This window comes from Dermacentor silvarum, unplaced genomic scaffold, assembly GCF_013339745.2.
Source record: "Dermacentor silvarum isolate Dsil-2018 unplaced genomic scaffold, BIME_Dsil_1.4 Seq971, whole genome shotgun sequence".
Lineage (NCBI taxonomy): Eukaryota > Metazoa > Arthropoda > Arachnida > Ixodida > Ixodidae > Dermacentor > Dermacentor silvarum.
The window spans coordinates 16,267-88,355 of NW_023607038.1; the positions used below are offsets into that span (position 1 = coordinate 16,267).

The window sequence follows — 72,089 nt, forward strand, 5'->3', positions numbered from 1 at the left end:
TTCTCTGCCTCGCAGCCTAACGTGTGCGCAACCTCATCAAGAAACACACGGGCGTAACCAATAATTGAGAAATACTTTATTGAATCGTCGGGATTAACCCAATCATAAACACCGGGGCATAGATGTAATGAATGGCATAGTGTTAGTAGAGGCATGGAGGTAAAGAAAAACGTATATGTAATGAATGAAACCACAACTAGGCTGATCTCAGAAGCAGCCATTGAAGTGGGAGGTAAGGCATCAAAGCAAGTAGGTAAGCTCTCCCAACTAACAAAGGACCTAATAAAGAAACGACAAAGCGTGAAAGTGTCAAACTGAAGAGATCAGATAGAATTCAAGCTTATAGATCAGATAGAATTAGCTGTCAAAACTGATCAACAAGAAGAAGGTAAGGGATATTAGAAATTATAACGTGGGAAAGGTTGAGGAAGCAGTAAAATATGGACGTTGCATGAAGTCAGTGAGAGGAAAACTTGGCATAGGAAAATGTAAGATGTATGCTCTGAAAGATAAGCAGGGTAATATCATCTGCAATTTCGATGATATAGTAAACGCAGCCGAAGAATTATATACCGACCTTTACAGTACCCAGAGCAGCCACGCTACCTCCATTCAAAGTAACCAAGAACAGGATACCGAGGCTCCTTGTATAACTAACGATGAAGTTAGAAGGGCCTTGAGAGAAATGACCCGGGATAAAGCAGCTGAAGAAGAGGGAATTAACTGTCGATTTAGTAAAAGATGGAGGAGATATCATACTTAAAAAGCTTGCGGCCCTTTTTCTTGATGATGAAAATGAAAATTGCTGGCTCTCTAATGTGTCCAAAATTTAGCTTCCTTGAACGTGTAGTTGCCGGGCTGTTTACAACAGAAATTTGCGATATTTGGCAATCTTCAAAAGCAAATTACCGAAAAAGTAAAAATTCAACATTATTTTGCTGCTTTTAGGACATCGATAAATATCTCCTCGAGGTACAGAGCAAGCCGCAATGCAGTAAGTGCAGTAGTTTCTTCTAATTATGGTCACAACTGAGACAGAGTTCGCAAAAATAATGTATGCGATGCTTGTTCTTGAACATTTATTATTGCGATAGCAATTATATGGACACTTCAACCGGATTCCTGCCGTCGGCGTCGCCGTCGCCGTGAGGTTCCGTATAGATAAAATCTTCGCCGCGCGCCGTATGCCCCAGCGGAAGCGTGCGGGGACGCGCGCTATCACGGAGAGCGAACGCACTCAATCTCCCACGCGCAAGCAAGGAAGCGGAAAGCCAGCGCCGGAGGGAGCATGGGGGGGGGGGGGGCACTTCTCTGCCAACAACCACGCTCGTCGCTCGTCCGCACAGTCTCTTATCTCTCCCACGCGCACGCAAGGAAGCGGGAAGCCAGCGCCGGAGGGAGCGGGAGGGGGGGGCGCACTTCTACGCTGCCAACAACCGCGCTCGTCGTTCGTTCTACCGCACCGTCTCTTATCTCCACACGGCTCTGACCTTTATTTCGCCGCTCAGTTTCCGTTGAAGCGATAGTACCTTCGCCCGCTGCCAGCGTTTTGACAGTCGTTGGCTGCAGTCATTCAGTGTGATCTATTCATGTTTGTTTGTGCGCGCTCACACCACGCTTGTTCATTCAGTTAGTAATATCGGGCCACATTTTCCAACGCACGCTACACATGCAATGCTGCCCAGATCGGCAGTGCAGCACTACAGGTGTGTCCCTTCGCACGCGCTGCCCACGGTAAGCGCTTCTCATCAACACCACCGTTTCACACGCGCCTTCTCGTGGTCATAGTCTCTCTTCATGTCGGTCTACTTACGCCGCAGCACACCTGCTTACTTAATCAGCTCATGTTTACTACAATTCATATTGCTACCAAGGCCGCTCACCTTACTTCGTATGACATTGCTGTGTTGCTATCGCATTCATTGATTCGCCCTTAGGGCGAAACTGTGACATTTTTTTCTAAATCACTTCAATAAATTTCTTTATAATATGTATAGTTGGAATCTACATGAATAAAGCTTTTTTACGATATATACGACAACTTTATATCCTAAGTAGAAGAGCCACCACGGTTGCGCCAAAAGTACTGAAAACGGGGGGCTCGTGCCGCCGGAGTGCGACCGCCACCTTAGGAGAAAAAAATCCCCAGCTCTTCCCCTGTCGAGAAAATGGGGAAAAGCGAAGCTTGCCGTGTGTGTATCTTACCTTCGTCGTGATTTTTTTTTCTCTTTCTTTCTCTCTCTCTATCGATCTTTGTTTCTCTCTTCCTTCCTTTCTCTCTCTCTTTCCCGTTTTCTTTATCTTTCTTTCTCTCTTTTTGTCCCTGGTATGCGCTATTGAGCTTGGACCTTTTCTGCACAATCTCCAGGATCGTCCCACTTTTAAGCGTGACACCGCCGCCGCCACTACCACCGCCGACACTTGTGAGCCTCTAAAGCTTTGCTTTAAAAAATGGACCTAGGCAGGCCATGTAATGCGTGGGATGGATAGCCGGTGGACTATTATAGTTGCAGAATGGATACCAACAGAAGGGAAGCGCAGTCCAGGACGGCAGAAAACTAGGTGGGGTGATGAAGTTAGGTATTTGCAGGTGCAAGTTGGAATCAGCTAGCGCAAGACACAGGTAAGAGGAGATCACAGGAAGAGGCCTTCGTCCTTCAAAGGACATAAGTATAGGCTGATGATGATGATAAAGATTAAACACTGGGGCCGCCACGTATCAGCTTCGCTGGTTAACCGTCTGTATGGAATGCTTGGGCAGTGATTTTACCAGCGAAGCTGTTTAAGACAGCCGTAATTTGTGGTCCGTTGGGCGTATCTAAAACTACCAAGAAATAAAATAAAATAAACTTTCCTTGCCGAGGCGGGATTCGAACCAGCGTCCCACAGCAAGTGTCGTAACCACTACGCTATACGCTTTTTTTTCTTTATTGCCTCGCATGTCAACGAGCTTACGCGCTCAAAAGAACAAAATAACAAGATCACATATCGGGGAACCATCGGCCGTTTGCTGACTACATGACATCAGTATTTCGGCATACGAAACATAAGTTCCAATCTTGGAACCTACTACGGTACATACGGCTGCACTTTCTGCACTTCGACAAAATGGGACACAGATTCGCAAAAATGCCCGCGAATGGCGCTAACATCAATATCTGCATTGTGTGCAGCCGTCTGAGTTTGCCATATGCTGTGCAGGCCCCGGACCGAGATGACTCATCGGTTCGTGCCACCCAAACAGACGCACATCGTCTTTGACGCCACGAACCCCTGGTTCAAGCCGCCGAAGCAGAAACGACGTGCCGGAGTCGGCAAACAAATGCACCAGTCATGACAGAGGCTGCAACAAAGGCATTCATCAAACAGTTCCTGGACAACCATTGTGGTTACAACTTCTCGGTGTGCGATCGATCCGCTGTGCCTTAAGAACGATTACCAAAATAAAGTTGATTCCTCCTCCTCTTCAGTGTCTCTGTTTCATCAGGCAATACTCGTGTTAAAGCTTCCCGACAATGAGCTCTCGATTTTAGTTAGTGCCTGCAATTGGTTCGCAAACACCAATCACGTAATCTGTCCCCAACCTATTGCTACAAGTACCCGCCCAAGCTTCCTCACCACCCTTCACTCAGTGACATAGGTGAATGAATTAATAAACTTTTATTTGAAACAGGGACTTGTCAGTCGAGGTGGGCGGTGAGAGACTAATTTATGCCTGGATGCCGCTCATGCAGTCGAGACGACTAAAGCCCGGCCCACATGGAGCGAACTTTCACAGCTAACTTCGTGCGGCCTGCACCAGCGCGGCGGGACGCCAGCGTGCCGCCGCCGTGCCGCACCCACATGCGCCGGAAAACGAACAGACGCCGCCTCCACGATTTCAGTGTTGCTAGAAACAGCGTTATTGCACTCCCAGTAAAATGCAGTGAAAAAATACTATTGTATCTGCAACAGAAACATATTGGTAACGCCTGAACAACTGTGATCAGTCGAACCCGCCGTGGTTGCTTAGTTGCTATGGTGTTGGGCTGCTAAGCACGAGGCCGCGAGATCGAATCCCGGCCGTTGCGGCCGCATTTCGATGTGGGCGAAATGCGAAAACACTCTCGTAATTAGGTTTAGGTCCCCAGGTGGTGAGAACGAATGTATACAATGTACCTGCTTAATTTAAACTTTCATTGTTGGGCGGTCTAGCTACGTTTACCTCCCCTGTCACGGGGCCACCCGAGTGCGATTATGTACAGTCCGAATCTGCTCGCTTGCGATCGTAGACTCGTCTACACACTCAAGCTCAGTAAGATTAACAAACTCGATCCTGACTGCAGAGCGTGTTGAAAAAGTTCATTTGTATGGGACTCAATTGCGATCGAAACTGCCTGTATTCTCGAGAGTGTGGCCAGATTCAAGGGGCGGGGACAAACGCGCTATAGTTATTTCAGAGACCGCTTTTTGCGTCTGCGGGAAAAAAGCAGTACTCATTGTATTTTCTGATCCATAAGCAGAGAATACCAACTAAATAAACTAAACGCTTATGGGCAAAAATCTGAACAATGTTTCCAGCGCGCGCCAAGCACAAACGAGCGCCGCGGTGGATGTGAGCGTTTTGTCTGCTTCTCTACAAGAGTGGTCGATCGCAGCGCCGCCGAAACTGGCGACGCCCCCGGAGCCAAGCGGATAGTGCCACCCTCTGCACTGCCTCTGTTAGTACACTGCAGCCTTGGGGTGGATGGTTCCAGCGAAAACGCGTATGCTGTTTGTTTGTTTGCTTGTTTTCCTCCAAGAGTACGTCGCTCAAACCCACCATGGGGGATTGGCTTAGAATGGGGCGAGTTAAGGTGATTTTACGACACTAAAAATGCGCTACTGAGACATTTTGAATAACTAAAAACAATGAAGTGAACTTGAAATTTAAGACTGTAGCGAGGAAATCGTCCTGATTCGATTTCATACCTCGCAACAGCTGCACATTAATTAATCCCTGTGATAGTATCCCAGAGAGAGGCTCCCAAAGCTAGAATATCAATAATAGTTATATTCAATCCAGCACCACGAAATTGTACTTCAAAGGTATGTTTTCCGAAGTATAAAAAGCGGCGAAAAGACAGAAAAACGTTGTCTATTGCCTCATCCTCACCACAATATGAACACAAGGAGGAGGGTGCCAGACCAGGCCGATGCAGATAATAGTTTATTGCAAAGATTCGACATCGAAATTTCGTAAACAGGACTTGAACATTTCTATTACGGCAGAAGTTCCCGCTTCGAGGAAATAGGAGGTGTCGGGTTATTTGGATATACACATTGAACAGATAAAAGCCACATTTCCACAATTGACATGGTATCTAGCTGTTAGTAAGAACTGGTCCTGGAAAAAATGATGAGAACAAATCAAAGCGATAATATTGCGTGAGTTCAGATAATTACGAAAATCATTCCAAGAGAGGCTGTAAATTTGGAAATTTGTATTGTAGACATTGATAGAGCGGTACAGTAGTAGTTGAAATTGCAGTGGCCTCATCTCATGGTCGAGGTTTTTAGTGCGAAACTTGATTTCTTCTTCTTTTCCTCGGACTAGGAGGAAATTGAACAGGTAGCGGTAGCATTGCCATCGATAGCGGCTACACGCGAATCTCCATTGTTTACAACGCGATTCATTGCAGGGCTCACCCTGTTTACTTCGGCGAGGCTCTGGGCGTCCCAAAGCTGGTGAGTTGTTTTGTTCCTCCTAATCTGGCCTGTGCTAAACGGCCTTTATTCGGGTAAGCGGGATATATTAGAGAGCTCTCCGGCAGGAGCTGCCTCTCCATTTCATTATTCTCGTTATTTCTGAGAGAAGCAGATCCCCGTGGAATCAGCCATTGTCACTTTTGTTAGCAAAACGTGTCCGTCATAGACCAAAGCGTCGCCGCTTATTAGGAAGGTGAAGTCAGTAGCTGCGTGCCCTATACGCGGCGTATTAGGTGTTAGCGCTAGGCGCATATCTCCAGGTTTGCGATAGGTTTCCCCGACACCGCAGCCACATGCCATCGAGCTCACTCGTGAGTCTCGGACTATAGCTCAGGCTCCGAGCCATCCGCGCGTCTGCGTGAGCCTCGGCGGCTGTGTGAATGGGGTCGAAACCTAAGCGAGCCTGAGAAAGTCCCAGTCGGAGTGAGTCTTGTAGAGGTCGCTACTATTGTGTTGAACAGTGGCGCCCCCTCCTAGCTGTGAAGCGTTTGTACTAAGCAGAATGAAGACAGTTGTTGTTTGGGTTCATTGTCGACCGGCTGTCTCATCACGGGCTCCTCAAGCGCTCAGGCTATGGGTTGGGTACTGTCCCTAGGGAACCGATAACACTACAAGTCTGAGAGAGTCGACGCTAGTCCGCGTCAACATGAGTCGTAGTATGTCGAAGTGAGTTGAATATAAGAGCTCAATATTTTATTTGCTGGCGATTTCACTTCTCATCGTCTATCATGGGTTTTAAGGACTGATTGAAGCGTGGAAACGTTTTAAGTAAGTTTTTCTCAGATTGCAGCAAAAACGAACACAGACAACAACAAAAATGCAAGAGAGACGGCAGTCACTGTGGTTAGGGTATGAGAAAACAAAAGAAGCTGGGCATCGATATGCGAGAAGGCAGTAGATGACTTTCACTTGCGGGCTCTGGTCGAAGCAACATTAGAGCGGGTCTAGTCTGGGGAAAGTAGCTTGCCTTGTTGCACTATAAGCAATTTGGACAGAACTAAATAAAACAAATATTTTTTATGCACCGAGTTTTTGTACACCGAGAAAGAAAGGCCTACCACAAAGTGCTTCAGAGTTCTCAAAGAACAGGCCCACACCGCAAGACTGCCTGATGGTTCTGCACTTTACCAAAAGGGTAATCCACTCACGGACGCGTCGGCCGACATGATGGTCAGCGCCGTGTCGCGTAGAGCAGCTGCGAACCCTTATGAAAATGGTTATGTCCTTTATGATTACTGTATGTTTCCTAGGGGTCACATGAGGAAACATCCTTTATGTTTCCTGCGTGTTGAAATTTGGCCACTGCTTTTATGTTTCCTTCATGTGTCCGTCCTTTATGTATCCTTCATGTTACCGTACTTTATGTATCCTAGATGTTGAAATTTGGCCACTGCTTTTATGTTTCCTTCGTGTGTCCGTCCTTTATGTATCCTTCATGTTACCGTACTTTATGTATTCTAGATGCTGAAATTTGGCCACTGCTTTTATGTTTCCTTCATGACTCCCACCTTTATGCACCCTTCATGTGGCCCTACTGAAAAGATCCTGTATCCTGCATTTTCTGTAGACATGCATAGATGAGTTCTCTGTGCCCATTTTATATTTATGCACATTGTGTGAGTTTTAACGATAAGCATATATGGTTTATTATAAGCATACTGATTGGAACTCTGCTAGGGCACAGAAATTCACACAATATTGTTCTAATAATAATTTTAGTATAACACTTGCAGTACAACTTGTACTTTCCTCACAGCATGCAGTGTCGCTGTTCTAGATGTTTTTGTCACAAATGTAAAGTGTAATGTTCGGATGCAGAGATGTCACGTTGGATAAGTGCTTGCACTTTTAAAAGAAAGTGTCGACAATACTTTGCAAAGGTTTCTCTGAAACTACAAGTAGTTTATTGAACTATCTGCATGTTACATCGGCTCACAGCAGACCTTTGGAATGGGGTGCTTGGATGAGAGCTCACAAGACACCTGAAAAATAAAAGGCCAAGCGTTTTCACTTATGCAGTAAATTTCACATAGCGAAGAACAGTTTGGCCTGTATGCACACAGCTAAGAAACGTGCAGAAGTGAAAACGATTGAATTGAATTCTATTCCGCAGCAAGAAAAAGTTACGAGGAGGACAGGTAAAAGCTGTGAGAACAGCTTGAGGAGCCCTGACCTCCTAGCCCACGGGGAAGCATAAAAGCGTGCGGCTAAGGGAGTACAACTTACTAAGAGGAAACACTCACAGGAGTTATAAAACGTCACTTGAAAAGGGGATTATAAAGCTGTCATAAAGAAAAGGAAATCATCGTATTACACAAACATTAAATGCAGTTGTTTTGGTGATGTGCTAGGTATGGCAATGTCAACACTGAAGCTTTAAACTAATTATTTTAAACAGACTGCGCTGTTGCTATCTGCCCGAGCGTGTTTTTTGCTATCTGCTCGAAAGTTTGTTTTTTTTTCTCCTTTTCGCCGAGCGTAAAAGAAGCCCGCGAATACATGCAAAATTGCCGTGCGACTGGCCGCTCGACGCGCTTTGCGGGTATTCGCGGGCATCTTTCACGCTCGGAAAAAACTTTATGTAAGACTTACGGAGTAAAAGAAATCTGTATCGAGTTTCTCATGTCGCTCTACAACTTTTTCATTGACACTTTTAGTCTAATAATAATAATTGAGAAGTTCATTAATTAGGACTAATTATCTAATGAGGCGGAATGCAAAAAATAATCGAAGTATCTCCAAGCGACGGCAAGCAACATTACCTTGGCTCTGTCAAGCTACGTAACATTAGCATAGTAGTAATGTTTGTCCCAAGTTAACTGAAACACCCTGTATAAGCGACAAGAATGCGCGCAAGCGCGAGACTTGCTTACCTTTCAAGATGTGAAGTCATCAAACGCTTCTTGTCTCGAAAGCACTTCGGTGCCGACGCTCTTTCTGGAGCAAACACTGTCTAATTGCCGATGAACTCCAGCACACGAAAGCACAACTTTCAACAATTTCTTCCACAGACCATGATTCGAAGCCACAGCACCACGTTTTTCACAAGAGAACCCGTACTGGCGAGAACAAAGGAAGCTCGGATGGGCGCTGTAGTAGACTCTAGACACTGGCGTTTCACACGAAACATACGACGAAATGATATCATTACACAAGTCCAGAGGTTTCATGACGATTAATACACACGACAAGGACCACAGTTTGTCGAGACACTTCCAAAACATGATTAAATTACCGCCTTGCTGCAACGAGCACTCTTGCACACACGTGGCCCAGCGGGCCCAGCTCAATATAACACCCAGTAATTTTACCGGCATGGACGTCACACTGCAGCAGCGCCACACTGCGGTAAACAAGTAAACGTAGCCTCCGAGATCTACATTCGCTTCTAGAAAATGTAGTTTGCAAAAGCACGGCCTTCGAGATTTAATTTTGTTGCGCGGAGGAAGTTGTAGCTGGAAAGAAGGCCGGTATTTAAACAGAATTTATTAAGTTCAAAGTGCCTGGGTGTGCAGTCTTTTTTATAACGCATATACAGGAATTTTAGGCGAACCATGCGCTAACTATTGCTGGCGGACATGAGCCAATCAGCGCTCAGCCCGTGCACCTCTCCGTCCGTTGCTTGCAATGGCGGACGGCCTTCGGCTGCTACGACAACCACCGATGACAAATTCGTGATCACCGCCCATATACACGCTTCTTATGGCGCCAAGTGTCGTGTTTAGAGAATATGTGACCTCATCTTGAATCGGTGGAACCATATTTCCTCGTAGCGTAAGGAATAAAGACGACAAAACGTGCCGATGGCTTGCTTGCTGCGGCAGCTGGAGCTTCGGTCGAAGTGAAACAGGCGTACTGCTTGCATGCACGCGTAAACAAACAAATATGGCCATGCTCCGTACACATCTTTAACGACTCAGCCAACTGGCAATTAAAAATTATTCAGTTGCGCGCCCACGCAAGCATTTACAGGATCCGCGCTGCCCTACTTATACCCCTGCGAATGTCAACACAGCAATCACACGCAGTTTTGAAAAGACAGGCATCTTTTAGCAGTGACCGCACGTTTTGAATTTGTGAGTGAGCGAATTTCAGCGTGTAATTTGCGTAGAGCAGAAAAGGAAAGGTAGCTTCACGAAGTCGAGGGCCGAAAAAACAGAGCCCCCCCCCCTCCATTATTTTTCCTGGATACACCAGGAAAAATAATGGTTCTAATAATAATAAAATAATAGTTCTAGCCATAGCATGTGTTAAGTTCAGATAATTACTGTGTGCACTCTATGTTACCTCGATGTGCACTAGAGGGAGTGCACAGCCAGGTATCATAGAGTGCACACACAGGTAACATCCTGCCGTAAACACAAAGGACACATCCTACAGGAAAGATTCAGTTTGCTTCCTCGAGTCGTACGAAAGACTGAGTAAACATGCGGTACACACGAAGTATGTTCCTCAAGGTCACATAAAGGGCAAGGAAACATAAAGGTCACATAGGGCACAAGAAGGAAACAGACAGGAAACATAAAGGTCGTGGCCATTTTCATAAGGGAATTTAGTGTCGGCGGGCGCATGCGCACATAGAATGCTCTTGTCTTGTTCGAGCATCGTGTGCGCTAGGCTATTTCGCTTGGCTCAACACAGCCCCTGCTGCTTATTCGCTTCTAACGCACGCTAAAATAAGCACAGGTTTCAGAAAATCGATTGCTAAGGATAAATTTGCTGATGAACAGCAGGCGTTACATGTAGGGTTCACTGAAACAGCCTAGACGACGATGCTTAGACACTAGGACACCCTGCGCGCTCGCGCCTAATAGCGCGTCATTTTAAGGTGAGCCCCGTGACACGGAACTAACCTACGTGCTGGCTGGCGCGCTTGTGAGGTCATCATTATATAGGAAAGTTGTATACATGCTATTGGGAAACTAAGCACGAACTCTCTATTGGGACCGATCTCTGAAACAATTAATGGGGCTCAGTGAGCTCTTCAAAGCCGCTTCTTGTACGCATGGTTGCCCTTTATGCAAAATAATGGCAATTCGCCGCTTCAGTAATGGCACATTATAAAACACAATTTACAAGTTTGTGCAGTACACTTGCCGCGTCATGTCTAGGTCGTTATACTCTGGAGTACGAGGTGACATGTTCGATACCCCGGCGGCCGCATTTCAATGCGGACGGAACGTAAAAGCGCTCGTGTACCATGCTTTAGGTATCGGCTAAGTAACTTCATGTTGTCGAAATTAACGCGTTGTCCACCATTAGGGCGCCCTTCCTAGCCTGCGAATTGAGTTGTTTTGGGGTGCCACGCACCCATAGTTTTTTTTAGTACGTGATTGTGTGCGCTTTCCCTACATCGCCAAGCAAGCCTACCCGGTTACTGATAAACACAATTGCGTGCATCATTGTGGGGGCCAACCAACCGCTTGTGACGTGTGGCCTTATTTATCTAGGTGGTACCCGCAGTCTTCTAGCTGGTGTTGGTTACGATGGATTAAAGTGGATTATGAGAGATTAAGGGTTGTACAAATTAGATAAAGGTGTATGAAGATGGATAGGGTGCATTAGAGCGGATGAAGGCGGATTAAGGTAGAGTTGTGAAGGACACGTTACAATGTATTACATCACGTATTATCTACTCAACCAACCATTTAGAGAAGTCAACATGCTTTGGCATTCCAAATCACGTAAGGATACCCTATGACTGAGAATTTTTTACAGATGAGGCAGTCTACAACCCAGTCTGGTCTGCGAACCGCATGGAATGCACACCAAAATGAAGGGAGCAGTTCCCAGAGATGTGATTACGAAATAAGCATGGTTATTTTGTGATATTACTTTTTCCGGATTGCATTCACACATTCGGCTTCGAAAAATAACATGTATACGTAATTTTAAAAGTAAGGATCCTTGCCCCATCCACCGTCTATGCACGCGCCATGTGGGCCCAAGGAGAAACTGAAATCAATCTGGAAGAGCCATAGTTGACATATGTTGCTACTACGATCATTTCCATTGTGAGTCAGAGGCCAGCATGCTTAATATTCAATTGTTCACAATTTTCTTACGTCCATCATCAACTAGTATATTTTGATTAAAAAAAAGGTATTCGGCGAGCTCCTTCTTTTTTTTACTTTCAAAGTTTCTCGTTTGTGTGTTCCTCTTTGCCGCAACCGGTTTGTTTCTATCCACTCTGGAGGCGGTTCAATGGAGATGGAGCAGAGGCGCCGATGTTCCTTCCGTCGCGAATTCAGCCGCGTTGCTGGTGCCTGTGCTGTCATTGTGGCAGCACTGCCGTTTGTGGCAGCGAGCAGATGGCGGCCAGCCGACGCAGGGATCACGGTAAGCTACGCAACCGAGATCGCAAGCTGCCACGTGGTAAGGGAGACCCGCATCGATTTGGGATTTCAATGCAAGTGAGGAGTAAGGCAAGTGCTGGATGATGTAAAAAAAGTAGAGCCAATTCAAAAGAATCGGCAAAAAGAACACCGAAACCCTATATCAATCTACAGTAGAGTCAAGATGATGGTAGCTCAACTTTTGTTAGACCCATGACGATCATCACGCGCATAGTTGGACTTGTGATGAAGTTCATTTTATGTCTAATGAACCCTTTAAAGTCTCTCCATTAGCCTGTGTACTACTTCTGTACGTTTGGCGCGCTGGCACTCAAGGCCTTAAGGACTCTGCTGAAGTTCTTGAGGGCTTGTGAATTGTGCGACCGGCTTTGAACGTGTTAGCGCGTATGGTCGCGTTATTGCGCGAATTTTCTTTCATTTTTTTTCTTCTATCACCTTTTATTCCCTTTACCCCTTTCCCCAGTACAGGGTAGCAAGCCGGTATTTACACTGGCACACCTCCTTGTCTTTCTTCCCCTTCTCTCTCTCTCTCTCTCTTGGTGCGCTGGCGGTTAGGGTGGTTGTTTTCAGAGCATTTGGCGACATTGACGGTGACCATCGACTATAACATAATTTCCATGAGCGCGTAAAGGCGCAATATTTACCTGTGGTACCATACCGTTATCGCGGGAAACAAAGAACAAACAAAAAACAGAACTCCGCAATAAAGCAAATTTAGAATACGCCGACAATTATACTTGTATACAACCATTGCGCTTTTAAACAAAGCGATATAAATGATGCCTTATGCTTTCCGTATTTCGTAAGCAAAAAAAAAAAAAGGATAAGAATCGGTTAGCCGTATCTTTGAGCTCGACATGCTGACCTCGTAGACAAAGAGAGCCACGTACAACAAATATTCTATCCAAGCCGGAGGTTATCTGACGCTCCGAATCGAGATTTCGGGCACGTTGTAGAACTCCGTGAGGGAGCTCCTTTCTTCTAATTTTGAATGCAGACGTGACCCGCCGTGCGGGCGTAGTTCATGGCTATGGTCCATCGCTACTACGCCCGAGTGCGCGGGATCGAATACCGGCCGCATCTCGATGAGGGTGATATGCAAAAACACCCGTGTACCGTGCCTTGGCTGCAAGTTAAAGAACCCCACGTGGCACAGATTAATCCGGAGTCCCTCGCTGCTGTGTGCCTCATAGTGAAATCGTGGTTTTGGCACGTAAGACTACGGAACTTTATTTATTTTAATGTACCCGTGCAAACATTTGTCGCCATTTGGAGGTACTCATAAAGAAAAGTACAGTTCACCACTCAACATCAAGCCGCGCGGCGAGTTATCGTGTCGGAACTACGTTTTTGTAGGCAAGAACTGGGACGGGAAACCACGAAAAATATTCTGGTTGACGTAGTGCCATTGGTTAAATCTCGAGCATTTCACTCATATGCGTATAGCGCATATGTACCTTGTACATACTGGGTGTTTAATTTTATTCTTAACATAATTTGTAAAAAAATCACCCGTGACAGATAGCACAGTTCTGAATAATGAATGTTTGACAAATAAGAAATGTTTGCTCATTAACTTTCAAACATACGAAATGTAGCCACTGCTATTTGAAGTCATACCCACTTGGAACATATTCTGAGGATGACACCAGTTTTTAGATGTACGGCCCCAAGGTTTGCAACGAAATGCATTGGTGTTCTAATAACTTTTAAGCTTCAAAGCATAAAAAGGCGTTTTGTAAAAGTAACAAGTACAATAACACTGCATTTTTACGGCACGTTTGACTGCACTTATTTCAAAACAGGTGCGACTTTCAAAATTCGTTCCAAGTGCATCACTGGCTAGAATTTCTATTTTGCACTAAGTGCGCTAAAGTGACTGCTGGTACAGTTAACTAGTGGTATTCTGTTAGTCAATTATGCGTATTGTCTTCCAGTGAAAGCAAGGGATACTTCTAGGAGTATTCCAACTTATCGAGTAGATTTGTGCTAAATGCCGCCGGCGATATGGAAAAATTATCTTAACGTTATAATAAAGCACCCAATTATCCCTTCAGATTAACCCAATGACGAATGATGTATTACGACGGCACGTCGCCTAAGTGCCCCATACATTGAGACCACTGAAACTTGATCCGAGTGCACACCAAAGATAAGAATACATACCTTTCTAAGAGAAGTGCTAACAAAAAACAAAAAGAGCAGCCCACATTAAGAAACCCGGTGACTTCTCTTTATGAGTATAGAAGTGCCTATATAGTCCATATGATATTGGTGACAGAGAATTGCAGTTTTGGAACAGCTTACCCTAATACAAATTTGGTTGTTTGTTTTGTATTTTTGTTGTCAGTCACCATTTTTTATGTCTACATAGTTTTATTGTGTAATTTTGTGCGAACTGAATATGTACTATTGTTTTTACAGATCATGGTATTGCATTCCGTTTTTCAGGTACCATAGTGCTACCATAATGCTGCGCTCTTCATGCTGAACCCGAAAGGGCACCATTTTTTATGTCTACATAGTTTTATTGTGTAATTTTGTGCGAACTGAATATGTACTATTGTTTTTACAGATCATGGTATTGCATTCCGTTTTTCAGGTACCATAGTGCTACCATAATGCTACGCTCTTCATGCTGAACCCGAAAGGGCACTGGATGGATGAATGTAAAACCTAAAAAGGCAACTGGGAGTCAACATTTTAAGAAATTATCTGCAAGTATATATGCCAAGCGTTGTGGGATCTTTTAACAGATGTAACATCCACTGCAAATGAGTCACGCACTTTGGTGGACCATACCGACACAGACATGTAAATGAGGCGTGACAGTTGGATATGTACTGAAAAAAAAAACGACTTGGGCCTGTCTAGCTCAAGTCGTCTTTTCGCAGTACATATCCAAGCGATGAACATTTTAGCAATCGACATAAAAAGTCCAGATGACAGCAGAGCGTTCAACAGAAAGACATAACTCTGTCATAATTACAACGGTCGTATTTCACATCAATAACCCAGGCATCACAATATTTAAAAACACCGTCATTTGAAAATGACGGCATGCTTCAGAATGTACGACCAGGTTGTATTTCATATTGACACACGAGACGTCAAAATTATTGGGAGCACCGTCATTTCAGAATGACAACATGCAGTCACATTGACGGTGAACTTGTTGTATTTCACATTGATGCGTGAGACGTTAAAATGATAAAAAACACCGTCATTTTAATATGACAACATGGAGTCACATTGACGGTGAACTTTTATTGACAACTAGGTTGTATTTCACGTTGATGCGCGAGACGTTAAAATGATAAAAAACCGTCATTTTAATATGACAACATGTAGTCACATTGACGGCAAAATACTGTCAAATTGATGGCTAGGTTGTGTTTCGTGTTGACATGGGAGGCTTCAAAATGACTTAAAAACGCTGTAATCTAGAAATGACGGCCTGCCGTCACATTGACGGTCAAATGCTTGGAAATAGAGCTGCCAAAATTTCCCGTCATTTGACGGATTTTTTTTTACAGTGCAGCTACTGGTGCTTTTCGGACTAGCGCTTTTCAAAGCCTCTATGCAGAGTTCAATCAATGGCCCTTGGTGTATCCGAGAACATATTGAGGAATTACATATGCCCTCAACATATTAGCTCAGAGAGAACACCCGTGCAGAACGCTAATGAATAATCGAACATCGGAACAGCTGTACACGAATAGGCCATCACTAGCTTAGCCGCTCCCTTTGGCTATCACAACTGTTGCCGAAACACTTGGGTATAGTTTCTCAGATCTCCACGCAACTGGGCGTACTGATCTCATTGCTCCTTGGTGCCTCCGCCCAGTTCTGTGTGACATGTCCTTTAAAGCGCTTGACAAGAAAAACGAGCCACGCGAGGCTACTATGAAACACTTCCTATCACTGCCGTACAACGCAACGTCCCATTTTGCAGACGCCTCAAAGACGCTCAAGGCAGTCTCAAGCGCTTCACATAGTCACAACTATAATATTTCAAAAACTCTCAGTACAAGCTGCAGCATATTCACTGCGGAAGCATATGGTATCCGACTGGCTGTGGATCATATACGACAACATAGGATACAAAAAGCTGTTATCTACACAGACGCGCTAAGTGTCATAACTGCACTAGCTTTGGGAAAGGTAGGAGACAACCCTGCTTTGAATCACCTGCTAAAATCCATTTATAACGCTTACAATGAAGAGTTCCCTCGTGGTATGCTGGGCACCGGGGCATTCGGCATAGCAGGAAACGAGACGGCTGATCAGAGTGCTAGAGAAGCTGCTCTACGCGCTGACATTGAACTTACTGCAGTCCCTAGTCGAAATATTAAACCTTACACCCGTAACCGGCTATGCCAGCACTGGCAGTCCCATTGGGATAAAGAAACGGAAAACAAATTACATACAATAAAGCCACAACTAGACAAATTTTACAAGCAAAAAGTCACAAGACTAACAGAAACCACACTGCGCAGGCTACGTATAGGACACACATACGCAGCACACACACACCTGTTAACAGGCACACAACCACCCATATGCGAAAAATGTTGAGAACTACTCACTGTCTGGCACACCTTAATTGAATGTCCAAGACTTCACCAAACAAGAGTACAGCATTTTAGAGAACTTTAAACACATAATATACCGTCTCAACTTGCATTACTTTTATCCCATGACACTCTATGTTTAGTGTCAAAAGAGTTTTTAAATACCTTGCCGATGTCCAGCTCTTAAACACTGTGTACTGCAATCCAAAACGACCATGCTCCATCACATACGTGAGGAGCTGGAGGTATTGAATGCCTCGAGGTCTCGTAGCTTTTTCGCATGGTAAAAGTACTTGCTGATGGCTTAAAGGCAAATATTTTATCGCGTATACTTACTGACAACTACAGATAATCTGCATAACATATACATAGCATATTAGATAAAACAAGTGATCGCTCAGTCACCAATATTTGTCTTTATAACCCATGCACAGTTGAAATGCCTCATATAACAGTAACACCGCTGTTTAGCTAAGCCTTTTACACCTTTGCCACTACGAGATTTTTACCCCTTTATACAGCACACTTCAACATCCTTACCAGTAGCGCACCCAGGATCTCTGCCAGGGGGGTTAAATGTTTGTGTGTGTGGGGGGGGGGGGGGAAGCAAGCATTTTGCATAATATGCAATTTCCTTGCTTTAAGCCAGAGGAATCCAACAGCAAATAAAATGCCTAATAATTGTATAATGATACCAAGGATGATTATGTTTATTTCTTGAGCATTTTACTCAAAGTAATTTAAGAGTGAATGCATAAATACAAGACAGTGATAGAGTGTTTTTGTTAATCAGAAAAATTCAGCGTCAAGCCACCTCCTGAATTGTACTGACAATGTGAACACAGCGGTGAAGGTACACGTTGAACGGGTACGGCTGGATGCGTGTGGGGGGGGGGGTTAAATCGGCCTTGGGGGGGGGGGGTTACAACACCCGACCCCCCCCCCCGTCAGTGCGCCACTGATCCTTGCCATTCTTGTACGACTTTTGTATTTATATTAAAAATCATTGAATGTATTCATCGACTTGGCGCTCTTTGACCAAAGCTGCCCTTGCGCCATTAAAACCCATTGATTATCCTCAATAGGCTTCATTCATAAAACTTCTGTTGGGGCTAGTTGGTACATCACATTGTAAGGTGGGAAAATTCCAGAGCAAATGCGCAGGACAGCTGCTTGTCTCGTCTATTTGTGGTTGTCCTGGGTGTATGCGGTGGAATTTTCCCACCTTACAAGACTTCACAGACAGAGGCAAAATCCAGGTTGGTAGGCTAGTAGTGCCTGCGCACTAAAATAAGCAAGAAAGTTAACACTGTTTCTTGATTACTTGCATCGTTGCTGGATACTCGCACCACTTTCTGTAAAACTGCTAGCATATTCGATAAAAGTACCATAAAAATGTTCCAGTCTAGTCTGGGACCCTCGAATATGTATTCAAAGCTCTACGGCTATATTCGTTTATAACGAGTATTTCTACTATGGTAGCATGTCCTTACAGACTAACTTTGACGACTTAGAAATAAGACACACAATTTTCAGGGTTTTTTGGTATTTCAAGTTCTTCCTCTCTTAACTGCAATATCGCCTGTACATTGCTACAGCGCCATTGCGCGTCTAGTATAAGACCATGTATCTTCCGTCTGCAGATAGTTCTTTGTGCCTGAATTTGTTCAGACGACCGCCGATCAAACCGTACCATTGCAAGGCCATTATAGAAGAACCTTTTCTTTATCGAAAAGAAGCCCATCCCTCATCTAATAATATGACAGGGGTGTTCGAGAAAATTAATAAATTATTTGAACACAGCAAATAGTGGGTATTCTAGAGAGCTAACACACAACACAGCTACGTACTGCAATAGATAGACTTTATTAACTTGTTTAATCGCCTGGCTTTTTATAACATGTGCTATGTAGCACTAAGAACAAGGGTGAATATAGGCCCTACTGGCTGTAAAATGTGTGCTACAGTTGGCAGTTGTCCACTTTTTTTTCTGTAAAAGTCTCTTCTAGGCAAGACTGGCCAAGGTAACACTGCGTGTTATTACCTTGTCTGTTATGTCTTGCCATTTTTACAGCTTAACTACAAAAAGCAGGTAATGATCTGAAGGAAGCATGTGAGGCTAGGCAGTATACTTTGCAAGTTGTATGTGCAAGTTACAGTGACATGTATTGGTGTGCTCAATCTCCCTTACCTTTATTGCACAGATAGCATTGCCTGTAAACAATATTACTCAAGAAAATGAACACAAGGCAGATTTATTGGACTAGTGTCTTTGGCGTTTTATTTTCATTATGCTGACTTTGACTTCTCCATCAGGAAGACATGCCATCTTTCTGCATCGTGTTACATTGAAAGTATCACTTTTTCTTTGCGAGATTTGGCAGTTTCAAGCTGAAAGTTATCATAATCACATCATTTCTTGCATACATAAGAACAAAGATTTTAGTTGGTCCATCACTGATTATGCCTGTTATACTTGTTATACATATACAAGCTGTTCATTACATGGATGCCGTCATGGCTGCACATATTTCCACTGCAGCGTGGAATAGCCTAGGCATTAGTGCCAAGATTTGGATAGATGATCGTCTGTAGATGCTGAGATCTGCATGTATCTACTGGTAGGGACTGAAATTAGGTGCCAAGCTTAGTAGAGGATGCGGAATCAACCTGGAATTATAATTTAGTTACCGCAATGGGTTTTTGCATGACTGTTTTTAATTGCATTTCTCACTTGCCTATCTAATATTCATTCCAGATAACTCGTGGACATATCTGAAGAGGAAGGTACACGCCAGCAAATGAAAAGGAGCAAAGGTGGCTGCTCTAAATAAAGCTCTGGAGGCGTGCGCAGAGATTGCGTCGTTCAAAAAGAAATTGAGCTCTGTGAGTCTTTTATTATTGCTTGGTTGACTTCAGGTACTGACTTACATTTTTTGCTTTTCATGTTCAGCTCCTCTGATGGCCGAAGATGGGCTCATGTTCTGGCTGAGGTTCATGTTCTTCAAATACACTGTTGAAAATCGACCTTCTTGTGTTTGTCTTTTTTCCAGAGTATCGAGAAAGTGTTCATGTACCCTTTATGGAGTACCAATTATTACTGCATGAAACACATTTGGTGGTGTAAGACAGAAAAGGAGAAAGCTCACCAACAAAAGTTTAGCTCCTTACGCTACAAGAACCAAAAAGATGGTTTGTTCATTATTCTGCCGAATATCTTCATTTTCTAATGGACCCGACTTTATGACTTCCATGAGTACGAGTTCTACTTTAACTGGACTATTTAACAGAAGGCTACAACAATGGGGAATGCTGCACAAGACAGAAGGAAATGAGTCGCACATGAGTGCCTGTAGCAATTGCTAGTGTGGCGATTCCTTTTCTTCCATCTACTTATGTTGCATTATTTTATGATGTTTACATTATTCATGAAAGCTGCTTTACAGCACAGCAACCATACAAATTCATGACGATGTCATTACAGTCACAATTTCTCACAGGTGAGATCCCTCATGCGCCAGTTACGGTTCCGACCCTGAACTTGCATGTTACATATAGATATAAACATTCACCCATTGTGCGATATTGACAATGTCGGTAGGTAATGGCCGCTTTAAAAGTTTTCATTCGTAGTAGGGTGTCGGCAACGTTGGGAGGTACTACGGCTTTAATGGTAGTTTTTTGCGGTACGGCATTTGTAATGTTGCTAAATAAGTACGATTTCAGAGGTTTTTGCTTGTGGTACGGGATTGGTAAGATTAAGGAAAACTACGGCTTCAAAAGTAGTCTCTTGAGTTACGGCATTAGTACTGTTCGTTGGTAACTGCGGCTGCAGTAGTGTCATGTATCATTACGGGAACTTCCTGGCATCAAGTGTTTGCAGGCTATTATACCGTAACATGACGGGACTTTTTTCTAACAGTGTACGGCAAGATTACCTGCAAGCACGGCAACATTGGCCGAATGCAGCGCGCTTTGTTCCGTTTTTTGTTTTTTTTTCAGCTTTTTTCTTCCTCCATGTTTGCATGACTCCCGTGCAATGAATTTCCCGCGCTGGCTTGTTAAGCATGTGGTCGTCCGCGCATGTTGTTGCCCTAGCAGCAGCTTTGTTTCAATCGCCACGTTCGTTTCACGCTGTCGGTTTCCTTTCATTGCGTCATGCCGAGGAGGAAGGCGAATGTGACGAAAGGCGGCGCGACCACGGCTGAGCCCAGCGACATCGACCAAGCATCGTCGGCGCGACAGCGGTAGACCGCTCGACGTTCTTCTGGTCCAACTACCGCAAAGTCCAGCACCGCTGGCCCGTTGTCTGGGCGTCGGCAGTGCCCCCAACCTGGCGTCACCGACAGTACCATAGAGAACTCTACGTCTGTCGCACCTTCAGCTGGGCCGGCAGCGGCGCTGAACAAAGGCGACGATCTAATGACTCCTGGAAGGCCCGACTGTTCAGAGGTGAAAGGTCGAACCTCGGCCCGAGCCAAGCCATCCGTTGCACAGGACATGACTGGAGGCAACGCAGGTGCCGAGAAGTCGGTGAAGCCGGCCGTAGCTGCAAAGCGAGGGCGTGCAGCGCGGGGTCCTTCAATTAAGCGTGCCGCAGTCAAAGCCTCAAATCCCGGAAACGGAACCTCCGAAAGCCCAAGCTGTTCCAAGCCAACCGGCGGCGGCACGGACAACTCCACAGTAACGGTAGAGGCAGCTCTCAAGACGGGAAAACGAGGGCGTGCAGCAAATCCCCAGGCCCTTGTGGCGAAGACAAAATGAGCGCAGAACACCGAAAGCCTGGTCCGTTCACCGTCGGCCCACTCTAAGTCTGCTGGTGCACTGACCGAAGCTGGTGACAGTGCAGGAGCCTCGAAGTTAACTGGAAAGCCGGCTGCAAAGCGTGGTCGTGCAGCTACTCGCAAGGCTGGTGCTGGCACAGCTGTGCTGCAGCGGCGTGCCAATCAATCAATGCCCGGCGGCTGAAAGAGGTGCAGCTGATGCATCGAATACTGGAGAGGAGAACCTTTTGCAGCCAAAGAGAAAATCATCAGCACGCTCCAAGCAGCCTGGTGTGACTGCCAATGCTGGCAAGAGTGTGGATGCATCTAATGTGACAGTCTAGAATTAAACGAAGCTGGCCAAGGGCAACAAGCGAGGCCGTGCACCTGCCCTCGACGCTACCATGTCAGGGCCTCAACAGCTGGAAGAACAAGGCCCACCTGCTAAGCGCACTATGGGCAATGTATTGAGTGGTGGAGAAAAGTCCAGCATCGCAGCACAAGGAGCTAAACGAGCGGGTCGTCCTTCAAATACTCGGTTCTGTAGGCCAAACTGCGGCTTCTAACAGCACTGGGAAACAGAAGACGACGGCAGCCAAGGGGCGTCCACAGTCAAAGCCAAAACAAAGGAAGCGAAAGGGCGCTCCATCCGATGCTGATGATGTGTCATATGCTTCAGATAGTAGCTATGTAGTGCCACGTGGTTTGCTGCAGTGGGCAAAACGCAGGGAACCTTTTTATTATGACGACATACACCCATGGGTAGATGAGAAGCCCTGGAGTGACAGTGACTCCGATGACAAATACATTTCAAATGGCTCGATCGGCAGCATCACACCTCCTGCTGGTTTGCTCCAACCATACCGTCTCAAGAATAGGTTGATCGCTGCTAGAGGTAGTAGTTCAAGCATTGACAGTGAAGACGATGACTTGCCTGTCTCTCCTGAAGAGGATCTCTGTCGAGAGGCGAGGCAAAATTTGCATTGGACACACTGTCACATTCCACGACAACCGCTGCTGAAGCGATCAGCATGCTGGTGAACTTTGCAAGCAGTCGCCGCCTTCCCTGCGGTGCCCTGACCGAACTAGTCACAACTGTCAACAAGTTGTTTGCTCCGGCTGTGGCTGTTCTGCCTAGCCGCAAGGCTTTGGTGAAGGCACTGTAAGAAATGCCCGAAGTGTCACTTTGAATACAAGCCACAAGTTAAAGCTGGGCTCACTTTCATAGAGTGGCTGCGAAGTATATTTCACATCTCTGGTTTATGCGCGACAGAAAGTTGACATCAAATCATTTATCATCCCGTTTTAAAGGTGCAGAGCAACAAGGATGCCTGTTGAAATTTTTATCTTGTCAAGTGCTTCACAGCTATTGCACAGTATAAAATATCAGATGTTCCATTTTGTCTTTCACAAGCAGCTATCTCCTCACTAGATCCAATCCCATGGACATTCCTCTCTTTCCCTCCCAGGCTGCTACTCGCCGGCTGCAGGTTCTACTCCGGCAGGTACAGACTTGAAGCCTCCTTACTCCCTTCATCGTGCAGCGTTTTCGCAGAAAGGAAGATCCACGTGGCCTGGCACGTTCACACGCGGGTGACTGCAGAACCTGCAACACCCGGACGGACCTCGAAGACTTAATCTCGGACTGCCCGCTGCATCTGGCCCCAGGCGCTTGCTTCGCTCAAAACGGAATGGCAACAGACCTCGATCCAGACCTGGGCACTACCAAGGCACAGCAGCGCTGTGACCGCCAACGAGCTATGGCAGTCACTGTATGAATTCTTGGATGATCCTGAGGCTCCAGCCACTGGGACCAGGCTTCTTCATTTCCGCCGTACCAGCGACCGCATCACGCTACATGATGTAGATAGCTAGGTCTCCCCTATCACCACTGTCTCCCTTGTCTTTTCACCTACCCCACTTCCCAAACAATTCACCGCAGCCCTTTAAGCGCAAAAATGCGAATAAAGACGTGTACAAAACACTGGCCCTGCTTCAAATAAGTACATGTTCCCCTCATTCGAGCCGACCCACTGGTTCGCCGCATCGTACGTCATCGAACAGCGGAGAAGCAGAATAGCATCCGAGTTCCAGAACCCGAGCTTCCTGATTGTTGGAGCGAAGGCCTTGATGACCGCACTTAAAAAGTGGGCTTAAGAGCCTAACTCTAAATTCGATGCAATTTCAAGTGGGAGCAATGTTCCAAAGCTCCTTAAGGGTATGGCTAAGGAAGTCGGAACAGCAGACAACAAGCTGAATGGCAAGGTTAAGGCTGAGAAAGAAACCAAGAAGGGCAAGCAGTGACCCGCAAACGTTGCCAAGACAGTGGTGGTTGCTGCCGCTGCAGTACAGGAAAATGTGACGCCTGTTAGGGGCGGTGGGGCTTCCGAGCAGGGCATCAACAGCAAGGTGAACCTGCCTATCAAGACCAAGGGCAAAGCAAAGGGAGAAATCACCGATGGACTCAAGGCCAAGGCAGCCACAAAAAAGGCAAAAATAGTGAAACAGAAACCAGCCCCGGCACTGCCACCTGTGAAGCCGCTGCACAAGGAGTCGGTGTATGACTTCAACGATTCGGACGATGACGGCCTGGTGGTTGACGAGAACCCGCCACCGCAGCCACGCCGCTCCTACGAGCGAGCCGCGGCTATTCCCGCAACCCCAGATCTGCCGCCCATCTCCACGTTCAGCATCAACGCCTCCATGGGCAACTTCGCGGGGGGGGGGGGGAGGTTGCAGCAGGCGCGGCTGGAACCACGTCACCTGTGATGGAGTCCCAGGACAGCAAGTAACGTACTGTCAAGCTTCGGTTTTCAGTCAATGGCAAGCGCAAGTTGGAGAAAGCAGCTACAGCAAACAACAAGGCTGCCAGCACAACAAGGCTGCCCAGCAGATCTGTGGTTCCCTAGACGGCGGCCAGTGAAGAGGACACTGCTGACGTCCCGAACAACGGAACCATCGATGACTTGCTGCTGGCGTCCAGCATTGCCGTTGACAATGACAGCACACGAGTTAGTCTTCAATAAGAGTTGGGCGGTGGCCGAGCATCGTTGTCGATGTTGGACAGGATCCCGGGCATGCTATCCATGCAGAAGAGTGCGTTCACCTTTGGGCCGTGCGAAGGGGTTGGACTCATGGACCCCACAGCACAGGAGCTTCTAGAGGTAGGTCCGTTGAGCACGGGCTTGACACAGGGGTTGGCCGGACCGCGCGGAAGGATTGGCCCGACGCCCACGCTCAAGCGGCCCACTCCCTTTGGCTCTGCCGCCTCCCGGATACGGTACGGCGAGGAAGAATACCTCGAGGAGTCTCTCCTCACGGAGTGCCACGCGGACGACGACTATGTTTACCCTGGACTGGAAGCCTCGGACGACGGAGCTTCGCGTGTTCAAACCTCGGGGGCGATGAGCGAGACGAGGCATGCAATCACAAAGCCAAGCTTGCTCCAAACTGCCCAAAACCACCACGCCACACACGAGGGGGAACGCAAAAGCAGTCTGTGTAGCGCACCATCGAGGACACGGCGTCCAAGCTAGCCAACAAGCCTCCTCTCAAACGAACTAATCACCACAAGAAGGCACAAGAGGCGCCTAAATCTAAAGAAAACGACATGGAGGAATCTGAAGCCGGCCCGTCCACATCCTCAGTGGCCAGCAAAAAGCCCTCCCTGCCTCCACATGCCTTCATGTTGAAAAAGCCGAAGAAAGGTTTTGCCGCTCCAAAGCAGCGTCTGGGCAAGATTCTCATGATCCACATGATGATCTAGTGAGAAAGAGACGCTCTGCATGTGTGCTTGTGTGTATGCATATTTTTGTGTTTGTGTTTACCTACGGCAGCCATCAGGAGCTTCGCGGTTTCATTTCCAAACCGGCGGATAGTTGTCTTCGAGTGTACATATTGTTCTCTTCAGCCATACCTCACTTTTTCGTCATGCCCCACTGACGGACAAAATCACTTCGCACCCCCCCCCACCCGCCTACCTCTTCTAATCAACATTTTAATTAGGCGAATTGCCTCAAGACTTCATGGTGTAAAGCACATGCATTTCATGAGGCACATTACGCTATGCATAGAGAATTTGATGTGCATACATAGATATACTAATTAATATAAATATATATATATATATATATATATATATATATGTTAGCGGAATCGAAATGCGAGGCTGGCAACATGGGGGGAAGAAAGAAGGGCGACCCGCGATGGAAGCAGTCGTAACGCACGTTGTTGCTCCTCTTATTTTTCTCTTATTCCTCAATTAAAGAGTTATTTGTTCAAAATGTGAGTCTGCGAAGAATTCCTTAACATCTCAGAAGTGGGATTTACCGAAACCTTTGTGGTAAAGCGACCCTGGAAACCGATGTCGGGGGATTGCGACGACGGTGACGCTCGCTGACTTCAAGATAGCCTTCAAAAATACTTTTGTGGGCCAGACAAGCACGGCCGAAAAGTGGAAGCAAATGCCAGAAAGAGTCCAGATGAAGGGAGAATCCATCACGGCATACTTTCTTGAAAAGACATTGTTATGCAAGGCATTGGGCCTCGGTATGCAGGATACCAAAGAGCAAGTTTTGGTGGGGCTGCGGTTTAAAGATGCATGCATCTCAATGTCGGCGAAGGATCACGAGAACGAGGACGAATTGCTGGCAGACTTGCGAAGACTAGAGCGAATAACCGAAGCTAGAATGCAGCAGTATCCAGGGGTATCCCAGGGGCAGTATCCAGCAGTATCCACACGGTGGTGACCCAGGTAGCGCGACATCTCGTGGGAAGCCTCCGCCTTCAAAATCTTGGAATGCCACGCGTCCAACCGAGCAAGTGATCACAAATGCACGTGTCACACATCAAGCAAGTGGTGGGGGGACCACCGAAGCAAACGCCAGAGCCTCCCAAGCGTGATCCGTCAGAGCGAAAATGCTACAGCTGTCGAAGGTACGAGCACATAGCGACAGACTGTTCAAAAACAAACCCTGCTGGGAACTTCATGGTGAATGAGGACCCAACAAGTGACAGTGGTCCATCCAAGTTCCTGAAGACTGCGATCATCAATGGTACTCACCAGCTCTCCGTGATGATTGACCCGGGAAGTTCAGACTGTATATTGCGTCATCAAGCGGCTGAAAAGTGCAACCTGCAAGTTGTGTGCAAAGCCCAAGCGTTGTATGCTGATTTAGAGAATTGTCTCTCAAACAGTACAGCTGACATAATTTGCTCGGTACGTCGCAATGGGAAATCGTTGTAGTTGTCGCTTACAGTTTTGCTGTTCGACCACCTTCACAGCCTGGACTGGATAGCAATTTTTATCTGCGTTGTTGTTGTACTGCAGTACAAAGACTACTTAAAGCACTGTCCTACAGGACCAAGACAATAAAGAATTGTCTCACAGTTGCGTTTGAAGTGATGTGTATTTACTGCGTCAAGGTTACACATGTTCTGTCACTATGTGTACCGGTGATTCATAAGGCATGTTTATTTTTTGCTTCTTTACATACACTAACCGCATGTGTGCTGGCTTTTTAATTCAGCCATCTCAACGAGCCAGCAAGCCAGCAGTAGCGAGGGAGGCCTGCTTCAGCTCGCAGTGTTGGATAGTGCACGCAGTGTGCACGTGGCACAGAGCGAAGTCACCGTCCCGCGCGAAATGCTTGCAGAATCTAGGAACGTATGCTGGTTCAAAATATATGTAATCTACTTCGCAACCATAATCCATGCACTTATTTAATACCTGTCTGAAGCATGATTCTTCAAGATATGCAGGATTAACAATGACAGTGCATGTCAGTGTTTGGAATGATCGGAAGTAGCACCAAGAAAGGTTATAGTAGCATTCGGCAAGCAAAAGTACACGGCGATAGTAGCAACATGTGTATTCGTGGTATAGCGTGTAGTGGTTTCACGAGATAAGTAAATTTTCAGGCATTCGCGAGTGCCCAGTGATGTAAGATTGCCTGGTAGGAATTGTTGCAATTTAGATATGACACTCTTTACGTTGCCACATGTACTGAACGCGAAAATGAAGCGTCTACATAAGCGGGCAGCTTTGAAACGTGGTCGCCCACGGAAGTTGGTTCCAGAAGACGAAGCAAGGGAACGCAAAAATGCCGCACAACGAGGACATAGGCAGGCGCTCGCTGCAGCAAAAACCACGACCAGCATATCTGAAAAGCAACGCCGTGCAAGTGCAACGTGCACGACGGCATGTGGATGAAGACCTAAGACAACGTGAGGCCAAAGCTAAACGTCGAAAGCGGGAATAGGATGAAGCACTCAGACACTCCGCGAGGCTGAAGCCGAACGTCGAAAGCGTGAACAGGATGAATTGAGACAACATGAGGATAAGCTAGTAAATTTCCCCACAAACAACTGTGTCTGTCTACCCCTCGAAGCCACCACATCTGCCTCTGCTTAACTTGGTGAGCGAGAGCCTGGTTTCTCCGCGTGTGCCGTTTATGCAGATTCGTCGACTACTGTACCACACACCGGACAGTTGGCCATCAGCGAACCAGTCGTCAACCTTCCCAATGACGTTGCGGAAACCGTCGCTATGCTTCTTAACCATCTGGAATACGGGCTCCAAGTCGCAGGCGGCGATGAACGTCACCGAGGAGCGCCGTGTGCGCCACTAGTACCGCTCGCTCATCGATGAGCATCTTGACGTACAAGAGAACGCTCAGCACAACGCGGTTCTGCTGCAGGCGCAAGAGCTCTTCCAAGGCGTGAGCCACACGGCGGAGGCCGTGCTGGACTCTACGCTGGGAACACCGCTCGCTAGACGCGAGGCGGACGCGCTCGTATCGACTCCTGCTTTTTTAATGTGTTTGGCGGAAAAGTTGCCGATCGAACTCGGATTTTCGACTCAACTGATCCAGTTCCTCTCAAGAATCAAGTGGATACCCAATTCGCGATCAGGTTTCTAGCCGTAGTTTTGCGTCAATTCGCATTTTTTCTGGCCTGGTAATGCGAAAAGACTAGTCGCTTGTCACAGACCACGCTGCGAGCTGGCCACAGCCTAGTTTTACGAAAACTGACGCTCCGTATGCTGTGGGACGAAATGCAGCAAGTAGAAGGAACTGGCGATGCCGATGAGACTGAGAGACGTAGCTCAGCCTCGAAAAAGCGTAACTCTAGTTACAGCAGCGTCGTGGGCTGCCACGAGCAAGAAGGCCTGAATCCTAACATAAGATTCTACCGTTTTTCTTTAGGCCTCATGCAGCGAAGCGTCGGGCGCGCTGGATAACCATGGTAAGAAATGGTAAGGACAAGGTAGCTGTTCCGTCGTTGGTGGTGACACGGTACATGACGACATTGCCAAGGCCGAAAATTTTAATCAATACTTCAGCTCTGTCTTTACCCCAGTGGTCAGAATTGATGGGAAGACACAGGACCCTCGAAGCGAAATAGGCGAGATGGATCACATTAACTTTTCCGCGCGTGGTATTGAGGTGTTGTTGCTGGGATTAAATGCGTCAAAGGCTTGTGGCCCCGACGGCTTGCCAAACAGACTTCTCCAACTCTGTGCAACATCAGTCGCGCCATATTTAAAGATAATTTATGACAAATTTCTAGAACAGTCCTGTCTTCCGGTCGAGTGGAAACTTGGGAGCGTTGTGCCGATCTATAAGTCAGGCGCACGCAGTGAAGTAGCGAATTACCGGCCAGTGTCCTTGACATGTGTTTCTTGTAAGATTTTAGAGCATATTTTGTATACTACAGTTGTAGCGCACATTAATAAACATTGTTTGTTTAATCCAGCTCAGCACGGGTTTCGGAAAGGCCTTTCCTGCGTTACACAATTAACAGAATTTACACACGACATAGCAGAATCCCTCGATCATCGACTCTCAGTAGACTATGCTTTCTTGGACTTCCAGAAGGCATTTGACACTGTACCGCATGCTTCCTTAATTGAAAAACTTGGAGCTTATAATATACATCCGCAGGTTATATCTTGGATAAGATCATATCTCGCATCACGAAAGCAGTTTTTCATTGTTAACGGGGCTCAATCTCAGATCGCGAGTGTCACGTCCGGTGTACCTCAAGGATCTGTGCTGGGACCACTGTTATTTCTATTATATATAAATGATATAACTGATGGTATAGAGTCTCAGATGCGTTTATTTGCCGATGACTGCGTGCTATACAGGGAAGTAAAATGCATTGATGATGTTGCTGTTCTCCAACAAGATCTAGAGAAAATCAACGAGTGGTGTATAAAGTGGCATGTGAAGTTAAATGCAAAAAAAACTGTGTACATGACATTTACCAGAAAAAAATATCCACACACGAGCAGTTTTAATCTGAACAGCGTACCTTTAAAACAAGTATCAGATTACAAGTACCTAGGTGTTTATTTTACATCTTCGCTAAGGTGGCAGAGACACGTTGATTACGTTGCAGCCAAAGCTGGGAAAGTGTTGGGCTTTTTGCGTCGCAATGCCAAAACTTTTCCCGTACCTACTGAAGAATTATTGTACAAAACCAATGTTAGACCACTGCTTGAATATGCCTGCACAGTCTGGGATCCCCCAGCAAAGCGAGATATTGATAAATTGGAAAGCATTCAAAACTTGGCTGCTCGGTTTGTGTCAGGAAATTACAGCAGGACTATTGGGGCGGAAAGTATAAAGGAAACACTGAATTGGGAGCATTTAGATAATCGTCGACGTAAGATGCGATTGAAATTCTTTCATGCTGTTTACCATGGTCGTGTCGGGATTGAAAATACAAAATATTTGCTTGCACCTCACTATGTCTCAGACAGAGTTGATCATATGTTCAAGGTACGGGAAATCGCATGCAAGACTGATTTATTTCGATTGTCTTTTTTTCCTAGAACAATCCGCGAATGGAACCAATTGCCGTCAAACATTGCCTCTGTTATGTCTAATGATGTTTTCTTTTCTATGTTAGCATAACTGCGTTCAAGTTTGTTTCAATGACATCTGTATTTTTGTGACTGATTGTGATTAGTGATTATTTTATTAGTTGTGTGACTGACACTGTATGTATTTTTTTATTTTTTTATCTATACCCTCCCCTACTGTAATGCCTGTTAAGGCGCTGTGGGTAATAAAATAAATAAAATAAATAAATAAATAAACTACCCCACTACGATCAGCACAGGATGGAGAGTTAAATGTGCTCATCCTTGATTTCAAGCCAGCATGTTCAGGCAGTGCAGCAAGGTAGTATTGATTACAGTACATCGATGTTCAAGCCCTGTCATTAAAATCTACATGAAACAAGAAGCGCACGAGCTCGCGCTACGGCGCGATTCGCACGTACGTTACGGCGAGCTCACATGCATTGCATCAGACCTTTATCAGTTGCTCAAGGGACAGATGGTCCTAGCGCAGACATGACTACTTGTTTAGCGTCAACAATGATTAAATGACGTCCGCTGTTTCGCGGCGTGCTGAAAGACCGCTGCCGCCGCGGCGCGTATCGTTGTGCGCTCGAGCAGTTTCGCACGTACGTTACGGCGAGCTCACATGCATTGCATCAGACCTTTATCAGTTGCTCAAGGGACAGATGGTCCTAGCGCAGACATGACTACTTGTTTAGCGTCAACAATGATTAAATGACGTCCGCTGTTTCGCGGCGTGCTGAAAGACCGCTGCCGCCGCGGCGCGTATCGTTGTGCGCTCGAGCAGTTCCGTACATCTGATGTCTGCATATCACTGCTTTGAATTCATTTATTGAAAGTATTTCCTCGTCTTTTTGCGCCAGAGTGTAGCAGCGTGCACACCTTACCTGACGTTCAACTTCGTACGCGACTCGCTTTACTTGCGATGGACACCGCGCTTAAACTTTGCCGCTTATTTCTTGTACGACGTACACGTATTTGGCGTTGCATTATTTCTTGCCTTGACGCAGTGTGCCACCCCTGAAAAAATCGGCGGAGCCTGATATTCAATGCAGGCCGTGGCACAACACAAGCTAGAGTGGCGGTTCCATATTGTAAACCCAGGGCAGAGGGGCGCTTTTTAGCACCATTTTTGCGGCACCCCCTGGGCAAAGCAAGAACTCTATAGCGGCAAAAATTTAGGGGTCCTTATTATTGGGTTAGGCAAAGCCTGGTGGATTTAGGCAGATTACGGGCGCTTGCGCGCCATGTGGTTGCTTTGTGACTGTGAATGACTCTACCGTATCGGATGTTGCGAGAAGGTTCTGGATCCTCGTCTAATTTCAAAATTGTTGGATTCAGCGAAGGTTTAGTGATTCGATGACCGCTTTCGTGTTTTTATTAGATAAGGCAGGTGCGTTGGTTTGTTCGCTAGAACCAATGACTCTCGGTGCGAACACGGCACTTTCCTGTGCCCTGTGGTCGTGTGAGCTGGTGTGTTCCCTGGGAGAAGGCCACAAAGAAGTTAATGCTGCGACCTCAAGCTCGAGTGTGCCATTGGTCATCGTTTCAAGAAGAAACTCTGAGGTCGCGACTGACCGACGCTTCGGGCAACCTGACAGCTGGTCGCCCTCAGGCCGGATCTTCCGGCGGCGGAGCAGTCTGTTGCGTCCCGAATCGGCAGGGCGCATTCTTTGGTTGTTTCCATCGAGGCCGCCCCTTTTGTCAGCGTCGTCGCCCAGACGGCGACAGTGCCTGATACCGACGGTGACGGGCAAACAAGCGCCCAAATCGGCAGTGCGCATCCTTTGGGTGTATCACCCGATGCCACCCCCTTCATCGGCGGCCGCCTATCTGGCGACGCGGCCGGACACCCGCTGTGACGCGATGACACAGAAGCTCACTTAGACGCGACCACAACCGTCACCCTTGGTGGACGCAGGAACCAGCACGAAGGTCACTCGCCTGACCCTGGCAAAATGACCGTCACGCAGAGAAAGAAACCAAGTCGACGACTTTCGTGGAAGGAGTGTGAATCCCCTGTTTCCAGTTTACCTCTTGTTGCTTCGAAGGTTGGACACCAGAGAAGACTAATCGGACACCAGATGCTTGACACTAATGGGAAGACTTTGTTCTTAATTCGAGGCCCGCATTACACGTCCTCCGGGAACAAGATCCAGGACGTTTCAAACTTGTTTAATTAAATAGATAATAAATTTACGCAGGAACACCCTAACCGGGCCGTTACCCACCCTCTGCCAAGAATCCACGACAACGGGAACAAGCAAACGTAAATGGCCATGTAAGCTAGCCTATTAGCTAATGAGGATGAAAGAAGTATACATGGCATGCATTCTTAACAGAAGTTTTAGCTGTGCATGTTTAGGCAGGGTGTAACACTGTACTACATTGACTCTATAATTGCACATTTTTACTTACAGTAGTTAAACAGCATGATGTAAACTGTTTGCAATAAATAGTCAACAAACCCACCAGTTTTTAAGCATGTGAGTGGGTAGAAGTTCAAATTGAGAAGGCTGTTAAGGTATCCTTTCCAAAGGAACTATGGGAGATGCAGCCGGAGTGGCGAGCCAAGTTTTAAAATTTTTCTCTGGGTATCGCAAACACTTTTGCTTTCATCATGTCCAATTCTGATAATATTTGTTATATAAACTTGGATGTGAATCACGGGCATTGGATTTATTACTTCGCTTACTATTCCAGACAGACACACCAGAAAAGGCGTACTTGAGGTCAAGAGCAGCATGGTTTGCATTTCTTAACGTGCACTCAAGGAGGAGAATCAAACGTCTCCAGCAGACTAGGTGGCGACTAGAGAAGAAAAAGCACAGTTGCAAAATGACTAAAAGAGAATATTCTACTGAAAGAGCAAGCAACAGTTTCGGATAGCTCAGGAACAGCAAATCAGCTCAGGTGAGTCCTGCAAGCATGCCCGCAGTATACTCACCTGAGCTGAGAACTTTTGCCTTGACACTTAAATTTTACTCCCCCCGAGCCTACCGATATGTAAGAAAGGTCTTTTATACATGCCGTCATCACCCCAGAACTCTAAGAAAGTGGTATGAAACTGTTGATGGGCATCCAGGGCTTTCATCTCAAGCATTTCACGCACTAAAACTGAAATGTTTTGAAACGAGGAGCAAAGGCTACCAGACAATTTGTAGCCTAATGGTCAACGAGATGTCGATTCGTCAGCAAACTCAATGAAACAGGTACTGTTTTGAGGGATTTGTTGACATTGGAACAGGTTTCGATAGTGACTCCCTGCCACAGGCAAAAGTTGCTTTTATAATGGCAGTGGCCATTAACGGACACTGGAAGTTACCATTCGCTATTTTCTTGTGGATGGGATAAATGGGCAACAACGGGCTAATCTTGTACACCAGTGCCTCCAAAGCATGCACAATGCTGGGGCCATGGTTGTTTCAGCAATGTGTGACGGTGCCCCAGCCAATATGTCCATGGTGAAAGAGCTCGGACGCAACTTTCAAAATCTAAGAAACTTAAAGACGATATTTGCAAACCCTATGACCCGACAGCCTGTAGCAGCATTTCTTGATCCCCGCCACATGCTAAAGCTCATCAGAAATGCACATGCACATAAGAGGTGCTTTATTGATCAGAACGGTAAAGCAGTTTGCTGGGAACACACTGAGCAGCTGCACAGTGTGCAGCAGACAGAAGGCCTGCACTTGGCCAACAAGTTGCGCAGAGCTCACATCGAGTGGGAACGGCAACCCATGAAAGTCAGCCTTGCTGTACAAATGATGAGTACTTCTGTCACAACAGCGCTGGCCGAGTGCAGGGAACTGCAACCAGAAGGCTCCTCCAACACACAGCCAACCGAGAATTTTATATTGCACATTAACAACATTTTGATGCCCTTAATTCAAGAAGCATGCACCAAAAAGCTTTTATGAAGCCCTTACATGAAAAGAATGCAAAGGTTATTGAGACCATGTTTGAGAGCACAACCCAGTACCTGTACTCCTCAAGGGAAAATGCCAGTAAAAAAAGAATAATTGAACCCGGCCGAAAGACAGGCTTTCTGGATTTTCCCATTCACATGAAAACTTTAAATGACCATTTCAACTTTCTTGTTGTTAAAAAACCACTGCTAAAATACATTCCAGCCGACAAAATCTGCCAGGATCACCTTGAACTCTTCTTTGGACTGACACGAGCACACGGCGGGCACAATGACAACCAAACTGCACAACAGTTTCGTGCAGCATTTAAAAAGGTTATTGTTCAAAATGAGCTTGTAAATGTTTCAACAGGAAACTGTCTGAGCCTGGACAGCATTGTAATATGATCATGCAGCAGTTCTACAAAAGCTTCATCGATGAAAGTATTAAATCAATCAATGGAATGAAAGCAGCTTCTAAATGCTGAGACTATTGAGCAGTCCTATATCAGCAGTGAGCCTGATTACATCATTGCTCCCAAATACATCAGCGAATGTGGCGGGGAAGATTGTCACGTACATGGCAGGTTATGAGCACATAAGTTGTGTTCAAAACTGACATGCGAGTACTGCACGACTGCACTACTTATTACAGAGCCAGGAGAATCATATTCATTAATTGTAAGGAAGAACAGGGGAGGGCTGCGATTTCCATCAGAAAGTGAATCTATCGGAAATCAGAATCAATTGTCCCAATGGAACTGCACATGAAGAAACTAGCATCCAGAACCTTGCTGCATGACCTTTTACACCAGTTGTTGATGCATTCTATACGAAAGACCTGTTTGCAGAACTTCATGAGCACATGTTTGAGAACATTCCGCTTGGCAACCACTACATCCACCTTGTACGGTGCATAGCAGAAACCTACCTTAACATGTGCCTGTTCCATTTAGGCAGGCGGGCAACTGAGAATCTGCACACTGCCAAAGTACGTCAAGTGTTCAGAAAACATACCCAGTTGAAGGGACAATGAAATATAGTTTTGCTAGCCCATTGTCACCGCCCAATTGTTACCACTTTTCATAACAGTATTGTAACATTCAATTTCAACATGTAACTTTTGTGTTCTGGTTTGAGGAATGACAGAGCATTCAGAATGCAAAATACGACTTGTTACAAATGACAAGGGGTGTGGAAGTATTTCACCTGTAATGATGCCCAATGTATGAGATATTCTGCGCTGTTGCACTTTATATGCTAATGTACTCCCAGCTGTGGACAGTTCAACAAACTAATAGCTAAATATTTTGTGCTTTACTAAGGTGTAACTGAAACAAACTTTTGGTTCTACTAATGTATTCTCCTTGACAAGAAATAAATGTCAACAATTTGTTCCGATTTTCCTTGTTGTGGAATTGTGTTTGGGCACTCATCACAAAGTTAAATACTAATCTAGTCTTTTACTCTTCATTCGTTAATTCAATATTCGAATTATTGAGCTTTCATTTCTATTCGAATGAAGAGATAACGGCACATTACTTTTATTAGTCTCGGGGAGAAACGTTTGATGCAAGTGGCGACTGTTCCGAATGATTCTGCTACAGCAGAGCCAGAGTTCTTACGTAGACACCAGTTCTTAAGCAGGCACAGGTAACTCCTGGAATAATTTTCTGTTACTCAGTAACAGAAACTGAGTAACAGCACGCTGGTGTGCAAACTACTAATGCCAACCAATGAACTACCTACATCCAAAGCAGTACTTTGCACTTCATGACCCTTGTAAGGTGCGTCCTTCCGTGCTCATCTCTAGCACTTAGCGCATTACAAGAACATTTTTCTACCATTCTTGTGTTACCCTGAAACTGGTGTGCTAAGTTTGTGCAACTAGTTCATTTTTAACCGACATTTCGTGCATAATTTTGCTACACGTACCCCACTCAGTATAAGTCTGAGCAGTAACTTCATTCAAAATAATGGTCACGCTATAATAGTGCTTTATCAGTGCTACCATGGTGAGGCAAGTCAGTTTAAGAGCAGTATTACAAAAATAACGTCTACTGCACTAGTCGGGCTGTATTGTCCATAAAATGCTAGTTACTAATGTCTTGCACATGAAACGCTGCCACGATGCTCTAGAACCCTTAGCAGAAAATGTAGCACGTTTTCTCAACACAAACGTAATACAAGCACGACACATAGACACTAATCAGCCAAAGCTGTAGTACAAGCATCAGAAATGTACAACATTGCACTGGCCCCGCCGGTAGGGTTAAGCGAGCCGTTGCACAGGACATGACTGGAGGCAACGCAGGTGCCGAGAAGTCGCTGAAGCCGGCCGTAGCTGCAAAGCGAGGGCGTGCAGCGCGGGGTCTTTCAATTAAGCGTGCCGCAGTCAAAGCCTCAAATCCCGGAAAAGGAACCTCCGAAAGCCCAAGCTGTTCCAAGCCAACCGGCGGCGGGACGGACAACTCCACAGTAACGGTAGAGGCAGCTCTCAAGACGGGAAAACGAGGGCGTGCAGCAAATCCCCAGGCCCTTGTGGCGAAGACAAAATGAGCGCAGAATACCGAAAGCCTGGTCCGTTCACCGTCGGCCCACTCTAAGTCTGCTGGTGCACTGACCGAAGCTGGTGACAGTGCAGGAGCCTCGAAGTTAACTGGAAAGCCGGCTGCAAAGCGTGGTCGTGCAGCTACTCGCAAGGCTGCTGCTGGCACAGCTGTGCTGCAGCGGCGTGCCAATCAATGCCCGGCGGCTGAAAGAGGTGCAGCTGATGCATCGAATACTGGAAAGGAGAACCTTTTGCAGCCAAAGAGAAAATCATCAGCACGCTCCAAGCAGCCTGGTGTGACTGCCAATGCTGGCAAGAGTGTGGATGCATCTAATGTGACAGTCTAGAATTAAACGAAGCTGGCCAAGGGCAACAAGCGAGGCCGTGCACCTACCCTCGACACTACCATGTCAGGGCCTCAACAGCTGGAAGAACAAGGCCCACGTGCTAAGCGCACTATGGGCAATGTATTGAGTGGTGGAGAAAAGTCCAGCACCGCAGCCCAAGGAGCTAAACGAGCGGGTCGTCCTTCAAATACTCGGTTCTGCAGGCCAAACTGCGGCTTCTAACAGCACTGGGAAACAGAAGACGACGGCAGCCAAGGTGCGTCCACAGTCAAAGCCAAAACAAAGGAAGCGAAAGGGCGCTCCATCCGATGCTGATGATGTGTCATATGCTTCAGATAGTAGCTATGTAGTGCCACGTGGTTTGCTGCAGTGGGCAAAACGCAGGGAACCTTTTTATTATGACTACATACACCCATGGGTAGAGGAGCAGCCCTGGAGTGACAGTGACTCCGATGACAAATACATTTCAAATGGCTCGATCGGCAGCATCATACCTCCTGCTGGTTTGCTCCAACCATACCGTCTCAAGAATAGGTTGATCGCTGCTAGAGGTAGTAGTTCAAGCATTGACAGTGAAGACGATGACTTGCCTGTCTCTCCTGAAGAGGATCTCTGTCGAGAGGCGAGGCAAAATTTGCATTGGACACACTGTCACATTCCACGACAACCGCTGCTGAAGCGATCAGCATGCTGGTGAACTTTGCAAGCAGTCGCCGCCTTCCCTGCGGTGCCCTGACCGAATTAGTCACAACTGTCAACAAGTTGTTTGCTCCGGCTGTGGCTGTTCTGCCTAGCCGCAAGGCTTTGGTGAAGGCACTGTAAGAAATGCCCGAAGTGTCACTTTGAATACAAGCCACAAGTTAAAGCTGGGCTCACTTTCATAGAGTGGCTGCGAAGTATATTTCACATCTCTGGTTTATGCGCAACAGAAAGTTGACATCAAATCATTTATCATCCCGTTTTAAAAGGTGCAGAGCAACAAGGATGCCTGTTGAAATTTTTATCTTGTCAAGTGCTTCACAGCTATTGCACAGTATAAAATATCAGATGTTCCCATTTTGTCTTTCACAAGCAGCTATCTCCTCACTAGATCCAATCCCATGGACATTCCTCTCTTTCCCTCCCAGGCTGCTACTCGCCGGCTGAAGGTTCTACTCCGGCAGGTACAGACTTGAAGCCTCCTTACTCCCTTCATCGTGCAGCGTTTTCGCAGAAAGGAAGATCCACGTGGCCTGGCACGTTCACACGCGGGTGACTGCAGAACCTGCAACACCCGCACGGACCTCGAAGACTTAATCTCGGACTGCCCGCGGCATCTGGCCCCAGGCCCTTGCTTCGCTCAAAACGGAATGGCAACAGACCTCGATCCAGACCTGGGCACTACCGAGGCACAGCAGCGCTGTGACCGCCAACGAGCTATGGCAGTCACTGTATGAATTCTTGGATGATCCTGAGGCTCCAGCCACTGGGACCAGGCTTCTTCATCTCGGGCGTACCAGCGACCGCATCACGCTACATGATGTAGATAATTAGGTCTCCCCTATAAACACTGTCTCCCTTGCCTTTTCACCTACCCCACTTCCCAAACAATTCACCGCAGCCCTTTAAGCGCTAAAACGCGAATAAAGACGTGTACAAAACACTGGCCCTGCTTCAAATAAGTACATGTTCCCCTCATTCGAGACGACCCACTGGTTCGCCGCATCGTACGTCATCGAACAGCGGAGAAGCAGAATAGCATCCGAGTTCAAGAACCCGAGCTTCCTGATTGTTGGAGCGAAGGCCTTGATGACCGCACATAAAAACTAGGCTTAAGAGCCTAACTCTAAATTCGATGCAATTTCAAGTGGGAGAAATGTTCCAAAGCTCCTTAAGGATATGGCTAAGGAAGTCGGAACAGCAGACAACAAGCTGAATGGCAAGGTTAAGGCTGAGAAAGAAACCAAGAAGGGCAAGCAGGGACCCGCAAACGTTGCCAAGACAGTGGTGGTTGCTGCCGTTGCAGTACAGGAAAATGTGACGCCTGTTAGGGGCGGTGGGGCTTCCGAGCAGGGCATCAACAGCAAGGTGAACCTGCCTATCAACACCAAGGGCAAAGCAAAGGGAGAAATCACCGATGGACTCAAGGCCAAGGCAGCCACAAAAAAGGCAAAAATAGTGAAATAGAAACCAGCCCCGGCACTGCCACCTGTGAAGCCGCTGCACAAGGAGTCGGTGTATGACTTCAACGATTCGGACGATGACGGCCTGGTGGTTGACGAGAACCCGCCACCGCAGCCACGCCGCTCCTACGAGCGAGCCGTGGCTATTCCCGCAACCCCAGATCTAGCGCCCATCTCCACCTTCAGCATCAACGCCTCCATGGGCAACTTCGCGGGGGGGGGGGGGGGAGGTTGCAGCAGGCGCGGCTGGAACCACGTCACCTGTGATGGAGTCCCAGGACAGCAAGTAACGTACTGTCAAGCTTCGGTTTTCAGTCAATGGCAAGCGCAAGTTGGAGAAAGCAGCTACAGCAAAGAACAAGGCTGCCAGCACAACAAGGCTGCCCAGCAGATCTGTGGTTCCCTAGACGGCGGCCAGTGAAGAGGACACTGCTGACGTCCCGAACAACGGAACCATCGATGACTTGCTGCTGGCGTCCAGCATTGCCGTTGACAATGACAGCACACGAGTTAGTCTTCAATAAGAGTTGGGCGGTGGCCGAGCATCGTTGTCGATGTTGGACAGGATCCAGGGCATGCTGTCCATGCAGAAAAGTGCGTTCACCTTTGGGCCGTGCGAAGGGGGTGGACTCATGGACCCCACAGCACAGGAGCTTCTAGAGGTAGGTCCGTTGAGCACGGGCTTGACACAGGGGTTGGCCGGACCGCGCGGAAGGATTGGCCCGACGCCCACGCTCAAGCGGCCCACTCCCTTTGGCTCTGCCGCCTCCCGGATACGGTACGGCGAGGAAGAATACCTCGAGGAGTCTCTCCTCAAGGAGTGCCACGCGGACGACGACTATGTTACCCTGGACTGGAAGCCTCGGACGACGGAGCTTCGCGTGTTCAAACCTCGGGGGCGATGAGCGAGACGAGGCATGCAATCACAAAGCCAAGCTTGCTCCAAACTGCCCAAAACCACCACGCCACACACGAGGGGGAACGCAAAAGCAGTCTGTGTAGCGCACATCGAGGACACGGCGTCCAAGCTAGCCAACAAGCCTCCTCTCAAACGAACGAATCACCACAAGAAGGCACAAGAGGCGCCTAAATCTAAAGAAAATGACATGGAGGAATCTGAAGCCGGCCCGTCCACATCCTCAGTGGCCAGCAAAAAGCCCTCCCTGCCTCCACATGCCTTCAGGTTGAAAAAGCCGAAGAAAGGTTTTGCCACTCCAAAGCAGCGTCTGGGCAAGATTCTCATGATCCACATGATGATCTAGTGAGAAAGAGACGCTCTGCATGTGTGCTTGTGTGTATGCATATTTTTGTGTTTGTGTTTACCTACGGCAGCCATCAGGAGCTTCGCGGTTTCATTTCCAAACCGGCGGATAGTTGTCTTCAAGTGTACATATTGTTCTCTTCAGCCATACCTCACTTTTTCGTCATGCCCCACTGACGGACGAAATCACTTCGCACCCCACCACCACCCGCCTACCTCTTCTAATCAACATTTTAATTAGGCGAATTGCCTCAGGACTTCATGATGTAAAGCACATGCATTTCATGAGGCACATTACGCTATGCATAGAGAATTTGATGTGCATACATAGATATACAATATTAAATATATATATATATATATATATATATATATATATATATATATATATATATATATATATATATGTTAGCGGAATCAAAATGCGAGGCTGGCAACATGGGGGGAAGGAAAGGAGGGCGACCCGCGATGGAAGTAGTCGTAACGCACGTTGTTACTCCTCTTATTTTTCTCTTATTTCTCAATTAAAGAGTTATTTGTTCAAAATGTGAGTCTGCGAAGAATTCCTTGACATCTCAGAAGTGGGATTTACCGAAACCTTTGTGGTAAAGCGACCCTGGAAACCGATGTCGGGGGATTGCGACGACGGTGACGCTCGCTGACTTTTCAACTGACGCTGCGTTGGTGCCGTCTTTGTGAGGTACTGACCGGAAAAGGGACTGTGTGACGCCTTGAACGTACTCGCGGACACTCTGTGTGACGTCCACGAGACACAACGGTACCGTCTTCGTGAAGTACCGACTTCGAAACGTGAGTCTTCGTGCTGCCTAAGAAACGTGCGTGCGGACGCTCTGTGTGACGCCTGCGAGACGCTACGATACCGTTCTGTGACTGATCGACATTGAGCCGTTGTGCCGCCTCGGAAACGTGCGTATGGACGCTCTGAGTGTCGTTGGCAAGCCTAGACGTTTATCTGTTGGTGAAAAACTGTGTGTACGCCCAGACAGGCGTATAGACAACGCCCAAGATGGCAGACGGCGGCGGAACTAACGAAATGATGCAAGCTTTGCTGGAGCAAAACCGGCGGTTATTGGAGCTTCGAGAGGAAGCCTGAAGCGTTCCACGTTATGCCGGACCTAAATAAGGCTATCCAGGATTTCGACGGCGAGGGCTCATGCCACGAAGCCGGGGCGTGGTTGAAGAGTATCGATTCCATGACGGTCCTGCACGGCTGGCCGGACAGCTTCAGACTCGAAAACGCCAGGCTTCACATGAAGGGACCTGCTCGATTTTGGCTTCAGGCCCGTGTGGATGACCTTACTACGTGGGAGGACTTCAAGATAGCCTTCAAAAATACTTTTGTGGGCCAGACAAGCACGGCCGAAAAGTGGAAGCAAATGCAAGAAAGAGTCCAGATGAAGGGAGGATCCATCACGGCATACTTTCTTGAAAAGACATTGTTATGCAAGGCATTGGGCCTCGGTATGCAGGATACCAAAGAGCAAGTTTTGGTGGGGCTGCGGTTTAAAGATGCATGCATCTCAATGTCGGCGAAGGATCACGAGAACGAGGACGAATTGCTGGCAGACTTGCGAAGACTAGAGCGAATAACCGAAGCTAGAATGCAGCAGTATCCAGGGGCCAAGCCACACGGTGGTGACCCAGGTAGCGCGACATCTCGTGGGAAGCCTCCGCCTTCAAAATCTTGGAATGCCACGCGTCCAACCGAGCAAGTGATCACAAATGCACGTGTCACACATCAAGCAAGTGGTGGGGGACCACCGAAGCAAACGCCAGAGCCTCCCAAGCGTGATCCGTCAGAGCGAAAATGCTACAGCTGTCGAAGGTACGAGCACATAGCGACAGACTGTTCAAAAACAAACCCTGCTGGGAACTTCATGGTGAATGAGGACCCAACAAGTGACAGTGGTCCATCCAAGTTCCTGAAGACGGCGATCATCAATGGTACTCACCAGCTCTCCGTGATGATTGACCCGGGAAGTTCAGACTGTATATTGCGTCATCAAGCGGCTGAAAAGTGCAACCTGCAAGTTGTGTGCAAAGCCCAAGCGTTGTATGCTGATTTAGAGAATTGTCTCTCAAACTGTACAACTGACATAATTTGCTCGGTACGTCGCAATGGGAAATCGTTGTAGTTGTCGCTTACAGTTTTGCTGTTCGACCACCTTCACAGCCTGGACTGGATAGCAATTTTTATCTGCGTTGTTGTTATACTGCAGTACAAAGACTACTTATAGCACTGTCCTACAGGACCAAGACAATAAAGAATTGTCTCACAGTTGCGTTTGAAGTGATGTGTATTTACTGCGTCAAGGTTACACATGTTCTGTCACTATTTGTACCGGTGATTCATAAGGCATGTTTATTTTTTGCTTCTTTACATACACTAACCGCATGTGTGCTGGCTTTTTATTTTAGCCATCTCAACGAGCCAGCAAGCCAGCAGTAGCGAGGGAGGCCTGCTTCAGCTCGCAGTGTTGGATAGTGCGCGCAGTGTGCACGTGGCACAGAGCGAAGTCACCGTCCCGCGCGAAATGCTTGCAGAATCTAGGAACGTATGCTGGTTCAAAATATATGTAATCTACTTCGCAACCATAACCCATGCACTTATTTAATACCTGTCTGAAGCATGATTCTTCAAGGCAAGATATGCAGGATTAACAATGACAGTGCACGTCAGTGTTTGGAATGATCGGAAGTAGCACCTAGAAAGGTTATAGTAGCATTCGTCAAGCAAAAGTACACGGCGATAGTAGCAAAATGTGTATTCGTGGTATAGCGTGTAGTGGTTTCACGAGATAAGTAAATTTGCAGGCATTCGCGAGTGCCCAGTGATGTAAGATTGCCTGGTAGGAATTGTTGCAATTTAGATATGACACTCTTTACGTTGCCACATGTACTGAACGCGAAAATGAAGCGTCTACCTAAGCGGGCAGCTGTGAAACGTGGTCGCCCACGGAAGTTGGTTCCAGAAGACGAAGCAAGGGAACGCAAAAATGCCGCACAACGAGGACATAGGCAGGCGCTCGCTGCATCAAAAACCACCACCAGCATGTCTGAAAAGCAACACCGTGCAAGTTTGCAACGTGCACGACGGCATGTGGATGAAGACCTAAGACATCATCATCATCATCAGCCTATATTTATGTCCACTGCAGGACGAAGGCCTCTCCCTGCGATCTCCAATTACCCCTGTCTTGCGCTTGCGTAATCCAACTTGCGCCTGCGAATTTCCTAACCTCATCATCCCACCTGACTTTCTGCCGTCCTCGACTGCGCTTCCCTTCTCTTGGTATCCATTCTGTAACCCTAATGGTCCACCGGTTATCCATCCTACGCATTACATGGCCTGCCCAGCTCCATTTCTTCCGCTTAATGTCAACTAGAATATCGTCTACGCCCGTTCGTTCTCTGATCCACACCGCTCTCTTCCTGTCTCTTAACGTTACTCCTAAGATTTTTCGTTCCATCGCTCTTTGTGCGGTCCTTAACTTGTTCTCGAGCTTCTTTGTTAACCTCCAAGTTTTTGCCCCGTATGTTAGCACCGGTAGAATGCAATGATTGTACACTTTTCTTTTCAACGACAGTGGTAAGCTCCCAGTCAGGATTTGGCAATGCCTGCCGTATGCACTCCAACCCAATTTTATTCTTCTGTGAATTTCTTTCTCATGATCAGGGTCCCCTGTGAGTAATTGACCTAGATAAACATATTCCTTTACAGACTCTAGAGGCTGACTGGCGATCCTGAATTCTTGTTCCCTTGCCAGGCTATTGAACATTATCTTTGTCTTCTGCATATTCATCTTCAACCCAATTCTTGCACTTTCTCGATGAAGGTCCTCAATCATTTGTTGTAATTCCTCTCGATTGTTGCTCAATAGGACAATGTCATCTGCAAACCGAAGGTTGCTGAGATATTCGCCATCGATCCACACTCCTAATCCTTCCCAGTCTAAGAGCTTGAATACTTCTTCTAAGCATGCAGTGAATAGCATTGGGGAGATGGTGTCTCCTTGCCTGACCCCTTTCTTGATAGGTATCTTTCTACTTTTCTTGTGGAGAACCAAGGTAGCTGTGGAATCCTTGTAGATATTTGCCAAGATATTCACGTATGCCTCCTCCACTCCTTGATTACGCAATGCCTCTATGACTGCTGATATCTCTACTGAATCGAATGCCTTTTCATAATCTATGAAAGCCATATAGAGAGGTTGATTGTACTCCGCAGATTTCTCGATTACCTGATTGATGGCATGGATATGGTCCATCGTAGAATATCCCTTCCTGAAGCCAGCCTGTTCTCTTGGTTGACTGAAGTCAAGTGTTGTCCTGATTCTATTGGAAATTATCTTGGTGAATATTTTATACAATACTGAAAGCAAGCTAATGGGTCTGTAATTCTTCAATTCTTTAACGTCTCCCTTCTTATGGATAAGTATAATGTTGGCGTTCTTCCAGCTCTCTGGTACACTTGAAGTTGTGAGGCATTGCGTATAAAGGGCCGCAAGCTTTTCAAGCATGATATCTCCTCCATCTTTGATTAAATCTACTGTTATTCCATCTTCTCCAGGCGCTTTTCCCCTGGTCATGTCTTTCAAGGCCCTTCTAACTTCATCGCTAGTTATAGAAGGAGCTTCTGTATCCGGTTCATCACTATTTCGAATGGAAGTAGCTTGGCTGTTTTGGCTACTGTACAGATCTGTATAGAATTCTTCTGCTGCTTTTACTATGTCATCGAAATTGCTGATGATATTACCATGCTTATCTTTCAGTGCATACATCTTGCCTTGTCCTATGCCTAGTTTTCTTCTTACTGATTTCATGCGCGTCCATATTTTACGGCTTCCTCAATTTTTCCCACGTTATAATTTCGAATATCCCTTACTTTCTTCTTGTTGATCAGTTTTGACAGTTCAGCGAATTCTATCTCATCTCTTGAGTTGGACACTTTCATGTTTTGTCGTTTCTTTATTAGGTCCTTTGTTTCCTGGGAGAGCTTCCCTACAGGTTGCTTTGGTGCCTTACCTCCCACTTCAATTGCTGCTTCTGAGATCAGCCTAGTTACGGTTTCATTCATTAGCTCTATGTTATCTTCATCTTCCTGTTCTAAAGCTGCATATTTGTTTGCGAGCACGAGCCTGAATTGGTCTGCTTTTACCCTTACTGCCTCTAGGTTGGCCTGTTTCCTCTTGACTAATTTCACTCTCTCTCTCTCTTCAAATTGAGAGAAATCCTAGACCTCACTAACCTATGGTCACTGCACCTAACCTTACCTAACACTTCTACATCTTGCACTATGCTTGGATCGGCAGAGAGTATGAAATCTATTTCATTCCTTGTTTCTCCATTAGGACTTTTCCAGGTCCACTTCCTGTTGCTGCGCTTCCTGAAGAAGGTATTCATTATTTGGAGCCTATTCCTTTCCGCGAATTCTACTAACATCTCTCCTCTTGCATTCCTAGAATCGATGCCGAAGTTGCCAATGGCTTGCTCACCAACTTGCTTTTTCTCCACTTTTGCATTGAAGTCGCCCATGACTAAAGTATACTGAGTTTGCACCTTTCTCATTGCTAGTTCAACATCTTCATAAAACTGTTCTATTTCTTCATCATCGTGACTAGAGGTTGGGGCATAGGCTTGTACTACCTTCATTTTGTACCTCCTATTCAGCTTTATTACGACGACTGCTACCCTTTCATTAATGCTGTAGAATTCATCAATGTTGCCCGCTACGTTGTTATGCACTAGAAATCCTACCCCGGACTCTTTCTTATCTGGAAGACCTCTGTAGCAGAGGACGTGGCCGTTAGTCAGTACTGTGTAAGCCTCACCAGTTCTAACCTCACTAAGGCCACAAATATCCCAGGAAATGCCTGATAATTCTTCAAATAGTCCTGCTAAGCTAGCCTCACTCGAGAGGGTGCGCGTGTTGAACGTTGCCAGGTTCAGTTTCCATTGGCGTGGCAACGTGAGGCCTAAGACAACGTGAGGCCAAAGCTAAACGTCGAAAGCGGGAATAGGATGAAGCACTCAGAAGCCGAACGTCGAAAGCGTCAACAGGATGAATTGAGACAACATGAGGATAAGCTAGTAAATTTCCCCACAAAGAACTGTGTCTGTCTACCCCCCGAAGCCACCACATCTGCCTCTGCTTAACTTGGTGAGCGAGAGCCTGGTTTCTCCGCGTGTGCCGTTTATGCAGATTCGTCGACTACTGTACCACACACCGGACAGTTGGCCATCAGCGAACCAGTCTTCAACCTTCCCAATAACGTTGCGGAAACCGTCGCTATGCTTCTTAATCATCTGGAATACGGGCTCCAAGTCGCAGGCGGCGACGAACGTCACCGAGGAGCGCCGTGTGCGCCACTAGTACCGCTCGCTCATCGATGAGCATCTTGACGTACAAGAGAACGCTCAGCACAACGCGGTTCTGCTGCAGGCGCAAGAGCTCTTCCAAGGCGTGAGCCACACGGCGGAGGCCGTGCTGGACTCTACGCTGGGAACACCGCTTGCTAGACGCGAGGCGGACGCGTCGTATCGACTCCTGCTTTTTAAATGCGTTTGGCGCAAAAGTTGCCGATCGAACTCGGATTTTCGACTCAACTGATCCAGTTCCTCTCAAGAATCAAGTGGATACCCAATTCGCGATCAGGTTTCTAGCCGTAGTTTTGCATCGATTCGCATTTTTTCTGGCCTGGTAATGCGAAAAGACTAGTCGCTTGTCACAGACCACGCTGCGAGCTGGCCACAGCCTAGTTTTACGAAAACTGACACTCCGTATGCTGTGGGACGAAATGCAGCAAGTAGAAGGAACTGGCGATGCCGATGCGACTGAGAGACCTAGCTCAGCCTCGAAAAAGCGTAACTCTAGTTACAGCAGCGTCGTGGGCTGCCACGAACAAGAACGCCTGAATCCTAACATAAGATTCTACCGTTTTTCTATAAGGCCTCACGCAGCGAAGCGTCGGGCGCGCTGGATAACCTCACTACCCCACTACGATCAGCAGAGGATGGAGAGTTAAATGTGCTCATCCTTGATTTCAAGCCAGCATGTTCAGGCAGTGCAGCAAGGTAGTATTGATTACAGTACATCGATGTTCAAGCCCTGTCATTAAAATCTACATGAAACAAGCAGCGCACGAGCTCGCGCTACGGCGCGATTCGCACGTACGTTACGGCGAGCTCACATGCATTGCATCAGACATTTATCAGTTGCTCAAGGGACAGATGGTCCTAGCGCAGACATGACTACTTGTTTAGCGGCTTGTAGTCAACAATGATTAAATGACGTCCGCTGTTTCGCGGCGTGCTGAAAGACCGCTGCCGCCGCGGCGCGTATCGTCGTGCGCTCGCCCAGTTCCGTACATGTGATGTCTGCTTATCACTGCTTTGAATTCATTTATTGAAAGTATTTCCTCGTCTTTTTGCGCCAGAGTGTAGCAGCGTGCACACCTTACCTGAAGTTCAACTTCGTACGCGACTCGCTTTACTTGCGATGGACACCGCGCTTAAACTTTGCCACTTATTTCTTGTACGACGTACACGTATTTGGCGTTGCATTATTTCTTGCCTTGACGCAGTGTGCCACCCCTGAAAAAATCGGCGGAGCCTGATATTTAATGCAGGCCGTGGCACAACACAAGCTAGAGTGGCGGTTCCATATTGTAAACCCAGGGCAGAGGGGCGCTTTTTAGCACCATTTTTGCGGCGCCCCCTGGGCAAAGCAAGAACTCTATAGCGGCAAAAATTTAGGGGTCCTTATTATTGGGTTAGGCAAAGCCTGGTGGATTTAAGCAGATTACGGGCGCTTGCGCGCCATGTGGTTGCTTTGTGACTGTGAATGACTCTTCCGTATCGGATGTTGCGAGAAGGTTCTGGATCCTCGTCTAATTTCAAAATTGTTGGATTCAACGAAGGTTTAGTGATTCGATGACCGCTTTCGTGTATTTATTAGATAAGGCAGGTGCGTTGGTTTGTTCGCTAGACCGAATGACTCTCGGTGCGAACACGGCACTTTCCTGTGCCCTGTGGTCGTGTGAGCTGGTGTGTTCCCTGGGAGAAGGCCACAAAGAAGTTAATGCTGCGACCTCAAGCTCGAGTGTGCCATTGGTCATCGTTTCAAGAAGAAACTCTGAGGTCGCGACTGACCGACGCTTCGGGCAACCTGACAGCTGGTCGCCCTCAGGTCGGATCTTCCGGCGGCGGAGCAGTCTGTTGCGTCGCGAATCGGCAGGGCGCATTCTTTGGTTGTTTCCATCGAGGCCGCCCCTTTCATCAACGTCGTCGCCCAGACGGCGACAGTGCCTGATACCGACGGTGACGGGCAAACAAGCGCCCAAATCGGCAGTGCGCATCCTTTGGGTGTATCACCCGATGCCACCCCCTTCATCGGCGGCCGCCTATCTGGCGACGCGGCCCGACACCCGCTGTGACGCGATGACACAGAAGCTCACTTAGACGCGACCACAACCGTCACCCTTCGTGGAAGCGGGAACCAGCACGAAGGTCACTCGCCTGACCCTGGCAAAATGACCGTCACGCAGAGAAAGAAACCAAGTCGACGACTTTCGTGGAAGGAGTGTGAATCCCCAGTTTCCAGTTTACCTCTTGTTGCTTCGAAGGTTGGACACCAGAGAAGACTAATCGGACACCAGATGCTTGACACTAATGGGAAGACTTTGTTCTTAATTCGAGGCCCGCATTACACGTCCTCCGTGGACAAGATCCAGGACGTTTCAAACTTGTTTAATTAAATAGATAATAAATTTAGGCAGGAACTCCCTAACCGGGCCGTTACCCACCCTCTGCCAAGAATCCACGACAACGGGAACAAGCAAACGTAAATGGCCATGTAAACTAGCCTATTAGCTAATGAGGATGAAAGAATTATACATGGCATGCATTCTTAACAGAAGTTTTAGCTGTGCATGTTTAGGCAGGGTGTAACACTGTACTACATTGACTCTATAATTGCACATTTTTACTTACAGTAGTTAAACAGCATGATGTAAACTGTTTGCAATAAATAGTCAACAAACCCACCAGTTTTTAAGAATGTGAGTAGGTAGAAGTTCAAATTGAGAAGGCTGTTAAGGTATCCTTTCCAAAGGAGCTATGGGAGATGCAGCAGTAGTGGCGAGCCAAGTTTAAAAATTTTTCTCTGGGTATCGCAAAAACTTTTGCTTTCATCATGTCCAATTCTGATAATATTTGTTATATAAACTTGGATGTGAATCACGGGCATTGCATTTATTACTTCGCTTACTATTCCAGATGGACACACCAGAAAAGGCGTACTTAGGTCAAGAGCAGCATGGCTTGCATTTCTTAATGTGCACTCAAGGAGGAGAATCAAACGTCTCCAGCAGACTAGGTGGCGACTAGAGAAGAAAAAGCACAGTTGCAAAATGACTAAAAGAGAATATTCTACTGAAAGAACAAGCAACAGTTTCGGATAGCTCAGGAACAGCAAATCGGCATTTGCTCCAACGACAAGTCGGAAAGCACAGTCCTGCAAGCATGCCCGCAGTATACTCACCTGAGCTGAGAACTTTTGCCTTGATACTTAAATTTTACTCCCCCCGAGCCTACCAATATGTATGAAAGGTCTTTTATACATGCCGACATCACCCCAGAACTCTAAGAAAGTGGTATGAAACTGTCGATGGGCATCCAGGGCTTTCATCTCAAGCATTTCACGTACTAAAACTGAAATGTTTTGAAACGAGGAGCAAAGGCTACCAGACAATTTGTAGCCTAATGGTCAACGAGATGTCGATTCGTCAGCAAATTCAATGAAACAGGTGCTGTTTTGAGGGATTTGTTGACATTGAAACAGGTTTCGATAGTGACTCCCTGCCACAGGCAAAAGCTGCTTTTATAATGGCAGTGGCCATTAACGGACACTGGAAGTTGCCCCTTCGCTATTTTCTTGTGGATGGGATAAATGGGCAACAACGAGCTAATCTTGTACACCAGTGCCTCCAAAGCATGCACAATGCTGGGGCCATGGTTGTTTCAGCAATGTGTGACGGTGGCCCAGCCAATATGTCCATGCTGAAAGAGCTCGGACGCTACTTTCAAAATCTAAGAAACTTAAAGACGATATTTGCAAACCCTATGACCCGACAGCCTGTAGCAGCATTTCTTGATCCCCGCCACATGCTAAAGCTCATCAGAAATGCACATGCACATAAGAGGTGCTTTATTGATCAGAACGGTAAAGCAGTTTGCTGGGAACACACTGAGCAGCTGCACAGTGTGCAGAAGACAGAAGGCCTGCACTTGGCCAACAAGTTGCGCAGAGCTCACATCGAGTGGGAACGGCAACCCATGAAAGTCAGCCTTGCTGTACAAATGATGAGTACTTCTGTCACAACAGCGCTGGCCGAGTGCAGGGAACTGCAACCAGAAGGCTCCTCCAACACACAGCCAACCGAGAATTTTGCACATTAACAACATTTTGATGCCCTTAATTCAAGAAGCATGCACCAAAAAGCTTTTATGAAGCCCTTACATGAAAAGAATGCAAAGGTTATTGAGACCATGTTTGAGAGCACAACCCAGTACCTGTACTCCTCAAGAGAAAATGCCAGTAAAAAAAAGAATAATTGAACCCGGCCGAAAGACAGGCTTTCTGAATTTTCTCATTCGCGTGAAAACTTTAAATGGCCATTTCAACTTTCTTGTTGTTAAAAAACCACTGCTAAAATACATTCCAGCCGACAAAATCTGCCAGGATCACCTTGAACTCTTCTTTGGACTGACACGAGCACACGGCGGGCACAATGACAACCAAACTGCACAACAGTTTCGTGCAGCATTTAAAAAGGTTATTGTTCAAAATGAGCTTGTAAATGTTTCAACAGGAAACTGTCTGAGCCTGGACAGCATTGTAATATTATCATGCAGCAGTTCTACAGAAGCTTCATCGATGAAAGTATTAAATGAATCAATGGAATGCAGCTTCTAAATGCTGAGACTATTGAGCAGTGCTATATCAGCAGTGAGCATGATTACATCATTGCTCCCAAATACAACAGCGAATGTGGCGGGGAAGATTGTCACGTACATGGCAGGTTATGTAGCACATAAGTTGTGTTCAAAGCTGACATGCGAGTACTGCACGACTGCACTACTTATTACACAGCCAGGAGAATCATATTCATTAATTGTAAGGAAGAACAGGGGAGGGCTGCGATTTCCATCAGAAAGTGAATCTATCGGAAATCAGAATCACTTGTCCCAATGGCACTGCACATGAAGAAACTAGCATCCAGAACCTTGCTGCATGACCTTTTACACCAGGTTGTTGATGCATTCTATACGAAAGACCTGTTTGCAGAACTTCATGAGCACATGTTTGAGAACATTCCGCTTGGCAACCACTACATCCACCTTGTACGGTGCATAGCAGAAACCTACCTTAACATGTGCCTGTTCCATTTAGGCAGGCGGGCGACTGAGAATCTGCACACTGCCAAAGTACGTCAAGTGTTCAGAAAACATACCCAGTTGAAGGGACAATGAAATATAGTTTTGCTAGCCCATTGTCACCGCCCAATTGTTACCACTTTTCATAACAGTATTGTAACATTCAATTTCAACATGTAACTTTTGTGTTCTGGCTTGAGGAATGACAGAGCATTCAGAATGCAAAATACGACTTGTTACAAATGACAAGGGATGTGGAAGTATTTCGCCTGTAATGATGCCCAATGTATGAGATATTCTGCGCTGTTGCACTTTATATGCTAATGTACTCCCAGCTGTAGACAGTTCAACAAACTAATAGCTAAATATTTTGTGCTTTACTAAGGTGTAACTGAAACAAACTTTTGTTTCTACTAATGTATTCTCCTGGACAAGAAATAAATGTCAACAATTTGTTCCGATTTTCCTTGTTGTGGAATTGTGTTTGGCCACTCATCACAAAGTTAAATACTAATCTAGTCTTTTACTCTTCATTCGTTAATTCAATATTCAAATTATTGAGCTTTCATTTCTATTCGAATGAAGAGATAACGGCACATTACATTTATTTGTCTCGGGGAGAAAAGTTTGATGCAAGTGGCGACTGTTCCGAATGATTCTGCTACAGCAGAGCCAGAGTTCTTACGTAGACACCAGTTCTTAAGCAGGCACAGGTAACTCCTGGAATAATTTTCTGTTACTCAGTAACAGCAACTGAGTAACAGCACGCTGGTGTGCAAACTACTAATGCCAACCAATGAACTACCTACATCCAAAGCAGTACTTTGCACTTCATGACCCTTGTAAGGTGCGTCCTTCCGTGCTCATCTCTAGCACTTAGCGCATTACAAGAACATTTTTCTACCATTCTTGTGTTACCCTGAAACTGGTGTGCTAAGTTTGTGCAAATAGTTCATTTTTAACCGACATTTTGTCCATAATTTACTACACGTACCCCACTCTGTATAAGTCTGAGCAGTAACTTCATTCAAGTTAGTGGTCACGCTATAATAGTGCTTTATCAGTGCTACCATGGTCAGGCAAGTCAGTTTAAGAGCAGTATTACAAGAATAACGTCTACTGCACTAGTCGGGCTGTATTGTCCATAAAATGCTAGTTACTAATGTCTTGCACATGAAACGCTGCCACGATGCTCTAGAACCCCTATCAAAAAATGTAGCACGTTTTCTCAACACAAACGTAATACAAGCACGACACATAGACACTAATCAGCCAAAGCTGCCGTACAAGCATCAGAAATGTACAACATTGCACTGGCCCCGCCGGTAGGGTTGACACCCTGCTTTACTTGGCTAAGAACCGGCATGTCCAGAGAACAACGTTGTGATGAACGGTGCTGCAGAAAGAAGTCTACTGTATTACAGGCCAGGTAAAGGAACAGAGACATACATACGTACACACACACACACTATATATATATATATATGGCGAGACAGCTGTTCAACCGCGACGGTTTATTATGCAGGCCGCACGCTAAAGAGAATGACGCTGGCCGTGATGATGAGTATATACATATGAAGAAGATGAAGGGGTAATATAATGCTCACACAATTTCCCCCGCGCATGGAAGCGGCCAACCTGGCCGCTGGCTATGGCAGCGAACGCCGTATGAAAGGCTTTAAACGTGAAACATGCACAATCTTTGTGGTACGGCAGCGGCCGTCCAAAGGCGTAAGAACGGGCGTGACACGATAGTTAACTGGCGAAGTCTGTTCCTGAACAGTGTAGGGCCCGACAAAACGGGGCTGAAATTTCTCGCCTAAGCCAGGAACGCGAACTGGAGTCCACAACACTTCGTCTCCAGGCTGGAAGGAAACAACACGGTGGGATGCATCATAGCGAGTTTTGCGGTGTTGTTGACTGGCGTCGGTGTTGAGGCGGGCGTGTTGGCGACGCTGGGCAATTCGCGAAACAAATTGCTCACACATTGATGTGGACGAGGGCACGGGGACGCCAAAGAAAGAGACGTCCAGGACAGTGATCGGTTGACGACCATACCAAGGAAAAATGGTGAGTACCCCGTTGTGCGTTGGACGGCCGTGTTGTAAGCGAAGGTGACGAATGGGAGAATGACATCCCAATTGGTAATTGTGGATAAATCTGTTGCTTGCCAGAATCTCTCTCTTCAGACACCACTTGAGGCGGTGTCCGTGCGAGCGATACTCTTCAACAAGTTGGTAACCATCTGTTCTATCTACATACCGCCAGACTACAAACTCAGCAAAACGGAATTTTATATGCTAACTGACCAGCTTCCGGAACCATACATTATTGCCGGTGATTTTAATGCTCACAGCACATTGTGGGGAGACTCCCGGTGTGACGCAAGGGGTCGGCTTATAGAGAACTTTCTAATAACCTCTGGTGCATGTCTGTTTAACAAAAAAGAGCCCACATATTACAACATCTACCATAATTCATTTTCTTCCATAGATTTAGCGATTGGCTCTGCTACCCTTCTTCCCTATATGGAATGGAATGTCGTTAAAAATCCATTCGGGAGCGACCACTTTCCTGTGACACTGACTCTGATAGAGGAGCATGACAGCCCTCCCCACGCCCCCTGTTGGAAAATAAAATCAGCTGACTGGAAAGGTTTTAAAGGGTCAACCTACTTATCACCAGATTTTATCAACGATTTTAGTATTGACGACGCAGTAGCATATCTTACTGGTTTTATACTCCACGCAGCTGAAAAATTCATTCCACAAACAAAAGGCCTCTCATGTAAAAGACGGGTTCCCTGGTGGAATTAGGAGTGCAGACTGGCACGAAAGAAACAGAACAAAGCGTGGGGCGCATTGCGTCGCGCCCCGACTGCGGAAAATCTTATCGAATTTAAACTGGTAAAATCGCAGGGAAGGCGTACGCGGCGACAGGCAAGGAGGACTAGCTGGGAGAGGTTTCTCTCTAGTATAACATCCTATACCCAAGAGAGTAAAGTATGGAATGGCCTAAGAAAGCTAAAGGGGCAGCAAGTCCACCCATTACCTTTAGTTGACGACCATGGGAATACCTTGGAAGACCAGGCCAACGCTCTGGGCGAACACTTCGAACGTGTATCAAGCTCCATACATTACTCAAAATCATTCCTTAAATATAAACAAATAGCAGAACTTAAGTCACTGGATCGCAAATGCAGACCGAATGAACAATACAACCGCCCATTTAATATAGCCGAGCTGAGAGCTGCCTTGAGCGTATGCAGCAGCTCCGCACCGGGACCTGACAGAATCATGTATGACATGATTAAAAACTTACACACTGACACACAGATGATACTTCTGGGACTTTTCAACTCTATCTGGGCTGCCGGATACCTGCCTTCCTCATGGAAAGAAGCTATTGTTATTCCAGTTTTGAAGCTGGGCAAAGACCCTTCCTCGGCGGCAAGTTACCGCCCGATAGCTCTCACAAGTTGCCTGTGTAAACTTTTTGAAAAAATGATTAATCGCCGACTTAAACATTTCCTTGAACTGAACAATATGCTTGATCCCTATCAGTGTGGCTTTAGAGAAAGGCGGTCCACAACTGACCATCTTGTGCGCATTGAAGGACATATACGTGACGCATTTGTACATAAACAGTTTTTCTTGTCGATATTACTCGATATGGAAAAGGCGTACGACACAACTTGGCGTTACGGAATTTTGCGAGACTTGTCGGGAATGGGCATCCGTGGAAATATGCTAAACGTAATAAAAAGCTATTTGTCTAACCGTACCTTCCGTGTGAAAATCGGCAACGTATTGTCGCGTCAATTTATACAGGAAACTGGTGTACCCCAAGGAGGTGTGCTCAGCTGCACACTATTTATCGTGAAGATGAACACCCTTCGTGCTTCATTACCGCCAGCTATTTTTTATTCCGTCTACGTAGACGACATACAAATAGGTTACAAATCCTGCAACCTTACAGTGTGTGAGAGACAGGTACAACAGGGCTTGAACAAAGTGTCCAAATGGGCAGACGAAAACGGATTCAAAGTGAACCCCCACAAAAGTTCTTGTGTTCTTTTCACCAGGAAGAAAGGGCTTCTTCCAGATCCCACTATCGAAATGTATGGACAACAAATACCTGTCAACAAAGAGCACAACTTCCTAGGCATCATACTTGATTATAAACTTACTTTCATTCCGCATATAAAATATCTCAAGGTGAAATGTCCAAAAACAATGAACTTACTGAAAATTTTATCTCACACATCCTGGGGTAGCGACAGGAAGTGTTTACTGAATCTTTACTAAAATCTCATTTCATCTCGATTGGATTATGGTAGCGCGGTATATCACTCTGCCGCCCCTAGTGCGCAGAAGATGCTGGATCCCGTCCACCATCTAGGTATCCGCCTGGCCACTGGAGCTTTCAGAACAAGCCCCATTGAAAGTCTATACGTCGAAACAAATGAGTGGTCACTCCACCTGCAGAGAACATTCACCAGCCTCACATATTTCTTTAAAGTTCACTCTAATCAGCAGCATCCGTGTTTTAATACCGTTAACGATATGACGTGTGCTACACTTTTTCGTAATCGTCCCTCTGTAAGACAGCCTTTCTCACTGCGTGTCAGGGAGCTTAGCGAAGAAATGGACATCCCACTCCTCGAACATCGCTTAATGCCTTCAGCCAAGCTGTTACCACCTTGGGAGTGGCAGGTAGTAGAATGTGATATATCCTTTGTAGAAGTTACAAAGCACGCTCCAGAGGTCGAAATCCGAATGCATTTCCTAGTAGAATGTGATATATCCTTTGTAGAAGTTACAAAGCACGCTCCAGAGGTCGAAATCCGAATGCATTTCCTAGAATTACAGTCCAAGTACTCGTGCACAGAATTTTACACGGACGCTTCTAAATCATATGCCGGAGTATCTTATGCAGCCGTCGGTCCGTCCTTCTCGGAATCTGGCGTACTCCACCCAGAAACAAGTATCTTTACGGCTGAGGCCTACGCAATATTGTCAGCCGTAAAGCATATAAAGAAATCAAAACATCAAAAAACTATTATATTTAGACTCCCAAAGCGTCATAAAAGCCCTGAAGTCACCCTGTAAACAGAAAAACCCTGTCCTCATTGAGCTCTATTCTGTTCTTTGTAGAGCATACGCAACTAACCAGCATGTCATTATATGCTGGGTGCCTGGGCATAGAGGCATCGAGGGCAATGTTCTTGCCGACCAAATGGCCACATCAGTCACATCACCCGCTAATAACCCTACAGCTGCTGTTCCTGCAACAGATTTGAAACCTTTCTTGCGAAAGAAACTGCGAAGCCACTGGCAACGCTTGTGGGACGCAGAAACAAATAATAAGCTTCATTTGATTAAGCCACAGTTAGGTTACTGGCCCTTCGTAACAAAAACCCGGCGAACTGATATCCTATTCTGTCGTCTGAGAATAAGACACACGTACGGCACCCACAATTTTCTATTGAATGGTAATGATACTCCAACCTGTGGTAGATGTGGCGAGAGGCTCACCGTCCTCCACGTCCTCCTGGAGTGTCGGGAAGCCGAAAGAGAAAGAAAGAAACACTTTCCTCTAGCATATCGCTACTGTCTCCCTCTACATCCCGCTATGTTCCTTGGTAAAGAACCGCTCTTTAACACCACAGCAGTCCTCGCATTCTTGAATGATGTTGTGCTACATGTTATTAGGCCAATAAGTTCGTAGCGCATCCTCTCTCCAAGAAAAAGGATGCAACCTCCGCTGCGGAACCGGAAGGTAGTGCGGCTGTTTCAGCGTACCGTGTCAAGTGGCCTACAGCAGTGACAATCCATCGTTTACCGCCAGCCGATAAGGGTAGTGGTCCATACAGGTCGATACCAACGACTGCGAAAGGAGCTTCAGGACACCCCGCAGGGGCGTCTGCGTAAGCAGGCGTTTGGTGTGTTGCGACACCACGGACCCGAGCACATGGGGGTTGGACCCTCCCGCGCTTAACCGTGCGCGGCTTAGCCGTGTCCGGGGAAAAGGGGATCCTGGAGGTTGAGCCGAAGCCGGGAGTTTGGACCTTTATGGCCCCCTGGCGGAGGCAACACACCTCTTTGGCCTCGGCTTCACGTAGACGGCACCCCTGGACTGACCCACCCGGGGGAAATCAGTAGTTGCCTTTTCCTGTCTCTCTCTCCCTCCAACCTTCGTCTTTCTCTCTCACTTTCAATCTCTCCTGTCTTCTCTTCACTTCGCTTTACTTCCAATTTTCCAGGCAGCAAGGGTTAACCTGGTGTAGTTTATCCATCCTTGGGTCTATTATATTGGGTTATAGTGGCTATGTACAGCTGGCGTCTGCATCTCCTTCGGGTCTTGTAGCGTCCCCTTGTTGGGCTCGGTGGTGGGCGGCTGGCATAGCTACCGAAATCATTGTTACCTTATGTCTTTATCGTCATTCCCCCGACTCCCTGATCGCTCTCACAAACGAGGGCGCACCGAAGATATTTTTCAATTCAATGGCAGCAAATTGCAAAACTTCCCCAGATTTCATGTTATCCATTCCGATAAACCCGAAAAGACGGTGAGAATGATCTCACCCTTTCTCGTTTCGAAAAGTCTGACCGAAGCTCTAGGAGCAGGCTACAAAGCGTCGAAATTGGCTAGCGGCGACCTCCTTTTGGAACTCCGCGACGTAAAACAGCACGAAAAGCTTCCTAACCTAGTGTCATTTGGGGAGATCCCAGTGACAAAATACCCACACCGAACTATGAACACCAGCCGTGGTGTAGTCTCCGACGATGACCTCATGGAACTGACAGAAGCTGAACTGTTGGAAGGCTGGAGCGAACAAAACGTGATCACTGTTAAACGAATCATGCTAAGACGGGACGGCAAATAGATCAAAACCAAGCATATAGTACTAACTTTTGGCTCAAGTATCCTGCCCGAGACAATCGAGGCAGGCTATGTGAAGCTACGGGTTAGACCCTATGTACCAAACCCTCTTCGTTGCTTCAAGTGCCAGCGTTTCGGCCACAGTTCCCAGAACTGCCGAGGCCGACAGACATGTGCTAAATGTAGTTCCGGTGACCATGCCTCTGAAACATGTGAAAACACTCTACACTGTGTCAATTGTGATGGCGAGCATGCCGCATACTCGCGGTCATGCCCGTCTTGGAAGAAAGAAAAAGAAATAGTCACGATCAAAGTAAAGCAAAACATAACTTTCAAAGAGGCTCGCAGGCGGGTGTCATACCTGCCTAAAGTCAGTTTTGCCGAGGTGGCGCGTCAGGGGGCAGCGCCACCGCGGCACCCGGCGGCTGTCCGGTCCACACAGAGTGAGCCGGCGGTGACGCCATCCGCCCCCCCTCGGCGGCTGCGGCTAGCGCTGCTCCGCCATCTCAGAACAAGGGACCATCAACCTCCGGGCTGGTGGCCTCCAGGGCCTCGTCCCTCGAGACGAGGCTTTCACGTCAAACGAACCGCTCGCAAGAGCGCGTGTCTAGCGCCCCGCAAGAGGCAATGGACACAACCGGCCAGACGGCGCCACCAGCGCCTAAGGAGCGGCGAGATTCTCTCGACCGCTCCAGAAAGAAAGATCTCGTGTCACGGCGCCTGCAAAGGGCCCCGCGAGCTAATCTTCATCTCTTAAACACACAGCACAAACACATTTGTCATTATGGAGACAGAAATACTACAGTGGAATGTCAGAGGACTTCTTCACAACCTCGACGATATTACAGAACTCCTACACAAACACAATCCAAAGTTGCTGTGTGTTCAAGAGACGCATCTGAAACCCACAAATACAAACTTTCTTCGTCAATACACCATCTACCGCAAAGACCGTGACGTGGCGAACGCCTCGTCTGGTGGTGTAGCAATAGTTGCCGACAAGTCTGTAGCTTGTCAATATGTCGCCCTTCAGACGCCCCTAGAGGCAGTGTCAGTTCGGGCAATTCTTTTCAGTAAGTTGGTAACCGTATTCACCATTTATATACCCCCGAATCATCATCTCGAGAAAACAGATTTCCATAACCTCATTGATCAGCTTCCCGAACCCTACATACTCGTGGGAGATTTTAACGCTCATAACACGATGTGGGGAGACTCACGATGCGATACGAGAGGTAGATTCATAGAAAAATTCCTCGTGAACTCCGGTGCATGCCTCAATAAAAAGGAGCCAACCTATTATAACCTTCATCACAATTCATACTCATCAATAGACTTGGCGATTGGTTCTGCTTCCCTTTTTCCCGAATTGGAATGGAGTGTAATCAAAAACCCATTCGGAAGTGACCACTTTCCAATCACACTAAACTTAGTAGCCCAACATAACTCCCTTCCGCATGTCCCTAGGTGGAAACTAGCCTCCGCCGACTGGAAACTTTTTAAAGAATCGACATTTATATCACGAGATTTTATCAGCGAATTTAGCATAGACGACGCAGTAGCGTATTTTACCGCTTTTATCATCGACGCAGCAAACAAGTTCATTCCACAATCAAGCGGTAGCTCATCCAAAAGACGAGTGCCGTGGTGGAATGATGAGTGCAACGAGGCGCGGAAAAAACAAAATAAAGCGTGGGGCATACTCCGTCAATCCCCAACTGCAGAAAATTTGATGGAATTTAAAAACATAAAATCACAGGGAAGGCGAACGCGACGACAAGCTAAAAGGGCAAGCTGGGAGAGGTTCCTATCGGGTATTAATTCATTCACACAGGAGGCAAAAGTATGGAATTGGCTCAGGAGGCTTAAGGGACAACAAATTCATCCATTGCCACTGGTGGATAAAGAAGGAAATAAGTTCGAAGACCAGGCTGACGCTCTTGGTGAACACTTCGAGCGCGTGTCTAGTTCCACCCACTATTCGGAGAGCTTCCTGAAATATAAAGCAATAGAAGAACGTAAGCCTCTGAACCGGAAATGTAGCCCAAATCAACCTTATAACCGTCCTTTTGGTATTGCCGAACTTAAAGCCGCCTTGTCAGCTTGTCAGAGCTCTGCACCGGGTCCGGATAGAATCATGTACGATATGATCAAGCACTTGCACTGCGACACGCAAATCACACTACTCACACTTTTCAATACCATCTGGGCTGCTGGGTATCTTCCATCTAAATGGAAAGAAGCTATTGTCATCCCAGTTTTGAAGCACGGTAATGATACTTCATTGCTGACCAGCTACCGGCCTATAGCGCTTACGAGCTGCCTTTGCAGGTTTTTGAGAAAATGATCAATCACCGGCTTGTACATTTCTTAGAGTCGAACAAAATGCTTGACCCATTTCAATGTGGCTTTAGGGAAGGCCGATCTACAACCGATCACCTCGTGCGCATCGAAGCAAACATCCGTGATGCATATGTACACCCTGAATGAATTCCCTTCACAAAGTCATTCCATCCTCAATGTTTTATTCAATATATGTCGATGATGTGCAGATCGGATTTAAGTCTTGTAACCTTGCAATATGCGAGCGTCAGGTTCAGCTCGGACTGAACAAAGTGTCAAAATGGGCAAATGAAAATGGTTTCAAGCTAAACCCTCTAAAAAGCTCCTGTATACTCTTTTCTAGAAAGAGAGGCTTAATACGCGATCCAGATATCATGCTGCATGGACAACGCATACCAATCAACACTGAACACAAATTTTTAGGCATTATACTTGACACAAAACTAACCTTCATTCCTCATATCAAGTACCTCAAAGCTAAGTGCCTGAAAACAATGAACATCCTGAAAATACTGTCACACACAACATGGGGTAGCGACAGAAAATGCCTCATGAACCTCTACAGGAGCCTTGTACGATCGCGGTTAGACTACGGCGCAGTAGTGTATAACTCTGCTACCCCCAGTGCTCTGAAGATGCTGGACCCTGTGCATCATCTTGGTATCCGCCTCGCCACCGGTGCCTTCAGGACAAGCCCCACTCAATGTCTCTATGTCGAATCGAACGAATGGTCCCTTGATCTACAACGATCATATTCTACTTTTAATTACTTCCTGAAAGTACACACTGATAAAGACCATCCTTGTTATCCTACCATCAGCGATATGACCTCTGCAACACTTTTTCATAGCAAGCCTGCAGTAAGAGAGCCACTCTCACTCCGTGTGAGGAGGATGAGCGAAGATATGGGCGTTCCGCTTCTTGAAAATCGCCTAATGGCTCCTGCTAAGCCGTTACCGCCGTGGTTGTGGCGGATCATTGACTGCGACACGTCATTTGTTGAGGTAACCAAGCACGCTCCAGAGGCCCACATTCGTATGCATTTTCGAGAGTTACAATTTAAGTACTCGTGCCCAGAATACTACACAGATGCGTCTAAATCGCATGCCGGCGTGTCTTATGCAGCCGTCGGCCCATCCTATTCGGAGTCAGATGTTCTTCACCATCATACAAGCATCTTTACAGCAGAGGCGTATGCACTATGGTGCGCTGCGAAACAGATCAAGCAGTTAAAACTACATAACGCGGTCATATATACAGACTCGTTAAGCGTCGTTAAAACTTTGATGTCATGTTGCAAACACAAAACTCCAGTAATTACAGAACTTTTCTCACTCCTATGTACCATTTATGCCTCTGGCCAACATGTAACGGTATGTTGGGTGCCTGGACACAGAGGTATTGAAGGTAACGTGCTAGCAGACCGAATGGCAACTTCCTTAGACACAAAATCTTGCAACCTGTCCATAGCTGTTCCAGGTATAGACCTAAAGCCATATTTGCGGAAAAAACTGAGAACATACTGGCAACATAAGTGGGACGCTGAAATCCTTAATAAGCTCCACGTGATTAAGCCACATTTAGGGCACTGGCCATCACTGACCAACTCGAGACGAAGTGATGTCCTATTCTGTCGTCTCAGAATAGGGCACACTTATGGTACACATAGTTTTTTGTTGACTGGCGGTGAACCTCCAATCTGTAGTAGATGTGGGAACACCCTCAGTGTTCAGCATGTCTTCCTGGAATGTCGCGAAGCACAAGCCGAGAGGGAAAAACACTTCTCTTTAGCATATAGGCAGTGTATACCGCTTCACCTGACACTGTTTCTAGGCAGAGAACCGCTTTTCGACATGAAATCTGTTTTAGCATTCTTAAGTGACGTCCATACGCTCAACGTATTCTGCCCAAGAAATTCGTAGCACGGCCTCCTGCGAGAGGCCGCTGTTGCGATGTCAATCTTTGTTTATAGCACATGCCTCGGGCCCCTTGTACTCAAGGTACCTGGTGAGGCTGTTGTGCTACTCGTTGTCAAGCATCACCTTTTAATTTTTATATACATGTTATCGCAACCTTGTTGCACATTTCATACTCATTGCATACGCCACTTCAGTCACTATCATTATTTTACTACCTATATGTTTTACGCCATTTACAGCGACCGTTTTTAGGCCCCTTTACAGCCATGTCACATCTACCATTAGAAACTCATTGCGTGCGTCATAGCAGCTCATCGATTACATTACCATTTGTCATGGCGCTCTTTGGCCATACCTGGCCATTGCGCCATAAAACACCACACATCATCATCATCATCAGCTTCAGGACACAGGACAGGTTGTAGCAGTCCAGCCGAAGGTGAGGTCAGTCGTTTGCGGTGTTGGCAGATCGAACAGCAAGCCACGTATTTTGCTACGCTTGTTGCAAGTCCAGGCCAAGAGAAGCGGCTGCGAATTCGCGCATAGGTTTTATGGAAAGCAAAGTGACCGGCAGTGGGATCGTCATGAAAGGTCTCCAGTATCTGGGTCCGAAGTGATCGGGGAACTACAGGAACCCAACGGTGTCCTTCGGGATGAAACACGTACCGGTATAGCACCGAATTTTCGATCTTGAAGTTCTTCAACTGCCGACGGAGTCGAACGTTAGGTGTGCGAGAGGATCCCCGAATACGTTTCATAACAGAGTGGCAGTAGGAGTCACTACGTTGGCAAGTTGCAAACGCAGGAGAATGGCTAGGTGGGAGCCAGTCGAGAGCTGCGAGTGAAGGAAATGCAGGAGACACGTCCGGCGGGTTGCTCATGGAAAATGGTAAGCAGGCAGTTTTTGAAGACGGTGCTAGGGGACAACGACAGAGAGCATCGGCATCCTGGTGTTTCTTTCCAGACTTGTAGGTGACGTCGAAGTCGTATTCTTGTAAACGAAGTATCCAACGGCCGATACGGCCCGTTAAATTTTTTAGCGTCGCCGACCAGCACAAGGCGTGGTGATCAGTAACGACCGTAAAGTGGCGCCCGTGCCGATAAGGCCGGAATTTTTGGACGGACCAAACAACGGCAAGACACTCTTGCTCGGTAATCGTATAATTTTTTTCTGTAGGTGTTAGCGTGCGACTTGCGTATGCGACCACACGTTCTTCGGAAGTTTGCTGACGTTGCAGAAGAACAGCGCCAATACCATGCCCGCTGGGGTCAGTATGTAGAAGAGTGGGTGCGGTGTTGTCGAAATGACAAAGCACAGGTTCGGACGTGAGGGCACGCTTGAGGGCGTCAAAAGCAGTTTGGCATCGTATGGTCCCTACGTATGGTCGTCCGACATACGTAGGGAGCTGCAGAAGGAAGTAGTTGATGGAGCGGCACCGCAATGGTGGCAAAGTTACGTATGAAGCGCAGGAAATACGAAGCTAGGCCAAGGAAGCTACGCAAGTCTTTGGTGCGTTGACGCCTGGGGAAGCGCAGGACAGTGGTAATCTTATCGGGGTCAGGTAGGATGCCCTCCTTGCTGACAAGGTGTCCGAGTACTTTAATGGTTTTGCTGGCGAAGCGGCACTTTTTGTATTCAGCTGAAGGATAGCAGCAGAAAGGCATGTCAAGACTTCGTCGAGGTGCTGCAAGTGCTGATGGAAGGTCGACGAAAATATGAAGATGTCTTCAAGGTAGCATAAGCAAGTCTTCCACTTCAGGCCCCGTAGTACAGTGTCAATCATCCGCTCAAATGCGGTGGGAGCATTACACAGGCCGAAAGGCATTACGTTAAATTCGAAAAGTTCATCGGGTGTGGCAATGGCAGTTTTTTTTTCTTGTCTGCTTCGTGCATGGGGATCTATCTGCTAGTATCCGGAGCATAGATCAAGGCTGCTGAAATACTCTGCGCCTTGTAATGAATCTAACGCATCATCGATTCGGGGCAGTGGATATACATTTTTGCGGGTTATTTTGTTCAAGGCACGGTAGTCTACTCAAAATTGCACTGCGCCGTCTTTCTTACGCACCAAAACAACAGGTGACGACCAAGGGCTTGAGGAAGGGCGGATGATGCTTCGTTTCAGCATGTCGGCAATGTGGGTATCGATGATCTGGCGTTCGGCGGAAGAAACGCGATATGGCCGCCAGCGCACGATGGAAGTTCTATCTGTGTGTATGCGATGAGCCGTTGCAGAAGTCTGCCCCAGAAGAGGAGAGTGCACGTCGAAGGAGTCTTTTCCGTCTGCTGTGGCGTTAGATCAGTGCTGATTGCACTAGCGAGAACAGAAGCAGGGACCGAAGTTGTGGGTGCTTGTGAAACAGCAGTAGTCGAGGTAAGCACAGAGACAGGCTGAGTGTCCAAGACGCAAACTACAACAGCGCCTTTAGGAAGAAGTACTGGCTCAGTGGTTGTGTTGAGTACAGCCAGTTGACCGTGCCGTTGGTGAAGCGAACAAGGCTAGGTGCCAGAGCAATCCCTTTAGATAGACAACGAGCTATGGTACAACTAAAACGTCACCATCGGCGATGTCAGAGTTAACTACAAGAAGTTGTTCGCGGGCAGGAGGCACCATACAATCGTCAGCAGTTCGTAACCGAAGGCGCGGTTCGAGCACGTCGTCGGAATTGTCGGTCTCGGTCAAGTTAACGAGGCGTTGACGGCACGAAATGAAAGCAGACGCCGAAGAGAGAAAGTCCCACCCTAGTATAAGCATGCGAGCACAGGAAGTCAACACTGCGAACTGGATATGGTGGAGAATCCCGTCAATCGAAACTCGAACGGTGCATTGCGCCGTGGCCGAATCACAACATTATTTGCGCCACGTAGAAAAGCTCCATTGTAAGGTGTAGTAACCTTGCGTAGACGAGAGCACAAGTCAGCGTGAATAACAGAAATAGCTGCGCCCGTATCAATCAATGCAGGAACACACTAATAAAGTAAACACTGGAGGAATTGTAGTCTGTGCGGGTCATGCAGCTTTCCCTCCAAAAACTGCACCATCTAGTTTTCCGATCGGTAGTCAGGAGTGCGGGAGGCCGGTAGCAGAGGTGATGTCGAGCGTCGGAGAGGGGAAGGCGAGCGGCGGCGCCCTGGACGGTAGTTGCGAGGCACTTCGGGATTTGGAGGCGGAGTAAGTGAGCGTTGGGAAAGCCGGCGCTGGTAGGGACTCGGAAGAAGCAACGGGTCTCTCTAGTAAACATCGTAACCACGGCGTTCGTGCTGTTGTCATCTTCGACAAAAGCGCGATATGTGCCCGCGAATACCGCAGTAATAACAAATGGGGCGGGGCGTAGGCCGGGTAGGGTAATATGCTGTGGCAGGTGAACGAGGTGCCAGAGTCGCCAGATGGTTGGGAGTAGCAGGAGCAGGAGGCGTCTGAACGAACGCTGGTTGCATAGCCGCAACCTGAGCATACGAGGGCGACGGCGAAGGAGGGGCACAGCCCACAGTACAGGTCATGGAGGACAGCTCCTCTTTGATGATCTTGCGCAGGCCAGGAGCCGAAGGTTGCGGCTGAAGAACGGGAGGACTGTGCAGGCCATACACTTGGAGCTCTTTTCGTATGAGAGTCCGAATCAGGACACGGAGGCCCGTATCCGAGGAAGGAGGCGTGTCACAGGCGACAGGTTGTATACGGATGGCCTGCAGGGCGTCCAGGTGGTGGCAAGTCGTGATAATATCGTTAACGGTGTTGGGATTCTTGATGGCCAGTGCATTGAACGCGACATGGGCAATGCCCTTGAGGATATGACGAACACGATCAGATTCAGTCATGGCTGCGTCAACCCGGCGACAAAGGGCGAGAACGTCCTCGATATAAGAGGTGCATGTTTCCCCGGGAAGTTGCATGCGTGCATATCAAGCTTTTTCTTGGCTACCTCAGAGCGGACGTTTGGGCCACCGAAAATTTGCCGAAGCTGGTGTCTGAAAGCCGCCCAGTCAGGCAAGGAGCTCTCATGGTTAAGAAACCAAGTCCTGGCAACGTTAGTGAGGTAGAATGCGACGCTCCGAAGCTTGTGAAAATCATCCCACCGGTTATACTCAATCACTCGGTCATAATTGTCCAGCCAGTCGTCAACATCTTCACTAGGAAGGCCAGCGAACATGGTGGGATCGCGCTGCCATGTGCTGACGGTCCATGAAGAAACGGCCGGTGGGGCCCAGACGGTGACGCTGGGGGCTCCTGGTGGATCTTCTTGGGGCATGGTGGCGGAAAGGCGTGGCAAGCGGCGACCGGAACGAAGCTCCAGAGAAACTCTAAGTCGTAGAGGACCAAGGGACCGAGAGCACTTCCACCACTTCCGAGACAGCTGTTCAACCGCGGCGGTTTATTATGCAGGCCGCGCGCTGAAGAGAATGACGCTGGCCATGATGATGAGTATATACAGATGAAGGGGTAATATAATGCTCACAATAATATATATATATATATATTATAATGACGAAGTTAGCACAAGCGTCGCTGTGGTGCATGGCTCCTGAAGTGAGGAAGAGAAAGACCAAAGGATCGGTGTCACTGGTTTTCCTCGCGCTGGCGTTGGACTGGAAATGCTCGGGTACTCTTTGTGCTGGACCTGACCGGGATTAAACGCCAATAAACCCCATATCATTTGGTGGAGGTGCTGGGTATCCTAACGACTCGCACTGGAACTCCGGAGCCGCACTCTGCCCTCCACTACCCCCACGACCATGTGAGACGACGCCGGTGAGCGACCCACTTCGTCAACTGTGCCAGTCACCTGCGGTGCCGTTCGTGAACGAGACCCAGCTGTGTTCAGTGGCACCGCTGATACCGACGTCGACGACTGGCTTTCGTCGTACGAACGGGTGAGCAACCACAACAAATGGGGCGATCGGACAAAGCTCACCAAGGTTATTTTTTATCTTGCGGGTGCCGCCCAGCTCTGGTTGCGCAACCATGAAGCAACCATTGCGACATGGAATGACTTTAAGACTGCATTCGCGGAGGTATTTGGCCGTCCTGCGGTGCGAAAGCTTGGCGCCGAACAGCGCCTTCGCCACCGAGAGCAACAGCCGGGCGAGACTTTCCCTAGTTACATCGAGGATGTCATAGATCTCTGCAACCGCGTGAGCCAAACGATGACTGAGGTAGAGAAGATTAAAGAAATCCTCAAGGGCATTGATGACGACGCTTTTCAGATGCTCATGGCCAAGAATCCTACCACAGTTGCAGCCGTAGTCACATATTGCCAAAGCTTCGACGAATTACGCCGGCAACGAGCGCTCGCCCGCCAAACTGTTCCTCAGTGGCCTCCCTTTCCAGTTTGGTGACTGCTCACGGACAGGCTGATGACGGGTCTCTACTGCTTCAGATCAAAGCCTTCATTCGTGACGAGGTGGCCCGCCAGCTCTCGCTGCTCCCTCTCACCCAGGAGCCTGTCCAACCTTTGTCCTCGGCCGTGCAGCAGGCCATCCGCGAGCAGGTTGCAGAGTCCCTTCCACCAGTGCCACAGATTGCTGCACCAGCTCAGATTGCTGCACCTTTGACGTACGCTGAAGTCGTGTCGCGTCCTAGACCAACGACACTCCCCTACTCGGCGCCGCCACCGTGCCCAGCGCTTTTCCCTGTCCCTCAAGTGCCCCCTCAGTACTTCCGGCTTCAAGATCCATGGCGCACGCGGGATAATCGGCCGATATGCTTCTCGTGCGGTATCGCGGGACATGTGGCGCGCTTTTGTCGCCGTCGCCTGCCGCGTCAGGACGTCTTCTTTGAGCCACAGGTACCTGCAGTCCACCAGCATGCTGATTCGAACCCATCGCCGAACTTCTGGACCGGTCGTCAGAACTTCTGCACCCGTCGTTCACCATCACCGCGTCGCCGTTCGATATCAGTGATGCGTCGTCGCCCACCTTCCAACGAGGGAAACTAAATGCTGAAGGTTCGGAGGCAACAGCTGCACGCTTGTCGAAATGCCCAAGACCTCCGCTATCGCCGCGAAACATTATAGAAATACAGGGTGAAGGAGCCGCTACATTCGCACTCATCGACACGGGCGCTGCAGTTTCCGTCATACGTGAGACCCTTTGCCGTAAGATTAGGAAGGTCACCACATCACTTTCTGGCCTTGTACTTCGTACTGCCACCACGGAGCCCATCGAACATTCAGCCGCATGCACCGCTAGGATCGTTATTCAGGAGGTAGTTTACACAATTGAGTTCCTTGTTCTGCCTTCCTGCTCCCATGATGTCATCCTGAGATGGGACTTTCTGTCGCGCCACCGTGCCGTCATTGACTGTGCCGATGCCGAAGTTGCTCTGTCTGTCGTTAACAAAACTCTGCCTGCCGCCTCTCCCGCTCCCTTAAAGATTATTGTCGCCGCCGATACTGATCTGCCACCAAGCACTTGAACACCAGTCGCTTTGTTGTGTCCATCGGCGCCCGACGCCTCGGTACTGTTCACGCCTTCATCTGTTTTTCTCTGTAATCTATCTCTGTAATATATATATATATATATATATATATTCTGTCACTCTAATTGAGCCGCCATAGTGGGCTCACGCTCGTACACTTTCCATCGCACATACAGCACAAGGCGCGCGGCAACAACGCCATCGAAGTAAAGTTGACCACCGCAGGATAGGGGCCACAAGGCTTAACAATAGCGCTTTGCACAGCAGAGATCATGGTACAGCAGCCCCCTTCATCTTTCTGTGGCTTTACGTGCCAAAACCAGTTCTGAATATGAGGCACGCCGTAGTTGAAGGCTCCGGATTAATTTGGACCGCCTGGGGTTCTTTAACGTGCAATACGACACAGGCACACGGGCGTCTCTTGACGTTTTGCAAGGCCTAGCTGCGATTCTCGCCCATTTTCTTAGCTTAGATTAACGGTATTTCAGCAGGTATCGCTGATAGTCTACTCCGAGTTTCACGCAGCACTGGTCATTTATTTTCGCCCTATTCATTTACAGGGATGGGGCATGAGGGGCGGGGGTAGAGGCCACCGTCGCGCCTTTGAAATCGGTTGCGGTGCTTCCCCTCTTAAAACGGCGCAATCAACAAATGATGCCACCTTTGCAGTCTGGCTGTCAAACACCTTTGGATGATCAGAATGTCATCTTTTTTTTTCGCCAGGCTTTGCGCCGCAGGTTTGGATCGCGTCTCCCGACATCCAGCACTCGTGGCGGAGCTCGCCGAAGTGCTGTCCATCGGCCAGGTCGAGGCAGCTGACATGATGCAACGACGGTTCCGAAGCATCCAGGGTTTGCACGATTTCATGCGACTGACGGGAGTCGTCAAAGGGCGGGTCACAAGTCTGCCACGTGATGATGGACGCACGCAACTGGACGACCTCAAGGATGACTGCTGGGCCCACGTGAAGCGCTCCCTGGCACTGGATGACGTACCATAAATAGCTCTGCGCCTCTGTTGAGCGTCTAGGCACTTTTGTTCACCAGAGTCAGGGCGCAACTTTTTGTGTCCCTGTTTATGTTTCTTTGTATGAAGAATTCGTGCAATAAAGTCTAACGAAGAAAAAACATGACTACTGCTCCTCAGTCTCCCAATGTTGCCTTCTGCAGCACAACACGATTGAAAGCAAACTCCTTGTTAAATTGTTTTTGTTGTAGAATTTTTTTTACATTACTGCTGTAGCAAAATGTGGCAGTGATGTCAGTGGAAGTTTTTTTAACGGACACTGTGACAGCATGCGAATGCTGAGAAGTGGAAACCTTGATGTGATGGCTTAGTCTAAAGCATGACCACGGCTCCGCAAATCAAGTTTTCTTGGAATTAGGTTTTTTTATACCAAGCCTGGACTCTCCCGTAATGCGTCTTGCACTTATGCATGCTCGCTTACAACAGGTAAACAAAGAAATTGGAAGCAACAATTTGAAAGCGGCGCATAGCGTGTGATGACATTATGCTGCTTTGTCTAAATTTAGCAGCCTGACAATGGTATCGTTCACGATTCGTACAGCTCTGCACCCTAGCACGTAATATGCAAATTCTTAATATCATCCCATCCCATCCATAATAACCATCCAAAAAGGCGGGAGCGCGCCGTGGCAACAGCAAAGAAACCTTGCGTAGCGTACATGTACACGGAAAAGTTGGAAAGTATGTTTTTTTTTGTAGTTATGTGCCGCGACACTTTTGGCGCAAACAAATCAAGATAGGTCTCTACCATCGTGTTACAGCCGTGACAATATGAAGTGTCAGCAGATTGGCTAAAAGATAGCGCACCATGAAATAATTACAGCATATCAATTCGTGAGAACATTTTGTACTACGGTTCTAAATATCTGTATGCATAGCATGAGAGATGTGGTTATTACCACGTATGTACGCTATATCATAGCAGAGTTTTTTTTATAAGGACAACTACACATGTTGCATATAAGAATTTTTGCAAGAACAAATTCTAGGGTGAAGTTGTGCTAGCTTAGAAGTTACCTGAGCAGTATACGTTCTTTTCAGCTGCATCCCTCGTAGGAAAGGCTTTAAAGGAAGGTATTGCTACGCATGAACTTTCAATATTGTTCATCTTAGAACAAAAAGACTTGGCCATTGCTCCGGCACCTGGTCGATCCCACCACGTCTAGAACGTATAATAACCACCCGATCAATAAACTACTACATGAACATGCAGCGGACCTGACGACAACCTGACTTCCAAACATATATGCCCCCTCCTACGCAAATCCCCATGCCCGACTATACCGGTGAACTCAATGAGGAACTTCGCAGCCTCATCACAGAAGCGGAGGTTCGATATGCCCTCAACCAAGTGCGAACCACCACGGCACCAGGTCCAGACTCTGTGACAAATAAGACGCTTCGCAACCTCGATGAGCAACCCATACGCAAACTCGCCGAGTATTACAACCACTGTCTCGAAGAGGGCGAGATACCCCAACATTGGAAAGCAGCCAAGGTGACCTTCATTCCCAAGCCGAATA

The 72,089-nt window shown here is 47.3% G+C and overlaps 2 pseudogenes; both read left to right on the forward strand.

The window, feature by feature from the left end:
* The first annotated feature begins 22,451 nt into the window (after positions 1-22,451).
* Positions 22,452-25,186, forward strand: LOC125942058 (lysine-specific demethylase PHF2-like; annotated as a pseudogene).
* Positions 25,187-37,784: 12,598 nt separating this feature from the next.
* On the forward strand, positions 37,785-40,521 carry LOC125942059 (uncharacterized; annotated as a pseudogene).
* The last annotated feature ends 31,568 nt before the right edge of the window (positions 40,522-72,089 follow it).